Source organism: Acanthopagrus latus, chromosome 4, assembly GCF_904848185.1.
Source record: "Acanthopagrus latus isolate v.2019 chromosome 4, fAcaLat1.1, whole genome shotgun sequence".
Lineage (NCBI taxonomy): Eukaryota > Metazoa > Chordata > Actinopteri > Spariformes > Sparidae > Acanthopagrus > Acanthopagrus latus.
In genome coordinates this window covers 5,189,450-5,250,397 of record NC_051042.1, presented here as the reverse complement: position 1 = coordinate 5,250,397, position 60,948 = coordinate 5,189,450, and the positions used below count along the sequence as shown (strand labels likewise).

The 60,948-nt window shown below is 42.6% G+C and overlaps 1 protein-coding gene across 10 annotated transcripts; it reads right to left on the bottom strand.

The window, feature by feature from the left end:
- Positions 1-789: 789 nt before the first annotated feature.
- On the bottom strand, positions 790-34,186 carry tle3b (TLE family member 3, transcriptional corepressor b). Of its 10 annotated transcripts, none has more exons than XM_037095641.1 (22): positions 33,990-34,186; positions 33,267-33,479; positions 32,601-32,701; positions 32,338-32,401; positions 28,833-28,877; positions 21,896-21,958; positions 20,702-20,806; positions 17,038-17,076; positions 14,136-14,340; positions 13,700-13,758; positions 11,022-11,144; positions 10,471-10,521; positions 9,902-10,057; positions 8,834-8,969; positions 7,785-7,957; positions 7,153-7,229; positions 6,812-7,061; positions 5,635-5,882; positions 5,321-5,468; positions 5,041-5,191; positions 3,223-3,299; positions 790-2,210 (listed from the first exon to the last, which is right to left on the bottom strand). In XM_037095641.1, the coding sequence occupies exons 2-22, from the start codon at positions 33,288-33,290 to the stop codon at positions 2,103-2,105; spliced, it is 2,403 nt and encodes an 800-aa protein (XP_036951536.1). In that variant the 5' UTR covers positions 33,291-33,479; positions 33,990-34,186; the 3' UTR covers positions 790-2,102. The 10 variants fall into 10 exon arrangements, with proteins under 10 accessions (XP_036951536.1, XP_036951543.1, XP_036951538.1 ...); XM_037095648.1 differs by having other exon boundaries at positions 13,700-13,716; XM_037095643.1 differs by having other exon boundaries at positions 17,038-17,073.
- Positions 34,187-60,948: the final 26,762 nt, after the last annotated feature.

Genomic DNA, 60,948 nt, shown 5'->3' with positions numbered 1-60,948 from the left:
AGGATTGCTGCGCCGTGACATCACACAGACGAGACGACAGGACTGAGTGAGTCACACCCAGGTGGGTCAAACATTCTCCTTTACACAAATACAGTCTTCTACAAACTTGTGATAATGGGCTGCTTTGTTAGATACAGAAAAAAATGTTAACAAAATTCACATTTTTTTAAAAACCTTTTTTCAAGCCTCCTGTATGTTTCAGAGATGCTGTGTTCAGGGTCGCCAGGATTTTAGGAATATCATGAGTCCCTTTGTTGCTCCACTCTGCTAACCTCAGAAAAGCGTGGTGAGGTTTCTGACTTTGTCTAAATACCAGGATGTTTCAGTTACTCCATCCGTTCAATGGTGGCATTGTCTTCAAACTTTATTTGTGGAACAAGTTGTTCTGTACGCTGACGTGTTCATTACCATCTGTTGATAAACTATATGGAGCATGAACACATGCTCAACATGGAGGCTTCCTAAACTAAAAATAGTATTTTCTACTTTTAAGAAGAGCTCAAGAAGTTGGTTATTATGGACCAGACTATTTCCTGACCGGGATCAGACACTCTCTGGAAGCATCAAGTTGTTGCCAGGCAACATGGCGGACTAGCTGCCTCCCCTCTGTCTTCAGTCTTTATTGTAACAGGACCCTCTCATGGCTGTAACTTCAGTGTCTCTGTACCATTCAATGTAAAGTTCTCTTTCGTTGTCAAAACTCCACAAAACACACAACACGCAGGCCTTCGGTGTATCTGTAGGTCACATCAGACCAAACGTTATCAGCTGGTCAATCACGAGGAAATGGGCCATTCTACAAAAACGGTTTTATTGATTTATTAACAACTGTACATTTCTTTTCAGTGCTGACAGCATTTGCTACATACTTTGGTGTGATTCAGAGGGACGGCCGCGGGTCGCCCCTTTAGTTCTCTGGGAAATGCTGACAGGATCAGGAGCACAGCGTGCAGACCGGAATTCATCACTGTCGTCTTCACGTCAACATGGGAGACACTTGATTTACTCATTTATCATTTTGTCACCAGTCTCCCTGTGTCTCCCCGTCACGGCCGACCAAACAGGTTCCAGGAATATTGATAAGATACCAACAGGGGCAGAGTGATCCCAATAGCACGGATTGGACTTTTTGAGGAATCAATGGTGCAATTCAACATCCAGATTACATCACGTTAGCAAAAAGCACATTGTCACTCAGTTTGTGCCTGCTGCAGTGCTTCTGCTGCCAACTGAGGTCCAAGGGTTAGGCTAAACATTAAACGATCCCATCTCCCACAATCTAACAAGGTAAAACAAACAGGTAGGAGGACAGCACAGACAGATGTACACTTTAAAAAGGTCTTTTTATATATATATGAATTAAATTTACATCCATCTCTTCTCCTGAATCGTAGCGTCCCACTCGGTCCAAAAGTGGTCCAAACCAGCCGAGGCGGCACCCGAGTCAGGACTCCACGTGTTCATCGTCCGGTAAGAGCACTGTTACAAAAGGCCATTTTAAAATCTCCACGAAATTGTCTGCTCACAAGCTTCATGCTCCTCTGCGATGTCTGAAAAAGTCGGCCTGGAGAATGTACTTTAAGATCAAAAAAATCAAAATTGTTAAAAAGTTCTAATCTATGTTCTGCTCTCCCACTCAGACATCATGGCAGAAGACAGAGTGGGCCAAAAAGATCATCACAAGTACACCCAGGACATGAAAATATATATATTCTTATAATATATATAAAATGTCTTTATTTAATCCGATATGTACACTTTTCACAAAGACGTCTGAGGAGCGATGTCCTCAGAAATGAAGCGCCGCTTCATCAGGTAACACCCAAATATTCTCAAGAAAAAACAGGAAAAAATTCAAAGTCACAAAAAAGTGGAACCCAAAAATAAACTGAAAAAAAAAAAAAAGACAAAAAAAAAAAAAGACAAAAACAAAATCTTTCCAGCACGAGTATCCTCAGGCCAACAGCTCCATCCATTCCCACCAGGTTAGCTCTCCACATGTGTAGTCCGTCTCAGTTTGTTGTAGTCCACGGACTACGGTCGAAAGGGAAGTAAAAGTGATCTGATCAGAAGTGCTGGAGCAGAGCGGGAGCGCGTTCGTCTTAGTAGATGACCTCGTAGACGGTGGCCTTCTTGTCGCCTGATCCAGTCACGATGTATTTATCATCTGCTGAGATGTCACAGCTCAGGACGGAGGACGACTCCTTCGACTGTGGACGTGAAAATAACAATCACCATTAAATCTTTGTTCATCTTGATTGTATCATCAGACTTATTAGGCATGATTAACAGTAAAGTTCCCTTCAAACAGCTGGTGGAGAGCTTTTTGTTTTACAGTAGCCAACAGCACTGGATGGTGTCTGTACTGCACTCAGTGAGGCCCGGCTCTCAGGAACACAATGCTCCTTGTCTTTATACATCCATGGCAGCACCGCACATATTGAATACTTTCTCAATCAAATATTAGTCTGTTAAAGGTAACAAAGATGAGACATGAACTGTTTTGTTTTGTCTGACTGACTGTTCAAAACCCAATGAAATACACAACAGAGAACAGCAACAAATCCTTTAATCTGAGAGGCTACAACTAGAGATGTATTTATTCTTAATTCACCATTTGTCTGAAAAAAATCCTGTAACACATTATTAAAATAGCTGCCAATTACTTTATGTCAATTAATCAACTTATCATTTGAAGATGGAGGACCACATGCTCACTCCCACTCAGAAACAAGTGATTAACATGTTTTTAGCTTTCAAAGATTTACTGTCTGAACTGTCTGCATGATTAATGAGACAGCTTTATTAAAACAAGGAGGTTCACATAACAAAATACTTCTCTGCAATTTATATTTAAAATCCCCACATTTGTTTGAGGGACATTTAATTTAAACTACATCTCAGAAAACAGAGTTACAATCTCTTTTCCTTTAACAACAAACTTGTTCTCAGGATGCGCAGATGATTATACCTGAGCTGAAGGAGACTGAGGTCAGCCTTAAAGCTCCCAACATGACAGGCAAATTGATTTTAGGTCAAGAATATGATGAAGAATAACAGTTATGTTGCTTTTATTTATTTTCATTCGACAAAAGATGATATGTAATAGAAATAATACTACTCTGAGGAATGATCGTCCTCGTCCTGAAGAGAGACCACTGAGGTTGTTCAAACTGCAATGTTCCTTTAAACATTTCAGCTGAAGTGTGTGTGTGTGTTTACCTGGAATATGCTGGCACCATAAGGAGTCCTCCACGCATTGAGCAGGTTGTCCTTCCCTGTGCTCACAAACCATTTACCTGCAAACACACAACAGACATGATGAGAATATAGTCTGAAGGTGTGTAGGGGTGTGTGTGCTCATACACACACAGTCATGTTTGTCATCACTGGATAAAGACTTTAACATTCAGCTAACATGTGATTAATAACCTCCTTGGAGGAAAACACCATCACATTACCAATCCTAAAATGCTCGTAATGAAGGAGACTCACACCATTTCCACTCTGATAATTATTTAAATCACCCTCTGATTAATTACCCAACTGACTAGCTGGCTAATGATTTAATTAGTGACAGCAGAAGCTCTGAAGCAGCGAGCCTGGTCTGTATGAACCAGTTCTGTGGTGGCGGTGATATGCGGCAGTGCTGTGGGGGGTCCTGTGAGGGGAAATGAATACCGACAGTTCTGGTTAAAAGGCGATAGTAAAACCTCATTTATCTGAGCCTTAAACTTGAAACCAGCTGCTCTGCCCAACAGGCAGAATCATCCAAACTGAGGCAGCGATGACAAATTCCTCTAATGAGCCCACTTGTAAAATAACAGCTTCCTTACAGCTACGAGTCTGCTATGTGTAATTTAAGACGTACAGACAAATCTGACATGTGAACACAAAACAAACGCTCATGAATAAACAGCACTCATCAGAATTCTGGTAAAAAATGTTCTGGAGCAAAAATAAACGTGTTGAGTCACAACATCATTCTTTAAGTGACTCAACAGCAGCCACTGGATGTTTGAATCATTCCAGCGTCTACAGAAATCACAGTAGTCTCCAGATGATATTTTCGGCAACACAACCCAACGGAAACAAGCTGCAGAAGATGTACTGATGCTACAGCTACTGCCTGCCTGGACCGCGAAGATGTGGTCAACATTGCAGAGAGGCGGTCAAGACAATCTAAAACGACTGTAGCAAAATGATGTCAGCAGAAACCAGAATAAATCCACCTTCATGACATTTAACAACACAACAGTAACTTCTCCCAACAGAATCCCTCCGACCCACCAGCTCCACTACAGCCAGGAAGTATTCATGTAACTGTTCATTTATATTATTTGAGATATATATATTTTATGGTATTTTATTATCTCTGTACATTATGGTCTAAATGGTGTTTAAAGTTCTCTCTACACTGCCAGGTTTGTAATTCTGATGGAGAATAATACAGAACTTCCTTTTTAGCCCAAACAGTCACAGTCACATTTTAATCCTGCCTAGAAAATATCACATTAGCCTCAAACTGTAATATGGCTGTCAACAGTGAGGACTGACTGACTGCTTTTTCGTAACATTTTTAAGCTGATTAATGATGATGAAATACACAGATACCAATAATCAACAAAATGCTGCATATCAGCCTTGATATATGTCCAGGTCAATAATCAGTATCACTATTAACTGACGTAGATTTCTTCTGACCGCCGCATCCTCAGAGTAGCTACCGCTCTGCTCAACAGTCATCTAATAACCATCAAGTTTGGACTGATAGTGCCAGGTGGTGCCAAGGTATTTTTCTCATGCCATCACACGGCAATAACACTTGAGTTTTCCAAACTAAAGTGGTGAAGTGTTGTAAGTTTAGGTCTGATGTGGCCCAGATCCGTGTGTCATCCAACTCATGACAAATCTTATTCTAACACCCATGAAAATCAACAACTATTTAAAAACTTCTTCCACTACAACTATTGTTTTTCTTCCCTGAAGGTCAGTCTGTGTGCTCACATGTGATCAGCAGCCTCTTTGCCTGAGACTTACCACAGTAGGCGAACTTGAGTGAGAGGACGCAGCTCTCGTGCAGGTGCAGCTGGTACTTGTCAGGCTTGGTGTGGTGAAGCACCTCCACGTTGCTGCTCTCCATACCCACAGCCAGCCACTCTCCAGTGGGACAGTAGCCCAGCGAGAAGATCTGTAACAAGGAAACAACACATTCCGATGAGCAACTGTCATCAACTGTATTTAAACTTAAAAAATAAAGCGTGTTTCACAACCAGCAACCACCTTAACCACTCTGAGTGTGTGAAAAGCTCCTTCTTACCTGTGAGGTAAAGTCGTGTTGCTGGAGCTGCCGTCCCTCCCTCAGGTCCCAAGAGCGGACAGTGTTGTCGAGCCCTCCGGTCCACAGTTTGGTCCCGTCGTGCGAGATATCGATGCAGCTGGCTCCATCTGTGTGGCCCTGGAACTGCCTGCAACAACACAAAGCACCAAACATCGAGTCAGAAACAGAGGAGACAGCCTTTCCAACTCTAACAGCAACCATTTTGTTCTTCAAACACAAAGATCTGTGTATTAATGAATGCCTGGAGCACATTCCAGCTGAGTGAGTTAGGCCTTAAAGTTTGCCACACTGACCTAACGAGGGTCTGGTTGTGGAGGTCCCACACAGCGATGTTTCCATCCGAGCAGCAGGAGAAGCAGACCTTAGCGTCGGGGCTTATGGCCAGTGCGTAGCAGGCTGGAGCAGAGGAAGTGAGCTCGGCCTTTATGCGGGGCGTCTGTGAGGCCAGGTCCCAGATGGTCAGCGTGCTGGCCTCGCCACCCACGATCAGGGTGCGGCCGTCAGGCAACAGCTTGCAGGAGCGGATGTAATTGTCTCGGTTCTAGAAGAGGAAACATTTATGCCATTTATCTGTCAATTCTTTAGCACATGAAATGTCTTTGTGGATACGACAGTTAGAGAGTAAAGGGACAGTTCAGCCCAAAGTCAGAAATGCATTCTTTCCCTCTTATCTGTAGTGCTTTTTATCCATCTGGATGGTTTTGGTGCTGCCAGCACTCTCTCAAATATCTGTGTACTGTCCTTTTAAGAACAAACTCAATTATGCTTCTGCTGAGCTAAAGGAGATCAGCAGCATACATCAGTGAATCAACGTCAAGACCTTCTCTATTTAAACTCGGAGAGGAGCTGAGTGAAGTTGTTCGGCTGCTGCTGACTCTGTTTCATGTTTTAGTGAAGATGTGGATGTCAGCTTTAACAAGAGAAGCAGGGAGAGAGTGGCTCCAAGAGAGCAGGAAGACAGATCAATAGGACTGAGGAAGAAGCTCTTGGTCGAATTAAAACAGCACACTGATAGCTTTATAAGACCCAACTGCACTCTGGACGCACCTTAAGGGTGTTGGAGGCCATATGAGTCGAACGGCATGAAGCCGAAGTATCAAAATGAGAAATGAGAGGCAGTTGGGAGGAAGTAATGAGCTGGGTAATGGCAGACAGGGTTGGCCAATCAGAACATCATTACTCAGCAGGCTTTTTCCCCCTCACGCAGGATTATTTCAGCACAGCAGTGAGACACTTTGCTGAATTATTCACATGTCTGTCTGTTGGGATCTGGGGGAAAGCTACAGTGGGATGTGGAGTCAGGCTACATTTGATGCTCAAGAAAATCTTAATGAAGGAGCCCGATTGCAGAGGCCTCAACATGAGCACATTATGTCTCTGCTCTGTTTGGACGCCTCGTTAGCACTTGAAGCATCCACTGCAATAACATTCTTCTGCTCTGACTTGTAGGAAACGTTAACAAGTAGTTACCAGGCAGTCGAGCTGGGACACCGGGCTCTTGCTCCCTGGTTGGCTGATGTCCCAAATCTTGACACAACCCTTGCCACCGGTGTAGACATGACGTGTGGGGTTGCTGATGGTGACGGCACACACCACTTCCCCGTGGCTCAGCGTGTTGATCTGGCGAGCGTGTCGCGGGATGCCCGGGCCTATCAGTGCATCTGGAGGGAAGGGCACGGGCTGCATCTGACCATCCGCACTAACGTGAAAAGAATAAGCTCTGCAGAGGACAGAGGGACGAAAACATGGTTAGTCTGAAGGTAAGACGTGTGTGCCATCTGTTAATAAGAAAAAACTAAATCCAAACTCACGGTTTTCCTCCAGAAATGGACGTGAGGCTGGCTGGCAGGCCTGGAGCCCTCATGTGAGGATGAGGGTCAAACCCCGCCTGCATGAGCAAGAAGAACAAAGAGTTAAGAAACAAACCTGCACAGATAAATTAGACTAAGCTAATATTCAAACTGAAAACGATGCTTCACTTTATCTGCTAACGCCCGGAGGAACTCTTGTACCATTGTTTCCAGGCAAATCCCTTGAAAGGCGCACATTCAGCTTCGCTGCATACTGAGAAGCTTTACACAAGGCTACAACATCCCACTTGCTAATGCTAATGAACGCCTGGGAGATTTTCAAACACGGAGATGCATTTTGGGGGGTGAGCCTTTTAAAAGCCTTTAGAATGCTAACTAAGTGACTAACATCAAAGTAAAGGAGCCAGGCCGTCTTTGTACTTTCTCATTATGTACACACAACAAGCTGCAGCCAGCCGAGCAGAAATATTCACAATAAGTTATGGAAATACATACTGGATGCTTAAGTTACTCAAAGACTCTACAACCTACAGCCACAGAGGATAATTCATCCAGATGCTGCTGAGGGCTTTTTTTGTCAAGGTGGAATATATGAATGAATATATGCGAAGAGGAGAATCTGGAATAGTTACAATTGGTGAGCGTCCATAGGCGGCAGCAGCTGCAGCACTCATCTGTGGTGAGATGAGACCAGGATAGACGCCTGGGCTGGTCAGGGATCCGTTCATCTCATGATGACCCATCATCGCAAATGGGCTGGCATAGGAGCCCGCGATGGACAGAGGTGTGCGCAGGGCAGAGCCGGCTACAGAAGAGAAAAGAAGATTTTAATATACTTACAGAAGCTCTGCCGAACACAAGACGATGTCTAACAACTGGAACACTAAATATTCAGTACAGCAAGTGAAAGGCTGCCACTAACGATAAATTCTGTTGTTATTTCATTTCATCTGTGATAGTTAGAAGTGAGAACATTTTGTTAGCTTTTGTTTCCAAGCTCAAGAATAAACTTTAAATCACGGGAATATTTCTTCATCAATTAATGTGTAGATTAATTGCTCTGTAAAAATCCATTATTGTTTCCTAAAACCAAACTGAGGTCATTAAAAGGATGATTTTCAATAACTAAAGCCTCCGCTGTGTAGGTTCATTAGGATATTAATGTGTCTTTGGAAAAAAGCTGTTGTGTAGTTCCTAGCCAATAACAGCGCTAGGACTTTATTAACACCAGGTCAAAAGCAGCCTCCATCTCTCCTTTACTCTCATGCCGTTACAGATTACTGTATGTCTCGACTGAGAGTGGGGCTGACACACACACACGCACACACACACACACACACACGCGCAGAGGCAGAGGCAGAGGCAGAGCAGAGAGCCACATACACAGCCACACCCCTTCCTGTTTACCTCATGGGATCTTATTTTGAAAGATCTGTATGGGAGTGAATGGAGCAAGAGAAATAATTTTTTGGAGTTGTGCCATGAACTCCACATATGATGAAAACAAATGAAATATAAGACTGTGTAATTGTGCTTTAGAGTGTAACCACTGTGAAACAATCAGAGAATCCCATGTTATTTATCTGACTCAATACTTTGTTCTCTCTCAGTCTCAACCATTGAGCTGGTGTTCACCAGTGTAAGCCTATAAATGAGTGTGACAGTGAAGGTGTTTACATACCTAACGCCTCCATGCCGGGTGGTTTGCCCATCGTGAGAGGCCGCAGTCCTGGAGTGGTGCTGGTTCCTGGTGTTGGGGCCTCGTTTCTTGGTGTAGGTGTGTTGGACTTCAGGCTCGGTGTAGATGACTTGTCATTCTGAAACAGAGACACTTTTTAACCTCTGGGTGCACCTTTGTTTCATGTCCTTTGACTCATAGTTGTAATTTCATGTACTCTCAGTCACAAGCACAAAACAGCGTCCAAGCCAAGAGTTATAAAAAAAAAAATCCACCAGTGAGTCAAAAATACCCCCACTGGCAGGGAAATCCAGAGTGACAATCTAAGTGGACGGCTCAAGGTAATCCAATCTAACAGTGACACTTCATTACAGCCATGGTGTGTGTGTGTGTGTGTGTGTGTGTGTAGTGGGGGTAGAGGCATAAACCTTTGCTTAGAAGTCAAGCTTGTTAAGAGTGGCTAGACAAGCGAGATGGTGGGCCAAACACTTCTCTCATAATTAATCCATCTTTCATCCTTTGCAGATCGAGTTCGAGGACTTGGGGGGGTGGGTGGGTTCAGCCTGGTGACACACACTAATGAGGGACGGAGAGAAGCTGGGTGTCACGGGAGGTGGAGTGTGGTGATGTGGGCTACAAATCTATCCTAATCCTTAGCGAAATGGTTTATGTAGAACTGATGCATGAGGACTCTTCGAGCCTGGTTAGTGAGGGCTTCGGTATTAGAGAAAAAGCAGGGGGAGGATGAAACGAAGTGAGAACAGTGGGGGACAGCAGTTCCCTCGCCACTGTGTCTCGGGGTTATTTACAGCCTTGGGTCGAGGAAGAAATGACCATTTATTGGGTAAGCCATAAAGGAGATTGAGAGGAGTGAGCCACAGGGTTTGATTTCCTGAGAGTGCATCCACCCTCTGCCCCTTCAAGCCCCTCATAGCAGCCAACTGCTAAGCCTCCTGCGTATTAGTCCTTCACAGACACCCACTCCACTTGACAAATGCCCTCTAGTCTGTCAGCTCACCCTTCACCCCCTCCACTGTAACCTCCTCATTTCATCTCCTCTCTAACACTCACATGGGCGTGGTCCTTGGCTTTGGAGGACGGCGTGCTGCCTGAGGAGGCGACAGAGGCAGGGCTGTTGGGGGCAGCATCCTTCTTCAGGACCCGTGATTTATCCAGGCCGTTCTCTGGAGGAGAGTGCGCCGGGCTGACTCGAGGGGTGGCCGGATCCTACAGAGTTAAACGAGACAGACAGAGAGCGAGACTGAGCAAACAGAATGGAGGAAAGCCACTGGCATGTACATGTAGGTCAAACAAACTGGGGCCTCATGTGCAAACACAGATAAATATACCCGTGCGTGCTCGTACGCTGCCTCATACGCATACACACACTTTTCATTCACCTGTCACTCCCTTTTCTCTTTGTGTTCTTTGTCTTAGTTTCTGCATGAATGGAAAAAGGAATACAGCAAGTAAGCACACACACTCTCTCTCTCACACACACATACACACACAACCAATATTATGACAGACTCGTTGCTGTGAAAGGTGTCGAGGCTTCGACAGGGAAATGACAAAAGAGAGCTGTGTTTGGTTCTCAGTGAGGAATGTGGCTGAGCAGCTCGGTTGAAACGCAGTCTTACCTCATTGGAAACATCCACCACCAGGTCGTCACTTTTGTCTCCGTCACTGTCCTGAAATCAACAATTGACATGTTTGGTTTACTGGGAGACCACAAGCAGTGATACATCTACAGTTTTTTGGACCACTTAATCTGAATGAAACGCCACACCAGATTTATGAACTATGAAACCAGTTTTCACTTGAAAATTTAGCAAACCGTATGAATTGTTTATTATTTAAGATACTGTATATAGACAGGAAATCAAACTGGCAACACTTCATTTTCCTAATAATCACAATTTCTTGAAAGTTTCCTGGAAAGAACTGCGTAACTTGGTAGTATAATTATATAAGTATAATAATTATATGGAAAACAGACACAGTCTTGAGACTGTTAAATATTTGTTAATATCCAGTGGAAGTTCACTGAAGGAACCAGACTGTTTGAGCTCATAAAACTCACGAAAAGATGCACCAGTTGAGCATTTAATTGCAATTAAAGGGAATTAGTTAATTGAATTTCTGGCAAATCTCAGGACCTCACGAACAATAACAACCAATAATCACTCACATATCTGCTCATGCTGTCTTTGTCGTCCACTTTGCGTTTCTTGGAGTCGAGGCCGTAATCTGATGAGCCGCGGTGCTTCTCGCTCGCCGCCCGCAGGCTGTCTGACGGCGACACCGAGTTATTCTGCCAACAACAGTAACAGAAATCATCAGTCTCCAGTTCACTCTGTGTGCTGTACCTCTGACCATTAGTAATCTCAAACAACTGTCAATAACCACGTGATGTACTGAATATTGTGTAGAACTGCAGCTATAGGCAGCACTGTGATCCTACTCCATCTTAACCCATCCTGACATGATACAGCATGACAAAAATGTGAATGTTTTGGGCCTAAATGCAGACAGCAATAAACTTGCAGAACCCTGAAAAATTCCCCAAAACTGCCAAATGGTGTGTTTGAGTCCAGACATGGCTCCGGAGCCCTTTTTGTTTGTCAGAGCTTTGACAATATTGACTGTAAGGCTAAACGGACAATGCTCCTGGACTGATTTGGGATAGAAGGTGCAGAAGAGGATTCTGGGACAGCTTAGCCTTTCTGCTGCTGCTGCTGCCAAGGCAATGGAGCAAGAAGGAAACAGACGGACCAGCTGAGCAAACCCACAAACACACAGGACGCCTTCAGAAGACAAAAGCATCAACTCGCAAGCTAGGTGATGCATGGGGAGACTGAGCCGAGGTGGAGGGGAAATGTGAGGTGGGAGCAGAGAGCAGCATGGAATATTTACACACACACACACCTGACATCTAATCCTCTTGTAGACCCTCACAATGACCTGGTCAGAGACATGCTTGAAGCAACTTTAACTATTTAAACCCAACACAGCTTACATTCCTGACTGCACTTTTTACGTCTGTGGCATGCAAGTACATGCATGTAACAACAAAAGTGATGAGGATCTGACTGTAAACCTATCAACGTTAATGACTGTATGAGTGTGTGTGCGTGTGTGTGGCAGGTCAGTGACAAAACAGCAGAAAATGACAGGAGAGTTCATGAAAATCAACCAAAATCACAAAAAACAGGAAGCAAAGAAAGGGGCCATTGAGGGGACCTGGACAAGAGTGCAATGTGAAGACACAAAGAGGGTGTTGCCAGCAGAGAAAAGAGCCATGAAAGAGGCAGAGTGAGAAAATGAAAAAAGAAAAAAGAGGAAGAAAGACAAGAGAGCAAAACAGGAAAGGAACTTGGCAAGCAATGAGAGCGTAGCAGTGTGGCAATGAGTTCTCCCGACTAGTGGGAATGCCCGGACAGGCTGGCACTCTCTCAGAAGCTGCAAACAGGGTTTTTGTAGTCTGGGCACTGGCGTGGTGGGGTAGCACTGCCAAACAGGCCGACAGGCAAGAAGAGAGGGAAGAGGAGGAGGGGGTGAAGGCGAGCAAACCCTGAGGCCAGCCCACACTGTCAGGCAGCTCAACAGATCCCTGCTTTCATCAAAAAAACACAAAGATATGATGAAAGAAACAGAAGGAAGATCTGTTGGCTGCAAACGACAAGAAGAGAAAGAGGAGCAGCAAGAGGAAGGTGAAAGTCTGAAAACTGAGTGAAAGGGTGACATTAAAAAAGACCTGAGCTGAGGAGAGTGACGCAGCGAAGCACCGGTCTGGCAGTTTGGCACACACACTTGAACCACCACCACCAGCAGCCAACCCAGCAGCAATCTGCCATTTCTACATCCCTCACTTCTCCAGTCAAAATATGGAAATTTGTTCAGTTACTGTTGTGGAATAACATTCCACAGAGTTTTAGTCTGGCTCGGTGTGAAGATACTGTCTGACAGATAGAGATCTCCTACAGCAGTACAGCCTGTCTGTGTATCTGAGCCTGTAGCCTTTAAAGGATTGCTTAGACTCAATAACCCTGCACTTGCCTCCAACTCTGGTATCAGATGGCCTGAGAGGTCAAGAGGACAGGAAGACTCTGGGTGTGTGCATGTGTGTGTGTGTGTGTGTCTGCGGCAGGGAGATCAGGTAGGGTAGTATGGCAGCCGCTCGTCACCATACGAGATGGGGGAAGAGTTTGGGTTCCCTTCAGACATGAGTGGGCTCATTCAGGATGGCCAGTCAATGGGAACTCAATCTGGCTGAGCAGATCCAACAGAGCGTTACGCTCCAGCTAACTGAGAGCTTTAAGCCAGTCCAATAAACAAGGACTTCAACATGAGAAGGAAGAGAGAGTGATAAAGACAGTGAGAGGCAGAGGGGGAAAAAAGAAGTGGTGCAAAGGAGTAAATGAGTGAGATAAGAAGACAAAGAGCGTAGAAAATAAAGATACATACAGAAGAAAAGGAGAAAGGCAGATATAAGGAGCTGAAAAGGATTTAGGTATTGGACACATGCAAGAGTGAATCCTCTAAAGTGGTGAGGGAAGAAGAGACGGAGAGTCAAAGTCGCTTTTAATTGTGCTGAAATTAAAGGAGGAAGCTGACTGCTAATCCTCGCCCAGTGATTGGAGTCATTTTCCACCTGGATTAGATGGCAGTGGCTTATTTGGCCAGACTTCATTATTTGATTTCAGTCAAACCCCAGAGTACAAAAATGTGTGTGTTCTTACACAGAGAGCATGAATTTCTATTGAACAGTGGGCTTAAAGTCTGTGTAAAGTACACCTAATCACCAAACACAGTGAGCCAGACACCGGCAAAGTCAAGACACACACAGGAGACGGAAAGTCAACGTACCGTGCTCGACTCGCGCTCTTTCAGAGGAATAGCCAGGGGCGAGTGAAATGATGAGGGGCCAGGAGGGACAAAAGGCAAAACACAAATTAGTACGCGTGTCACCGCGACTCAGCACACCAATCACACAACAGTTAGAACATAATTTTCAGCAAAAAGGATTAGAATTCATTTTGATTTATTAGAAAGTAGCATCTTAATTTCTAATGACAAGAATATATAAAACGTGTTGAAACTCCACCAGCAGCAGTGTTCCATCTTCTACAAACTCTTTCCTGTTTCCTGCATAAACTATAATTTTACCTCTGTATATAAATCATACAGTGACTTGTTTCTATGATAAATGAATCTGGCTTATAAAACCAGTTCTTGGCAGGTACAAACAGCCATCAGTGCTGCAGTGCTGCAGGCGGTGTGTGTGGCAGGCTGTGCTCCTCACCTCTGTGCTCCAGGTCGTGGTGGTTCTTCTCATCCTTCACAGGCAGGTGTGCCTGGCTGCCAAGAGCGCCCAGAGCCAGCAGGCCAGAGCCAGCGCCCGTCACAGGGGGGAGTCCGGGCGGCTGCAGGCCTGAAGGGTGTGGGGGCAGCTGGACCGGGGGGCCGTGGGCTGCGTGAGAAAGGTGCTGAGCCTGAAGCTGCTGCTGCTGCAAACAAACACAGACAGACAGAGGACAAGTGGGTCGGCTGGGAAGTGAATCCATGAGTGACCGCACTCTACTCGTGCATTAGAGCCGGCTTTGACAACATTTAGTTCAAGGCCAAACCGTTTATGCATAATAGCAGCCTGACAGTGACTGCCAACATGCTGATCCAGCTCATTCACTGTGTGAGGGGAAAAACGGATTCTGTTCATCGCTGCAGACATTCGGTGTGAATCTCATCCGGCTCGAAGTGTTAGACTGCAGAACACGTTCATTTACAAAACATTTCTGTGTCATTATTATTACACAATCTCACATTCTCAACATCTCTGGCATTTGGATGTGCATTATAATCCTGAAATTCACCATGTATTAACACCATGAGGCAGCAAAAGGTCACATTTTAACAGCATGTTTGCTGATTTATCACTATATACAGTGTAAATATATATAAATATACACTAATTATAATACTTTGTTTGATGAGCGTGCTAAAACAGCAGAGCAACTATTTTTTTGGATTGCTTAATCAACTTTCTAGGTGCCTCATTGTGTTAATCAAAATGCAAATATATTCAATTAACAATGATTAGAACAACAAAGAGAATATTTGATGGTGAACAAGACTTGATGTTGAGTGACAAATAGCCTCTGAAAAGACCTTCAGGTTTACTTCACCTGGTACTCCTGATACTTCAAACTCAGGTTGGGTGGTAAGCTTAAATCTAGTAACCAGCATAAAAGCGAGCCATTGCAGATATATTTGTGCTACTGTGTTAACTCGCTGAACAAATCTGTCAGCGGCCCTCACTTGTTGCTCTGAGACAGACTTACCAGCAAAATATGATGACGGATATTGTCAAAAAAAGAACCACAAAACTGCAATTAAGCTTGCAGGACATTGGGACATTGCAAAATGTTGATTTCCTGTGATGTGAGTGCAATTTAATTAACAACCAATTCTGTCCAATCTCTTCTCTTATTGGAGAAAATGAGAACGGAGCCGCTTTTGTATCAAGCAAGAAAAACACTGTAGCGAGCTGTTCATTTGTCTTACTTGACATTAAACTTCCTGCAATGTGACTATTCTTCATGCACACAAGGAGACCTGATGCTAAAACGATATACTGCTCAAGCCTACTGTCGATAAGCTCATGCGGTCACACCACTCTATGTCATACCTCTTTCCTTCTGCTACACTTACCACTGTTGCTTTACAAATTGCTTCCAGTTTATTATTTAAGGCACGAGACCTTTACGTGACAACTATGTTTGTCTTGACAACGCGTCTCCTCTGCTCAGGCTTGCTCACGCCCCAAACCACTGCGCTTCAATCATAGCTGGGACAGTTACAAATCAATACGTCTACACTCTAAAACCTCAAAACCTTTCAACACTCTGGAAAACCAAGCAAGCATGCCCGCTCCTCCTGCAAAATGCTGTTAAGCACAGACACAGTGGAGAACACACACACCTCCCAAGAGGCCGTGGAGGTCTGTGTGTGAGAGAGGGAGCCAGAGAGGAGTGAGTAGATAGACAGGAGTTAAATAGCCACTCAGGAAAGAGGGAAGCAAGTGTTTTAAAACAAGGTTAAATAACACTTAGCACATCCATCAACTGCCTCTCCAAAAAGAGAAAAAAAAAAACATGATTGCTATTCTGCTTGCGAGATAGAACTTCAATAACCTCATCCATACATTCATTACATGAACCAGACAAGGATATATCTGGTGGCTTACCACATTTAAAGGTTTATTTAGCAGCCAGCCATTATTCAGTCAGCTCATTACGTCGAGCTGGACCCGAAATCGTACAACGGATAGAAGCAACTGAGGGGCGGCATTGTTAATCGATATTGTACTGGTGTGCCGAGCAGCCTATTTGTTGTGAAGACGGAAAAGTGAGCGAAAAAGAAGGGAGAAAGGGGCAACCAGAACAAGAAAGGAAGGGAGAGGCAGAAGCAGAAAATAACAAGAGAATGAAAGAGAGAGGGATTGAGGCAGGGACGTCCCTATTGAGCGTGCCTAATGAGGAAAAGCGTGCAGGGATCATTATCAAGAAGCCTCATTAACGAGCTATGGCTGAGGAGAGGAGCGAGGAGAGACGAGGGAGGGAGAGCGGGAGAAAAAGAGGGAAAAAATTCAGAAAATAAATTGCTTCCAATTCAATATTCATGGATAAAGAGCTGGCTTCCTTTCACACTTATCTTTTTTCATTATGTGTAAATGCAGCCGCAGCTCAGGCAACTTCCACAGGAAACAGGCAATTAAAGTTAACTAGGCGAAGCTGGCTCCCTGCAGAACAGTACTGTCAGGTGGAACAAGCGTCAACAGCGGCAGCACAAACCAGCTGGCAGACTGGCTTAATAAGTCTGGCAATGATCGCCACATTACCTACTTATCCTGTGCTTTACAACAGCGTCTGGGACTCATCATATTTTCTGCGTTTGTCGTGACAAAGATTAGACCACACCGATTGATTTCAGCATTGGAAAATGATCGAGACACACCAAATGTTAGTTCTGTCAAATCTGTGTCACCTGAGAGAGGCAGACAAAGGATGGAAATATCCAAACACACCCGAGTCAAGCTTTGTCTCCATGAAGCATCATCTGACTTCACACAGACACATGTTAGACTGCCAGCAAGCAGATAAAAACAGATTATTTCTCTATGTTTGGTAACTTCACTGAACACTGACCATGAAGGCTGGGTAGACACTATGAGGCGGCTGCTGCTGCTGGGTGAAAGGAGAGAGGAAGAGGAGACATTCAGACAGAAATGAGCAAGCATACTGCAACTAGAGATTGTTTCCATTATCAGTTCATCTGCAGATCTTTTCTTGATACACTGACTCATCTTTTGAAGAATTTGGGAGGGAATTTTCACTTTTTATCCAAACTGTTCAAATTGCTTGTTTTATCCAATCAACTGCCCAAAAACCAGTAATATTCAGTTAACTATCAAGGCGGCAAAGAAAAACATCAAATATTCACATTTAAGAGGTTGAAAGAGACAACTTTCTGTCTCTAATGACAAAGCTAAGCGTAAGTTTAAATTTGGTCATCTATGCAAGATAAAAATCATACGTCCATGAACCATCATCCTGAAACCTGACACATTAACCGCTTGTACTAAATAAGTAGATCCAGTCAACGTGTGAGTCACTGTGGATGCTTTTACTTTGGAAAAATACCTGTCAAACCAGATGGCAATATGTAACGTCTTCTATAAACATCCTATAAAAACATGCACCTTTCCCACAGAGATCACCGTTAGCAGATGAGTGACATCAGAAACGGACCCAGCCAGTGTAAAAGTGTTCGTTGTGTGTGCCTCAGATTAGCATTTACATAAGGGTTGAAGATAAGCAGCACAACACCTGGAACTGACTAGTTAGCCTATCTGAGGACAATCTCGTCCTGTGTAGAACTGATGGAAATGAGACAGCGTCTGACACTTGCCAAATCAAACTCAATCATATGTCACCTCTAACCAAAACGTATGCAAAACAGTGTGGGACAGAGGAGACTTGTTTGCATCTCTGTCTTACTTTCCCTCAAAGTTAAATATTATGGAAATGACTGTGTTAACATCAGTGAGAAGTATCACATCATCAACATGGTGAGTTCTCACGCTGTCTCACCTCTGAGTCGATCTTTTGTCTGTCTGTGTCCTGCTGCTAGTATAACTAACTTTTCATAAACATTTAGAAATTAAGATACTCAATTCCAACCTTTGTAATATACTGTATGTTTTATTCAGAATACATATCGAAAGTTTGGAAGTTTTAACTTTCAATTACCCAATTACTCATCAAGGCTGTTGTGCAAGACAGACGTCATATCACAACTCGTGAAAATGGTCGACCTGTTGATTGTTTGTTTGTCATCACTTCATATAATATTAAGGACGCAAAATTATGTGGCAATGGTGACTTCGATCCCTGCACAGATGGATTGTGAATATATACATATTGAATTAACTGATGAGGAAATTAAGCTGTTAGATTCAATATGTGCTCTCTTTAAATCACCAGACCACTTTGAGGAAAACAGTCATTTTACCTTACAGAACTAAGAAGTTCACAGTCTACCACTGCCTCTACCAGTTAGTCTGTTTGTAACTTTGGCATTTTAATATATCAATACATCATAGCTGACTGGACTGGAGCCCCGGGCCAGGTAGCTGGGACAAACAGTGCTTAAATGCAACATAGTTCTGCCAGTTCCTGTAATGCCTGGTCTGTAGCAAGTATCTGTTTTATGTGGTGATATATCTGTTTTGTAAAATTGCACATATGAGCACACAGTAATTTGTGGCCGTGGCTGTGTGAATATTTTTGATGCAAAGTCCCTGGCGAGTATTTTGTACATCACTTCCCTGTGTAAAGACCCTCAACAGTCTTGCTTTGTCCGAGAGTTGCACTATTTGCACATCAAGTGACCAAACATTGAGTCCTGACCCCAAAGTTGAAAAAGATCTGCTGTCTTCAGCTGCGACCGAAGGATAAGGCGGTTTGGGCATTTGGTGGTACTTTGATGTAATGTATATACTACACGACGTGTGCCTGTGTTTGTGTGAAGACTTAAATCTATTTTCTGATCTGCTGTATGAAACTGCCTCAGCCTGATTCTCTCTGAATATCACTTTAATGACAAACACCACAGCAGCTCCGCCTCAGTCACACTGTGGGGACATGGAGATCGATCACCTGTCATGTCTTTGGCCCGATAATTAAAGCCTGATTTTCCTGTGTGTTAGTGTGTGTGTGTGTGTCCTGCCCTGCCCCCTTAATGAAGACAGGGTCACTCCTGGTGTGGACAGTCTCTCTGAGCTGGTTGTGAGGAAAAAGGAAAAAGGAAACAGGAAGCAATTACCTAGAAAAGTGGGGGTTGTGCTCCTGGCTCATTTACCTTAATAGAATTTTAATATCTGCCTCTCATTAGATGTGACCCCCAACCACCGGGAATGGCTAACCGCTGACTCACCTCTGCTACAGAGGGCTAATCAAAAGGGTCAGTCCTCCATTTGGGTCCAAGCTGGCTATTAAAAATCAGATAAATAAATCCAGATGAAAGACCAAAGCACTCGGAAGTACTTTTAGCCAGAGTGGATCTTTGAGTGTTTAGGTTTGTGCCTACAATTAAAAAGGTAAATCACTAATTGTTGAAGTGCAGTCTATTAAAGTTTATAATGCTGCAGATGCTCTCCGTTGATTTTTTGATTAGAAAAGTGTACATTTTATGTAATCAAGATATAAAAAAACAGCAAGCTAGAAGTTATTTTTGACCCTAAATACCTACCTAACAAATACAAGAGTACTGAAGCAGACATGAGTCAGCGTCAGTTGTTCAGACTGTAATCACAAGAAACCGAGTGGGAAAACAATGCTTTTTTTTCTAAATTTGATCAGTTTACTGTTTTATTGATTAATCCACATGATGACCAGTAGAAATAATGATATTAACTAAATTAGCTCATTTTGGCATTTGACAGAAAACAATAGATGGATCAAAATACTTGGCAACTACTTTTCATTCGAGTCGACTAATTATTGCAGCTCTAGTGCATCCTTCAAAGTCAGAATAACCAGAGTTTTTCCGCCTCCTCCTACTCTGCCAGCATTTCTTGAGTGCAGTCTAAATTTTTCATCCACTACATTGTAGCGGCTGCGTCCTCACTGATGTAATCTCTGTTGCGATCACAGAGCTTGTCCCGACCTGACTGCTCTAATTCCTCCTGCTATTGGGTCAGAGGTAGAGCTAAGCCTGTTGACTCGGACCTTTTATCTAATTAAAGTGCAGTCAAAGTGAAATGTGAGAAACAGCATGATCTGATCTCAGCCTCGGTCTGTGTTACTATATATCAGATGCACTATGACTCTGCCTGAGAGCAGAGAATCAGAGCTGCTGTTAGGAGGTGCTGACAGGTCACAGTTAACCAACAATCCCACATGTCACAGCAGTGAACACCATATTGACAGCACATTGCAAACATTTTAAACTCAACTAAAAACATAATAAAACACTGCAGACAGGGGCAAGTTTGCACTTCAGATGAGGACATGGCATTGCTAGTCAGTCTGAACATTCAAATGTCACAGACACGAGGAAAAACCTGCAGATTAATACACTCAGCTCTTACTCCTATTTTCCTCCTGAATCCATTGCCCTTTCCCAGGCTATTCTCAACACGAAACACTTCAGCTGAAGCATATAAAGGTGAAATAAACCCATAGGCGAAAGGTAGCAAGTTTAAATAGCTTCTACGTGTCTGTATCAGAGGTGCCTGTCCTCTTCAGTGTGTGCAGCTTTGCCCCTGGCCTCAGGTCAAATGAAGGAAGAAAAAGGGGGTATACACACAGTGAGAGGCAGATTGGGAAGTCCACGTACCCCGATGATAGCATTCAGCTCAGTCATTGTCACCTGCTTGGCACGCTCAACAGCCTGAGCCACCTGCTGTTGATGCTGCAGGACACAAACACAAAAGATTAGATTCCTGATGGAAAAGAATTCATTACAAAAGACTGAGAAACAGAACATATTCTGGCATGTACTGATGGTGTCACTACACAAGACAACAAATAGGCATCATTTCTCCTACAAATGAAATTCAGTCTTTATCTACTCAGCCTCGTGATGAGTGAAATTCAGCTACATTTTTGTAGTAGTACACTTCTGGAGCTTCACAGCATTCTGCTAAACACCTGAAGGTAACTGGGGACTTTTTAAAAACACCTGAACGAAATCATAAAGCCCCATACAGCCTCTCCAGTGTAATCAAAGTCTCCACCAACTCATAAATCCCAAACTGATTTGAAAAGACGTTCACAAAATGAAAGCATAGCTGAGCTTGTTTATGACTTTAGATGGGGTGCATGCTAACGCTTTTAGCTTAGCAGCTACAGTGAAGATTTCAGCTTTAAAAAGGGTGTCAATAATGTCTTTTCAAATCAATTTGGGGGTCCGGGCTTTCAGAGACTTGGATTATGCCTGACGAGCTGAATGCAGACATCTACTTCAGTTGTTTTGGGGTGAATTCTGCAGCTCTGTTTTACTGCAAAGCTCCAGAAATGTTTTGTGGACTACAAAACTTCACCTGACTTTCCATCAGCACAGGGGTGAGGATGACTGAATTTTCACTTTTGGGTGAAAAAATATATATACTCCATCCTGAACATCATTTACTCCCTACTTACAGCAAAAAATACAACAGCTTAAAGTACAGTAAGTACAATATCATATATAAGAACGAGGGATCATTATATGTTTCTAATTCCTAATTGTTTTGCATTTGGTTTGAGCATTTATTCAATAATGAACCATAGAAACAAACAGCAGCACTCTTTTGTGATTGAAATAAATACATAATCAGTGAGGTTTTCCAGCTAAAATTGTCAATTCGACACACTTTTCTTGATTTAGAGAACTGCTTGAAATCTGTATTCCTATCATTTAATAAATGCATGTCTTTTCTGTCCAACACATCCCAGTGACAGGGCCCCAACACACTAACCACCCTCAGTTACTAAACATAACATAGTGACTGACACTCACCTCTTGTGACAAGAACGGCATAATCTGAGCCAGAATTGCATTGAGACGTTTAGCGATCTCCGTCTGTAGAAGAAGAGAGAGATGATATTAGATACCAGCATACTGCACTCCACGGCCAACACTGTATTTAAGCAGCTCAACTACCTATAAAACAAAAGGGGTGAGCTCGTGCAAACACAAATGTTTGCAGGGTCCATCTGGATGCATCGGCTATTTCTTAACTAAACTGTGACCGCCTTAAAACAAATTTACTTCCCCCTCTGTCCTGCCTCCATTAGACTTGGGCTTTATTTCATTACGAGGCTGAAATATGCTAATACCATCTGGCTGGAGAGACCATAATGAGCTCCATACTTCATAATTACAGGCCATAGAGAGGGGGGTTGGGCATGCAGAAGCAGACAGGTCAACTCTGGTCCGATCTATCAGAGGCATCTTTGGTATCGACCACGCAATATTAGCTGGGACAGTAAGATGATACTGTAGGGCTCAACGAACATGGAGCACTTTACAGCGCTGCATTTGGACAAATGGATATGCTGCACTGCTCGCCTGCTGCAGCTGAATGTCCCAAGACATTTTGCCCAAACCCATTTCCTTTTTTTAAAATCTGCACTTTCCACAGAGACAGGAGGAGGAGGAGGAGGAGGAAGGGGAGGAAGAGGAGGTGGAACACAAAAGTAGAGAGCAGGATAAAGGAGATGGGGTGGGATGTGCGCTGAATGGTGAAGTGAAACGCTCTGATTTGACACTAAGGTAATGTAGTTTGACTGAACTGGGGGAGGTGAACTAATTGATTGTGAGAGATTAGGGGTGGAGGCCCAGCAGGTGTGTGGGGGGAGAGGTCCTTCCCGCCGTTTTATATGCTGCTGCATTCCACTCATTTTCTTCTTAACCTTGTTTGACTGTGAAAGCGGGAGGAGGGGGAGGAGGGGGGGGGAGGAGAGGAGGTGCCAGTAGCCTTTTGCACGACCCTCTGTGTCTGTCTTTTCATTTTGGGGGGGTGGGGGGACAGGAAAGAAGAGGAGGGGGACAGACCTTTTCTGGCCTGTCAGGAATTATCTCACAACCCTGAGTCTGACCTTAGACGCACTGAGCCTTCTCTCTCCATCTCCCTCCTCCTTCCAACGCTCCTTCACACCCTCCCTGCTAATCTCCACTACACTCCTCTGAGCCTCCTCCCTCCTTCCTCCTCTTCCTCCCTCATCTTCCCCCTCTTCTGTTGCTGGGGCAACGCTATCTGGCACGGCTGATCGTTATGTAAATTGGGCTGGGGCCCTGACCAGAACAGCCTGTAAAATCATATTAGGCGCAGCAAAGAGGCAGGTCATTAAATTGAATTTTCGGCCTGTCGATCTGATCGGCACGGGAAATTAATGAGGGATAACTGGGAGAGGGGAGGTGGGGAGGGGGCTGCACTGGGGGCTGACAGAAAGAGAGAGAGAGAGAAGAAAGAGGGAGGGAGCTCTATGGAGACTCATAAACCATCATCATTAGCGGGGGCTGGATACAATGACACACAGTAGGATTAGAGTGTTTCAGCATCACACCACTTCTCTGGAAATGGCTGCAAGGGGAGCAACATGGGGCTTGTAGGACACAGCGGTATGCTGATACACTCAGCTATTAGAGCAACAACATTACAAACCTTCACCACAAACCAATTCACACAGAAAGGCATTTGTTCATCGCAAATCACCACGGCATCCGAAGCCAAAAACATTCATGGAATTCAGGTGCACTTTTGTGTCGAAGTGTTCAGTGCGTCGCGCTAAAAACATGCAGGATCAGTCGGTGGCTCATTCTGACATGGAGCTGAAGCACCAGGTGCTCTGAGAGCTGAGAATTCAGGGTTAAATGTTCCAGAAACCTTGGCTTCTGGCTTCTTACCACAGAGTTAAAATATTACTTTGGAACCAGGAAATTAAACAATGGAACAGACTTCCTTTGCATCCGTTTCTGTTTTTCTTCTTGCGGCCTAATTATTGCAATGCTGATGTCGTACATTTTGCCATCACATCTCGGCAACAATTTAAGAGAATGAGGGCAAATGTGACTCACATATCAGCCCAAGAAACACACTCAGCTGAATCACTGCCTTATCAGCCACATCTTGTCCTTCCTTTTCAAACTCTGCTCAGACATGTGAGGGAGGCCAAATGTGGAGCATTTACATGTCGTTGTCTCTGCCATTTTGAGAAATGCTGATAACACGTCGCATCGAATGACTCGCGGCACTCTTAAATGACTCCCACTTTACTTTGGAGGCTCTATTTTCCACAGTGCTTTTAGTGGCAGAGACGGGCACTGGAAAGAGTTTATTGTCACTTAAAGCCACTGAAAACAGAAGCCTTTGAGCCTGCAGAAGCTTTTCACTGCAGCTCCACAATTACAGGTACTCAGGGTTGTCTAGTAGCACCAGAGCTTTGAGAGGCTCTCTCTCTCTCTGTTGCAGCCCTCTGTCAATGGTGCGTTGAAAGCCATTTGGCTGTTTGTCGCTCCAGGCATTAGCCCCCAAGTGGAGAGCAGAGTCTCTGACGAGGATTCAATTGGCGAGGAAAACAAGTGGCATATGATGGGGGGGTGGTGGTGGGGGGGGGGCAGAGATGGTTGTTTGGGAATTATCTTCTCAGCCAGAGCAGAGAAGAAAGAGGCACTTAGAGGTATCTTGTTCATTACAAATGCATGAAGAATATTTTGCATGTCATTCTATTTTGAGCTCATACACACAAAACTGAAGTGACATCCTTCTCTGCGGCAGAGAAACGAGCTGTTTTCCAACAGATTACATCTGATTACGTTAGAGTTCAACTCATCATGCCGACAATATCTTTATAGAATTCATTTAAATTATGCAGTTTGTATACACAGACATAGATTCAAAGTATTTTCCTCCATTCAACCACATCAGCACTGACACAAAAAAACCATCATCAGCTGGTTGAGTGCACACAGACACACACAGACACACACACACAGACACTAATTGGCTAACACCGTTCTACCGGCCCTTCTAGCCTGGCTATCAAAATAAAGCATGTCTCACAGCCTCCAATAACCTCGTCACCCTCCCTTGAGAGAGAGTGTGTGTGTTCTCGTAGTCAGTTTGTTTTGGCTTAGAGACAGGTCGGCCATCATCACCTTGGCAAACAATTCCAGGAATCCTGTATAAATTATTCATTTGCACAAGCTCTCTCTCCCTCCCTCTGCTCCTCCGTTCGCCCTCTTCCTCCATCCAGGAAACGGACATGATTCTCCTCGATAAGGCTTTTTCTCTGTTTTCCTCATTCACTCAACAAGTGAGAAAAACGGGTATGTACTAATATCCAAAATGGCTACCCACAGTGCAACAAAACCAAACAGCCAAATATAGTGACATGGTTCAGGACACGCTCCTTTTGCTTTCAGTTAACCAAAGAGGGAACAGAATCAAACTGTATGCGAGCGTACGAGAGATAAACAGGGACCACAACAGAGAACAGAGGTAGTGAAACACAGAGCAACCCCCACCACAAAGTCAGCGGGGCATGTTGCTGAGGCAGCCTAATGAGCTGCGCTAATTAAAATCACTTATTGACAGCAAGCGAGGGTGATTACCTCCACCCTGCACTCTTTGCCATCATAAGAGACACTGTCAAAACAAATTACCCCCCGGCAGCCACGCACATCCCTCCGCGAGCAACCACTCAGCTCAACAGCAGCGGTGGAAGAACAGATTTTACGATGGCTCTTTTGGCGTTTCCTGATACCTGAAGCTTGTGTATCGGCTTATACTGCCTACCGATATGATACCAGTGTGTTAAAGAAAATGAGGCACTGCTGGGAAGTAGTAACGGTAATGTTGAAGAGGTGAGTGGAGCAGCAGAGTGTGTGACCAGTTTAAGCTGATGTCTGTGAATAAATAAGACAACTCCTCAAGACTCCAGCCGTTTGTTTCTTTGTAACCTACTAACTAAAAGGAAAAAGCGAGTTGGCGATGACTTCGACCCTGGCTCACTTAAGGTGGCCTGACGTCTTCTCTCTCTTCACTGGGCCCTTTTAACTTAGTCATTTTCCCTGTGGTGGTGAAAATGGTATCTAATATTCAGATTTTTCTTAGGTTGTTGTATCGAGGTTAGAAATTCCAGTATCGTTATAATGCCAGTGTTCATGCTGAGATGCAACTGGTGTTACTATGTACTGATGTAAGGATAGGAGTTTATTTATGTGTATATCTCTGTGCATATCTGTGTGTGTGTGTGTGTGTGTGTGTGTATATGCACAGTTGTGTGTGTTCCCATTCCTTGTTTTTTCAATCCAGCTTCCAGAGTGATAATAACACACTGAGATTATCATGGCTTTTTTCATACTGCAATAAATCTGCAACACGAACAAAGTAATATGCCTGCAGCCCCCCCCCTCCATCCCCTCCTTCCAATAACAGCGACGGCTAAGGCCGTCTGTTTACCTCTCGCTGATGTCATCACAAACACGCGTTCACTGGGGATGGGAGAAGGAGAGAGAGGAAGGGAGGTGGCAGGGATCATGCATTATTCAGAGTGTTCCGTCGACTCCACTGGGCTTATTGATAAACAAAGGAGATGCACAGGAGAGGACCAGTCGATTAACCCATTTACCCCAAAGCCTCCTGCTCCTTTCCTGTTTCCAACCACCCGCCCCTCCATGTTTTGTCCACTGCCACCAGCATCCACCCACAACAACCTGCTCCACCCCCACACCCTGCATCACTTCAATCTCCTTGTTGGTGATAAGTGCCTGACAGAAAACACACAAGAATGGCGAGGTGGAGGATGGGGGAGGGCAGCGGGCTCCTTCATGAACAGAAAACACCTAGTTAGCGCATGCACACACACACACACACACACACACACACACACACACACACACACACACACACACACACACACGCACACACACTTGCCCACCAAAAACGTCTACCGCTGATGAATTGTGCAGTATGCTGCTGTTCCAACTGGGCTACCCTCCCACTGATGCCATTAACCTTCTGGATCTGAGGGCCATGAAGCCTCCACCCCACCTCTCTGCGTCTCTTTTTCTCCCTCTCTGACAGACTCCCACTCTCATACATCATAACACACAGCTAATGACACAAAGGCCATCATTCACATCACATCGTCGGGGTGGCGGGGCAGACAGCAGAGGGGGGGAAGCAATGAAAAGACATGAGGGCACAAGGAGGAGGTGGAAAGGGAGAACTGAGGAGGCAAAGGTGACTGAGGGAGACAGAAGGCACCACAGAATCAGAGAAAATGGAAATGTAAGTGTAGGAAGATAAAGGAGGGGCGTCTTGAGATCATGTTAATCTTTTTTCCCCTCTTTTTAAGTGAACTGAATAAAAGATTATGCTGATGTCTGTTAATACAAAAGAACATGTGGGTTTCACAGCTGACTCAGAGGCCTCGGGTCACATCTTTAGCTAAACAGAGTGGTTTCTCTGTGATCTTTACAGGATAATCTGACTTTTATAGAGAGGTGTCGTCTTGCATTTAAGAATATGGTGTCTACATTAGGCGTGGGATCAGCAGATGTTTTATTCTAACCACACCAAATGTTAACCAGCCAATTACATCCAGCCAGACAGCAGGAACGTGCCTTATCCTGTGGGCACGCCTAAACACTCCAGATAAAACGCTTCAGACATCTTACAAGTAATAAAGAACCTTTACATGCTGTTAGGGGATTAACTGTCTTCGATCTGCAACCAACAACTAGAGCTGCAACTATTAGTCAATTAACCAATTAGCTAGTTATTTTAAAAAAAAAGATCAATCATTTGCTGCATCCAGCTTCTTAAATGTGTAAATCCACACCACTTGATTTTCTAATGTATGACAGTAAATGAAAAATTACATAAGGAGAAAGATTGTTTTTGTCAGCTCATATCTAAATTTATAGTAATAGAAAAACACAAAAAGCAACACATTTTCAGGTTCAAAAAGGCTGAGCCCATTATTTCCTAATTACTGACTTGTCAAAACTGGTCTTGATTCATTTTCTGTCTAATTTCGTCTGTTTAATCAGACAACACACTAAGATCTTAAGCACAGAGACAGACAAAAAACACAAACAAACTCCCTAAAGAAATTCCTCTGGATTTTTCATCCAGGGGAATATCAGAACACAGCTGACAGAACAGCACTGCTGGAGCTGCTAAACTTTCAGTGTCTTGCTCTGGGGCACTTCAGGAGGGTGCATTCATGGAGGTTTGGTGGCTTTAAACTGAGTATTTGAGATAAGAGACAGTTTCCAAAAACACTCAACCGGCATCCAAAACTTCAGATGTGACAGGCCAAAGATCAACTGGACACATACCAACAAAGACGCCTGAATCGTGGCCACTAGAGATGGCTAAAGTGATCTTAAAATATCTGCGCCCCCCCATTCATCCTTCCTTCATGCTCCTTGGGTGGTATAACTAAAGATATTTTTACCCTATTCATCTGTAGAAGTCTTTCCACTGCAGCGCGATGCCCAGTGCTGGGTGGCAGCTGAACTAATGAGCTTTTAGCCTGGCTGGCACTGGGCAGGCAGACACAGAATGGTGCAGGCATATGTGTGCACAAACACACACACACACACACACACACACACACACACACTCAAAAGGACACACCACACAAAAACACATCCTCTCAGACTGTCTGCCAAATACTTCACTTTAATCTTATCAAACCATCCCCATCAGGCAGCGTGCCCTTCGTGTTGTTTAGCCTGTCAGCATTTTCACTACAGGAAGCCGGTATGTGTGTGTATGCCTCCTAAAGCCATTTAAAGATGAGGGTAGAGACTAAGGTCAGGTATGTGTGTGTGTGTGTGTGTGTGTGTGTGTGTGTGTGTGTTTATATTCCTCAATCACTAGGGTGAAAACCTTGAGTGTTTTGGCTGTACACACACCGTCCCTGATATGGCTACATACCTGTTTGTGCATCTCAATGTTGAGCCCGTAGGACATTTCATAGTACTGTAAGAGAACAGAGGAGAGAGAACTCATTAGGAAACAGACTTGGCCTCAAACATGTCACAGCAATTATAGATTTTGATTGATTACAGACTGGGGAAAAATCCCAGTTCCACAATTATAATTAATCATTTAGTTCAAAATCACACGAGCCTTAACTGGATTTTCCCCCCACAACATTTGTTTATTTTTGCTTTCATCAACAATTGTTGCCTTTCAGAACAGAAATAATAATGTTAAATAATAAACAAGCCAGGTCAGGGGGCAGTTTTACTAAAGAATTACAGACACAAATTCAAAATGTCTCTCATGCAGGTGTTATGCCATTTTGGTAAGCGTTACACAAAACATTTCTGGGGCTTCACAGCAAAAACAGCACTGCACCAAAACATAAGGCAACAGGTAGGAAACATAAAATGGTTCCAGCAGCCAAATCTCTGGAAGCTATGAGATCCCAAATTGATTTGAAAAGACATCATTTACACCCTGGACAGCAGTGGACAGGATGCACGCTAATGCTTTTAGCTTAGCAGCTTCAGTGAAGAATTTGGATTTAAAGGGTGTAAATAACATCTTTTCAAATGAGTTTGGAATTCAGGAGCTTCCGGAGACATGAACAAGCTGTGTGACGCCTTTTCACTTTTTTATGTTTCAGAGCATGTCCTTATCTCCTCCAGTTGTTTAGCAGAATACTAAAACACTGTGTTTCTGTGAGGCTCCAGAAATGTTTTGAAGACCATCGACATCAGGGTGAGACACTAATGACTAAATTTATGTTTTTTGGTGAACTTAGCCTTTAAAAAATAATGTACCATGAAGTCTCTGTTTTAAGTTGAGGAATAGAAGCCCTCTGTGTTGCTGAGCCTTCACAGCCATAGATCTGTTAATGGCTGCTTCCCTTGTTTTAAAGACTTTGCCATGAGTGATTTTTCCATTTCTACATTGAATCAAATAAGTAATTAGAGTAGCAACATGAATCCAGAGAAGTACACTTCATGAAATACTGCACGTGTGAATAAAATAGAAATCATAAGGTTACTTTTGACACAGAGCAAACAACAAAAGAGACTGTGTTTGTGCAAAAAGGTTGAAGAAGATGGTGGTTTACTGATGTGCCATTTTCTAATCATTTCTCTTAAGCATCGAAACAATAAAAGAGACAGGTTGAATACTTGTGGAGCCAATAAAAAACACTCAAGTTTGACAACTTCATGTTATTTGTGCAACTACAGCCGATAGACGATTGGCTGCTGTTCTCATTTACTTCTTCTGAGCACTGCCAGTCTTTGAGCTACAAACACGGTCTATGGCTTGAAACACCCAGGAGAGAGCCAATACTATTATTGAAAACCACATTATCTGCTGCTGATTGCCAAGAGCTGTTGAGCCCACTGACAGATACAAACTAAAGCCTCGTCGTCTTGTCTGTCTTGTTTATCAAACACACAGCGAACAGCTTCCATTTATTATATCTACTCCCACCACCTTCTGGTTCCTCACAGGAGAAAATAATATTTAACAAACGTTCTGCTGCGTTCGGTTAAAGTCATTCCTTTCATGTACAAACAAGATAAGCACGCACATACACAAACTAAGACAGGTCTAGGTTACATTGCCTGTCAGATAAAGATTGCTCTTTTTCCATGCACACAATGCAGCTTTTTCCTGTATTGGAGACACAGATTTCTGTCTCTTTCTGATCATCAGGGAGTTCTGAGCTGAGCGCAACATGATTTAATTTTACATGTAACCCTTTCACAACTCTTTGATGAGAATCAAGCTCCTCTCTCAGGTCTGAAGTGAGGTTTCCACAAATTACTCACGCTCCACAAAATGTTAAATATGTAGCAGAGCTATATGGCGGTTTAATATTATTGTTTATAGGCTTTTAATGAAACTATAATGATACTGGCATGGCTGGAAATAAAGGATATCTTCATTAACTGTTTAGGACCAAAAAAATTGTGACAGACTGAAATTATATCTCAAAATCACTTCTTTGCTCCAATCAACAGTCCATTAACACTGAGAGCAATCAATGACAAAGACAACCTCACATTTAAGAAGCTGGAACCAGTATATGATAAACATTTGCCTGAAAACGTAGGTAAAGGATTAAACAATTCTAAAAATAGTTGGCAACTACATTCTTTCAATTAAAGGTGCAGTGTGTAAGATTTCGGATCTGTTGGAGGAAATGTAATATAATATCCAAAACCATGATTTCATTAGTGTAACCTAAGAATAGTTTTGTTTTTCGCTATCTAAGAATGAGTGTGTTATACCTACAGAGGGAACGAGTCAACTTCCACAAAATCTGGCTGTTTCTACAGTAGCTCTGAAGGGACAAACCAACACTGGCTCTACAAAGAGCCATTTACATTTCTCACCTTTTTGGCGGCCACCTTTAAGAATATTAACCTGGTTGCAATCTGCAACAACACCTCTAGATGCCACTAAATCTTACACAGTGCACCTTTATGTCTCTTGCAGATTGCTCTTTCATCTAACTGATTACTCATTCAGTCAAATATTGGCTAAAATTGCCATTTCTTAAGAATCCATGTTGATGTTTTCATGTGAAGTCTACGGTCATAAAGGACAAAGAAGAAGAAGCTCTTAACAGCAAATGTCTGGCATTTCTGATATAAAAGGTGACCTAAGATGGCTATGATCTAAAAATAGTGAGTGCTGATTAATCTTATTTTGATTGACTAATCAATTCATCAAAAAGAAATTGGACCACATTGTCATCATCAGTCTGGCACCCAATGAGTTTCACATTTGTAGAGTTTTATCTGATAAAACCTACACACAGTGGCCCACATGTGTTGACTGCATTCAACATCCATTTGATTATTTTATAAATGTTTGCATATATTTCTCATCTTGTAATATCCAGTGGAAAAATATCCCCATTAATATTGTAATATTGATTTCACTGGCACCATTTGCCCCCCAACAAGCAGTCTACCATCTTTATGGTTGGAGAAAAATAACAAAGTGTCCTCATATCTGAGAAATCTCAGGGTGTGTCAAGAGTGTCTGAATGACCCCACGGTTCACAGTGGGTGAGAAGAGGAGTCAAATAAAATACAGGAAACCCTCTGATTCATGCACAAAGCCGGCAGACCAGTCATTAACCCCCAGTGGGTCATGTTGGGTGTGTTGGGGAGGGGAGGTGGAGGGTCATAAAGAGGACCACAGGGCAGTAGAGGGGGGTCGTCACACCCGACAATCAATAGTTGGACATTTGACCCCTGTTAGAGTTCCACATACCCCCAACCCTGCACCTTCTTATCCAATGAAAAGACAATCACGAGTCAACAATACCAAGCGGGGACAAATGCTAACATGGCCTTTGCAAAACGCCAGGGCTGCACCACCTGTGACTGTTCACCTGAGGCTAAAAGGAGGACACGGCATTAAATCAGATTCACAGCTTTATGACGGCTGCTCTTACCATGACGTAGTGACGCTGCATCTCTGTCTTCTCATTGGCCAGTTTATCGTACTCCACTTTCAGGCTTTAACGTGAGAAGAGGGAAATAAAATCACGCGTTAGGACAAGTTTGACACACATAAACTAAAGCATCCAGAACGGATATATTCTCAGCATTCAGAACGTTATGAAAATGGAACAAAACAGAAGCTGCTTCCTCTTCCTATTCTTTCCAGGAAGCCTGTGTTGTTGACAGTAGGTAAACAGGCCGGCTGCAACCCTACCTGTGGTACTGGGCCTGCAGGAACTGAAACTCGTCTTTGATCCTGTCGCAGGACTCTGCCACGGTGAACTTGAAGCCAGGCTGCCCTGGCTGGTGAGGTGCCTGAAATGTGCAAGGTTGAAGATACCACAGGTGTAAATAATGGCAGCACAGCTCAGACAATGGTCTCATCTGTCTCTCTCTCTGCTTTTTTTTTTTTTTTCTCTTGATGGTTTGTCTTCTCATTTCATTTGGAGGAAAGAGCCACTTTCACTCAAGGTGTGCGACAACAGAGGCATGCGACTTCATCCCTCCTCAAGGTAATATGACATGCTTGGTGAGGGATAAAAAGAAATCCATGCACAAGTGTATGCAAAAAGCACAATTAACCTCTTAGAACGATTTAAAAATAAAGGGAATATTACAAACTGCAGCAGAAAATCAAGTCAGTTTACTGAAGGTGGTGATGATCTACTTTGCTTAGTTGAACCAATAGCACACATCTCACTGACAATAAACACGAACTACCAGTTTCTGTCTTGCCAGAGTGAAGCGCCCCAGCAGCACCGATGCAGACCATAAATAGTAAGGTGTGGATCAGCAGCTCCTCTCTGACGAGCTAATTAGGCTACTTTGCAGGGCGGTGCATATGCATCAATTTACAAATAGTGACAAAGACGCTACTTACCGGATGCCGGCCTTGTGGATACATGTCGCGTCCTTTGCACGAGGGAATTCGGTGTGATTTCTCCCTTTAATCCCAGTGAAGGTGCGGTAATTCACCGCCACCCCCTCCCCTGTGCACGCAGGATGGCGGCGGACAAAGCCCTGTTCTCGGCTGCAAGGCGCACAGTCAGACCCCGACCGCTGGATGTATCACCTCCTCGGCTACCCTTTATACCTAAACAAACAGAAAACGGGGGCACAGCTGAGGACGTGAACCACTTTAGCAGCACCGACACGACATCAAGCGTTATCAACTTAATCGGTCTATAAAAAATATATATATTTTTTAAAAATGTGTTTTATTCGCGTTGCTTCTTCAAATATTCCCATTTTCTGTCAAAAAAAAAATCTTAAATGTGTCGCCTCGATTTGCATAACAGAACGAGAGTGGCAGAAAAAAAAAAACGTGTTTGATCCGACGAATCGAATAAATCCCAAAGTTGGTTCTTGTGATCAGAGCCGCTTTGTTTTCAACTAAATCTAACGACTCGTCCCCCACAAACACAAGAACACACACACACGGCTTGTTCTGGTGGTCCGGGAAGATCAGAAAACAAGGAGCTGCTTGCTTTCAAAGTCGACTGCCATAAAGCCACACCACCACCACCACCACCACCAGCAGCACCACCTCCTCCTCCTCCACCACCCGTCTTGTTAGCGGCTCTCTTCATGTCGCCCTCTTTACCTTTGTCTGGACTGATTCCTCCCCTCTCTTCTCCCACAGGTAAAAAAAAAAAAAAAAAAAAAATAGTATCCAGACACAAAGCGTAAGATCCTTGACTTGTAATCGTCACCGCGGGGTGATGAGGGCGGAAAATGTCCGTCGCTGTTTCTGTTTTTCACACACTTCTTCTTCTTCTTCTTCGCCCCCTGAGAGTGCGTTAAAGCCCCGGTGGCGGTCCCGAGGAGAGCGGAGAGCGTCTCTCCGTCCGGTCGGACGTTGGAAACCCCTCGGTTGGGACGAGTTGTTGACCGCGGACAAGTTCAAAGAAAGACTCTGATAGATCCAGCGGCAGCACGCAAATCTTCCAGTAAGTCCAAAGATGATTTTTTTGGGGGGTGAAATATGTTTAAAATGTCTGCCGTTGTGAAACACACCGCAGCTCTGTGTCGGGTATACCCTGCTCCTCCGCCGCGCGCTCTACCACACACAGACTGTGCACTGACACGAGGACCCGACTGCCGAGAGAGGCCCGTGCGCGAACCAATTGGCTTCTCCGAAAGAGTTTAGCAGCGGGAACCAATCGCAGCGTAGCATCCCCCACGTGGGGTGTTCCCCGTACCCGCGCTCTGATTGGCCCGCGTAATGTGACCTCACACGTTCGCCATTTTGGATTTGAAGTGACATTCGGTGCGTTCAACAGCTTGTTCAAAACAAAGGCAATAATTTATATGTCCGTGCGTCTAAGCCGGCGCTTCAGCGGCTCACGTGAAGAGTATAAACCTGCGAGGATAATATGTGAAAACTGCGCCGATTCAAGCTCACTCTGCTGGTGTAAACAGCAAAATACACCCACCAACCAAAGCTGAAGTTCTAAGTGTAATACGAGCATCACGTTAGCGATATGACATGTGCTTATTACTGTATGTGAACAATTATGAAATGAAGTCAGTCTGACCCTGAACAATAGTTTTCGCAATAGATCGCACTTTCTGCTCTCCATTCAACCAGAGGAAGAGATACCAAGAAAAAGAAATAAGTCCTGTTACTATGCCAGGAAAAATAGGAGCTCGTAGAAATTCATTCAAGGCCCGAAAGTGTGCAGAAGATGTGAATAGCGCTTAATCTACGGCAGAGTGTCCTCTGAGTGACTTGAATTGATCGCCCTATTTCTAACGAGACCTCGAGCAGCTACAAGCTCTCCTATCAGCAGCACGAGGTAGTCTACAACACGTCTGCGCGTGAGGACATCAGCCTATCAAGTGCCGCTCGCTATGCCCAGCCCCACGTGGGTCCCACTCGCCCTTCCTTCGCTGCCTCCTGTCCAATGGTGCCGCAGCTGTCTCCCTGCGCGGCTCGCGATTGGCTAAGCGATGGAAGAGCTGTCAGTCAGGAGCCTGAGTTGTCAATTAAACCCACGTTGGGTCCGGCGCTGACAAATGCCTGTGCTACTCTCCCTCCTGCCTGCGAATAGTGCCTGGAATGGCTGCTTAATTAGCTTCGAATGGCTTTTCCTTTCAGCTCAAACAATCTGTCACTACCATGTGGTAAAAAGAGCCTTGCATAAAACAAAAGCAGGAAAAAAAGACAGTAGGGGCTAAATATCAGTTTGATTCCCCCTCTTCAACCCCTCCTCCATGAAAACATTCGCTGCAAAACAAAGCGTTTACCTCGCTCAAACATTGGCTTGCTTCACTTCCATGTTTCTGCCCCCATTTTCTCCTAAAGTGGTATTTATTTGCTTATAAGGGTGTCCGTTTCGTCCCTTCACATTTATATTTCAGGACAGCGCTTCTGTGCTCCCTGAACACCAGCTCTGTCAATCATTGTATTGATTTAAAGGTGCACTATGTCGGTTTCATTGAATGATTTGACTTAATAATCTGAATAAACACCCTGTCCTCTAAGGAAGACACACTTTCAAACTGTTTGTATCCACTGGACCTCTATAAGTCAGTTTCAAACATTGTTCTGGGACCTCTGGGGACATCTTGTTTAATCATTTATGGATCAATTAACTTCATGATGCTCTGAATTAGTTATGATATTGAGACATTTAAGTGTTTCACTTGGTTGTTTATTGCGTGACATATCTGAGTTTTTATGCTGTGTTTTGTGGATACTTTTGGTCGCCAGATGATTTTGAAACTGGGTAAAATACATTATAGACATCAGGAAGGGAACCAAGAGGAACGTTTAGCAGAAGCCTGTGAAGAATATGACACAAAATGTTAATACAATCTGCACCTGAGGCAGATGATAGAAAATGTGATTTATTTGTGAACATACATTGATGAAGGACATTCACTTCTTTCCTGAAAAATGCAGCTCGGTTTTGCTTAATTCTTCATTTTTCTTTGTTTGCAACACACAGACTGTTTGAGAGAAGATTCATCTAAAGTGTGGACAGAACTAGTCCAACGCTTTCTGTAAACCTCAGACCGAAACTAAATTTAACATTATTTATAGCATAACAAAGTGCACAAGGAGTCTACCAATTTTGAACATCACTGTAGCTAGCATGCTGCGAGCTTTAGCTGTTGCTTAGCAACAAATGTATCCCTCCTGCAGATGCTCTGACACGAGTCGGGATAATAACTCATGCACTGAGGGCATGTCAGTAAGCTCCACACTCACTGGGAGACTTTAAAGAAGGTTTTCCAATGCAAAACTTCCCCGATGATAAATTAGCTTTATAGTCATGTTGTAATCAGAGCAGTTTGTGTAGAAAGTTACAGTACAAGCAACAAACTGTGAACTTTTTGACTTCTCAAAATCCAAGCTTCCTCAGCTTCAGCTTCCTCAGCTTCAGCTTCCTCGGGGAACTTAAGTAGTTCTCTCAGCTGCAAAACACAAGTACTGATCTACAGCGACCAACATACCATGTTGTGGACGCTGATGAAATGATTCTAAACACGTATATTCACAGTTGAACATTAAAATGACCACCATTATTATTATTATTATCATTATTATTACCAAATCAAAATCCCATTTACTGTTTACAGTCTCTGTCACGTTGTGGCATCAGTTGTAATTAAAGGTTGATTCGCTCCCAAACAGTACGTCTGTGTTTCCTAAACATGACAACCACTGCAGCGTAGCGGCTGCAGGCCGTTGGACCTTTGTTGTCATTCACCGTTTGGTTAGCTGTAGGCAACATAACTACTGTGTTCAGGCTTTGCAGATATTTGGCAAGGTTGAGGAAAAGACTGTGGTTTGGCTTAAATACCTACCTGACTTATGTTACTTTAGTTATGTACCTAACTTGAGTAGCATAATGTACGCGACGTAGCCTCACTACGCTCGTGAGTTAAAATAACTCACCGTTGACTTCTCTTTCACACTTCTTTCACCCCTGACCTCCGCAGCTGTTTCCACTCTTTATCATGGATATAACCTTTAAAATCTGGCTACAGCTGCTGAAGCAGAGCCCGTTTTATTCCTGTGAGAGCTGCTCAGTGGCGCATGAAGCCAAAAATGCTGGACTTCTCGGGTTTTAAATGACTGGATCCTACACATTGTGGGGCCCATAGAGCTGCAGCTAACTTCTAGTTTAGTGCTCGGCTAACTTAATGAGAAAAAGAATGATTCAGTCTTTAATCTTCTAGATTTACCAAATGTTATCAGACACAATGGCTCAAATAATGGTAGTGAAATGAGTTATTTTGTGGATGTTGTGACCGTTTTTACAACTTACAAAGTAAACTTATGGGGGAAAGTCTTCTGTGGCCCCGGTGCATGACATACCATTGTAATTACACGGTGTGGCCTCTACGGAAGTTGGCTTCAAAGCCCGGTGCTCTTCCTGGAGGCCTGGTCTTTGTACTCACTTCCTGCTGTACCGCATTAATAATTACAATGGCCACTGGAGGCTGTCGTTAACAACCAACATAATATATGGGTCGACTACATAAGACTTAATTGTTAGTTTAATGCTAACCTCTACTCTTTTTAATAAAGTATATACCCATGTACCTGGTCCAGTGACAACATCTAGACAACCTGGGAGAATTCCCCACCTCAGGACTGACACACCTGAAATTCTGAGATGTTGTGGTGGGAATGGCGCTGATATAGACTCAACGAATGAGGCTTCAGTATGCGGCTGCCCTGCAAAGAACGTCTAATTATGCAATAAAGGTTGTGCAGAAGTTAATTACATAATTTGAGATATGAATGGAGATATAATCCAATCTTTAATATGTTTCATTTATTTCAATAAAAAAGTTCATTACTGAGCTATGGAAAGAAATTCCATCAGCTCATCTTCCTGTAACGGCAGATTTTATTTTAAAATCCCCAGAAATAATTTCCTTTCTGCCGCTCTGTGTTTTGACCTTTGACCTTGAAACCACCCAGCTGCAGACTGCAAGTTTTCAGAGGGCCAGAACAGATACATGAATTCATGTTCAGGAGCAATTCAGCCTCCAACTTTGTGTAACCTGTGTTTTAAAACCAAGACCTTCTGCCAAAAAGCATCTTATGATCATAAAATCCATCTTACAGACCGTCGTGAACTGTTTTCCAAAAACACTGTAAGCAAAGATGCTCTTAGAAATCATCTTAGATTAATTATGGCTCCAACTACCAATCATTGTTGATTATCTGGGTTTTTTTTTTGTTTATTTATTTATTTTTTGCTAGTCGATTAATTTTGAAATTAATTCTATAAAATGTAGGAAAATATTAAACACAGCCCAACATTACGTCCTCAAATATTTTGTTTCATCTACAACCCAAAAATATTCAGAAACCAGAAAATATTGACTTTTCAATAATCCATTATTATAATAGTGCCTCCTATTCACTCATAAGAGGCTATAAGCGTGTTAAAAACCTCCAAACAATACTCCTTGTACGTCTTTGCAGTTTATATCAAACTATATAAATTGGAAAACATGAAATTAAAACTCAACTGGCACACAGTTTAATTCAACTATTGTTCATGATAAGAATTGTCAACTGTTAACCGCTGAATTCATTGGACCATTCAATTTATTTGCGCGATTGATCTGCCAGTTTGTGTCAACACCATCTTCATCGCTCTCTTCTCGATTTATCTCCTCCGTATAAAGAGTCACTATCCCGATGGTATTTTTCAGGTTCCGTATTCTCTGTTTATATAAGTGTGTGTTGTCTCACAGAGCAAGTCTTATACAGAAGCGGTGACAGAAAGACACGTCAATAGAAGACGAGTTTATTCATGAAACATACAGGAACCATCACTGTCTCACTTTGGGTTTAATACGAGGGGAAGCGTAACGTCTGCCTCGAGCAGTAACATCAAAGTTTACTTCCTTAGACTGACTTCCAGCCAGTGACATGAACCACAGAGCGCAGTGAGCTCAGAGCTGCACACTGTTGACTCCAGTATAAAACATTTCTTTGTGTTGTTCACCCTCACACTCTGTGATGGATGTGTTTCTGATAAACAGCAATGACTTACAGACATTTAAATATGCAAAATTACAATAAAGTGGTTTCAGTATCACCCTAAAACATTTGTAGATACACTCGCAGGAAACACTCTTTTCTCCTAAAATAGATTGTTATCAAGAAACGGGACAGATTTTGTGTCCAGGAGCAGCGGCAGTGGTGGTGGTGGTAGTGGTGGCGGCCGCAGCGGCTCATGGAAAACTGGTTCAAGAGAGGCACCAAAACTTGCTGGTCTCGAACCATGAACTGCTTTCATCACTGGTTCAGTTCACCTCACAGCCTCTTTCTGTGTCAAGTTTGTTTGTGTTGTTCCCACTGCTCACTCTACTGCTGCCGCCCCCCCCCCCGACTCCAGAGACATGCTGGCCGGGTGAATTACAGACTAAATAGCCCACAGATATGAACATTGATGTGTGTCTATCTTCTGTCTACACACTGTTCTGTAACACTTGAGATGATTAAATGTCTGTGTTTTCATGTGTATTAAATGATTTCAGGGCCTTAAAAACTGAATAAACAACTTCTCTTTGTACAGGCTGCCTGACTGAAAAGCCCGAGAAGAAGTGTGGCAATGATGAAAAGCTCCTCCAGCTCAAATATGGGATGTTGCCAAGTCTAACGAGGGAGGAAATTACTGAGTATTTTATGATCACTTGTAAGTCACTTGCCAGGGCACTTTAAACCTCCTCATTTAATGTCACTGTCGTCACTCAGACCCACAATTATCTCAACCTTTCCTCAAGCAAAATTATTTATTACACATTATCTGTGTAGTCAGTATAAAGGTCCAGTGTGCAGGATTTAGGTGGCTTTAGGGGCAGAAATGTAAACAATGTTCATAATTATCCTGTTAGTATCAGTTTGTAGTTACCTGAAACTTCTTTACCTCAGAACGGTATCCACAGATTTTTGCCATGTACAGTGTTCCAGAAAAGGCAAACCAAACACCATACCAAGAGAGGGAATTTAGCGATTTCTGCTTTTTCTAAGCAGCCACCTTAGGGGAAGGTTAGGTGAAGTGAGGGGTGTTTAGTTCCGCTAGATGCCATTAAATCCAACACACTGTACCGTCAATGGACTGTAAATGAGTAAAAAAGGCTAAAGATATTCTCTAATGTCATCTGAACAACCACCGTGCTGTACACACTCCTCCACCGAGTGAAATCCTCCAAATATCCAAATAATACCTTCACAGAAGAGTCATCCGTGTCTATTTCGACATGGACTACAACCTACCTGAACCTGGCCTGAGTAAATTCATTATCAGATTGCAGAGGGACTCACAGACAGTCCGATCCAAAACCTTTAACAACTAGTTAGCTTTTTCACAAGACACTGTTGAGTCACATTCACACTTTAGCCCTTTCAGTGCTGGAATCGTGTGCAGATTCTCCACATTGCCATCTGTGTGAAAGTTACAGATGTGGAGAGGGGGGCCAGTTTCACTGCGGCTCTGATCTGAGTAAGCCAGTTTTGGTACCCCCTTGAACCAGTTTTCCTGGACAAGAGTCAGTTCGTTGGCTGCTGGAAAAGCGAAGAACTGGTTCCAGAGTGGGCACTGGCTCTGAACCAGCACCTGGGCTGCCCTGGTCGGAAGTGATCCTGGGATGCTTTCCGTTTGCATGCCAGTTTTCCCAACCCAGTTCAGGTCTTGATTTGGGTTTTGGTTAGTGGGAAGCGAGTGAACCCATGATCACCTCTAGTTGTTAAATTGTATGTTAAGTATGGAATAAAATTTGACGTTTTTGCGTCCAAAATCAACTGTCAGCATATAAACACCATCCTCTATTCATCGTATCTCCGGCGGGCAGCTTCTGTTGGTTCATGCAGAATCGTTGTGCTGGTATTTGTCAGTTTGCCCTGCGCTGAGGATCCTGGGATTGGTATGTGTGGGTCCAGTGTAAGGATGTGGGTTATCTGGGAACTGGCAAACACAGCGGTGGTCTCCACAGGCCCGCGACTCTGATTCAAGAACCGCATACAAACAGACATTATCATACAGCTTCATCTTGCACATTGAGGGCCGGGGATATGTAACACACAAACACAAACACTCACACACAGATCCACTTTTCATCCCACTCAATAGAGAGCGGCCTAGATTAGATTAGGCAGCAACAAAGGAGTGGGCTTCACCTCTGGGATAAGGGGGGCCAGTCCACCCTTGTAGACCTCTGCACTGTTTATTTGCACTGGAAACCCAGACGCTGTGAAACTCCCACTCTGAGGCACTACACAAATATTGAGGCTATTTGCAGAGGTGGTTTTAATTCTTTACAGAGCAATGATTGGCTCTTTTCACTCCCATCGCTGCAAGAGCTTGGCCAATGGATTCCTTCGGCCTCCTTCGCCCCCTCCCAACACCAACCAGCTCTCACCACCCCCAAAATAAATATCACTGATGTATATTTTCAATGGCTTTAGTGGCCACTGAAGACTAAAATCCCATTTATTCTGCTTATGGTATCACATTCTCTGCTCAAACAAATCTTCAGTACCGAAACCGCAGCTTCTTAAGCGAAGCGACGCTGGTTCCTGCTTCTGCTGTACACAAGGATCCTGATACTTCCTGAGAGGAGAAACCATGTTCGTCGTATTCTGGAGGCCTGCGGTGTGAAAACAAGGAGGGGCTGCGCAAAGCAATAAAGCTGCTCTCCAGATATTTGTTTCCTCACTCTGCGGTTGTTTAGATCCACAACCGCTAGGAGGGGCCACACAATCAGAGTGACTTTCTGGTGATAGATCGATAGATAGCACCATCATGTTAAGTCTTCTTGTGATTGCAGCAATAAATCTCCACCCCCAACTTATTCTGATGAACCAAGTAATGTTACACAAACAGCTCCAAACCAAAACTTGAAGACCGTCACTCACAGGTGGATGAGGAGAAAAATGGAGTTGGGGGGAAAAACAGAAGACATGCAGTGTTTCCCACACATAGACTTTACCCGGGGTGCACAGGTATATTAACAGCTGACCAAATGTATTTGAAGATCCATTCTAGCATTTTCTAGCATGATGCATCACCATGACCGCTTAATGTAGCACTGCTGTTGAATTGTACAAACTTGTAACTGCACCTGATTGTTTCAGCGTCACTCGGCTTAGGCGTAACATCCACTAGGGACAGGGGGGACGTGTCCCCTCACTTTCCGAAATCCTGTTTTTGCCCCCCCCCCACACACTTATATTTAATCCAGTGGAACACATTAGTTCTCAAGTGTCCGACACGCAAACATTAGGTCTACTTGATTAATCCACCCCGGCGTATACTGATGTGTTTATTTTACATTAATTTGATGGCAAACTCTGCCCAGCTGATGCAACACCAGCGTATGCCAAGTTAGTAATCAAGTGGACCCGCTCTCGCTGTGTGTTGTGGACAGTTTGTGTAATGATGCTGCGTTCCAGACAATGTCGTGGGTCGGAATTTCCGACCTCCTACTAGAAAAAGTTTACTGGAACGCCACTCAAAGTCGGAGTTCCTACTTGTAAACTCGGGTCAAATCCATGTACCCCGACTTCACAGAGAATCAGATGTCTGACGTCACGCAACTATGGTCAATGCCGTGCACCTGGAGCGCCTAGATATTGGGAGATTTCAACTGGAAAATTCCCACCTCCAACTTTTCTGGAAGGCGTTAAAATAAAAATGAAGCGTCGTCAACAACAGCAAAATCTGGTGATTTTCTTTAAAAGGAAGAAGTTGGTTGATGAAAATGCAAGGTAAAGAGAGAGCTGATGGAGCAGGCACAGGCAGAGAGGTGCAGGCAGACACAGGAAGAGTTAATATAATTAACTATATTATTATAATTAATAGTTAACATAAACTGTCATGTCATGTCATGTCATGTCATTGTCCGAACCGCTTATCCCTTTCCATGGGGTTGCGGGGTGTTGCTGCTGGAGCCAATCCCAGCCTTATCTCAGGGCGAGGGCAGGGTGCTCCCTGGATAAGTCGCCAGCTCATCGCAGGGCCCCACTAGTGAGCAACATGGGGTTCAGTATCTCGCTCAAGGACACTTCGACATGCAGCTCAGCACTGCCCGGAGCTGGGATTTGAACCAGTGACCTTCCGATGACTAGTCGACCTGCTCTACCCGCTGAGCTACAGCCGCCCCTAACATAAACTGCATATGTCATATTTTGATAAATCTTTTATATGTTGTGATTGAAGTTACAAATGGAACATTATCTGTTGATAGTTCCATAAATAATGTGCTATAGATTTATCAGTCCTATTTTTCAAAGAATAGCTTATATCCCACAGCATCTGATGTAGGTTTGTAGATCAAATATGCAGAGAGAAAGACAGTTTTTTTCTCATGTACATTTACTGACAGAATTTAAAACTAAGCATGATAGCCATGTTCATCATAAGGTGTTGCTTTTAAGTAGCTGGGAATATGATTAAAAGCATGTAGACATGTATGAAATGGTATTCAAATCAGACCCCCACTTTTTTGTGTGTCCCCCACTTTTCAAACCACTGTTACACCCTGGCTGCTCGGTACACATCGTTTTGATCGGCTATATATTAACAGCTAGCAAACCTGAGCAGGATCACCAACATCAATTAACCTCCTTGACTGTGAGGCTACTTTCTCTTGGTAGCGACCTCACAGTGTTGATTTTGCAGGAATATAAGGGAATATAGCCACAGTAAGTTTACAGCTTGCTAGCAGTAATTCATGTGAGCTGAATCATTGTTTTCATTATAACAAGCTGACATCACTGAGAATTACAAGCATCATGTGTAATTTATCAAGGCTAGCTTTGCTTGTTTATTAGCCACCGATGTGTTCTTGCAAAACTCATTTGCTTTGATTTATTATTTTAATACACAACATATTAAATGTCCAAATTGCCCCACATATATTCATTTGCTCTCTACCTATGTTGAATTGTATTTTGGTAGATCATATTCAGATAGATGGTGTTGCATTTGTTTTGTGGCTAATAAATATACCTAGAAGATACATGAAACCCACCCATGTAATGTCTCTGAGCCTATATTTAAAATAAATAAATGATAGTGATAAAATCTTCTTTAGGGCCACAGAATCCAGCGGCCGGCCCCGTGTGAGATGGTTATAGATGAGGAGAAGCTGCTTCAAACTTTGGTTCATGCTTTTCTTCTTGTGTAAGTAGTCTCACCTTTGTGAAGTTGTTTGATTATCTGCATCCATCAGATTAATTACTCCCGTCCATTCAACTGTCCGCTCTTTCAACCGTCGCCCTCACTTCTCCTCGGAGGAGTCCAACATGGGGCCTCGTGTTCTGCTCGGTGGGATGGTCGCGGCAGCGTTGTGAAGCACCCACTGACTGGGGATTATTGACGTGCTTTCACAGGCGAGTTCAGGCCATGAAAGGAGACATTCCTCACCACAATGGACCCAGTGTGTGTCGCGGGGGCTGCAGACATGAATAGGGCCAGCTAAGTGTATCACTGTGACTCGTCAGCCTGTAATCAATGCAAACAAGATGAAAGGACCTTATCAAAAGAGACAAACACAGACGTGAGCAGCGTCGGAACAAAAACGCTGAGGGCCTTTTCTGGCTGAAGTCCATGTATTTGTTTGTCCTGTTGGCTGCTCAATATACTGTATGTGTGTGTCCATGTTGGCTCTTTTCTCTGACGTTATCATGCATTTCATCATGAAGGTCTGATGTACCAGCAGAGAAAGGGACTAAATGTATTCTCCAAATTCTGTTTTATTCATTAACGGAGAAAGCTGAGATGCACGGAACTGAGTTTCGATTCAATTTCTAGGAGGATCTTGAGGAATTTCTTTAAAATCCTATCTGATGATTTGCTGTAATCCCCCCTTGAAAGAGGGCCCCATCCTCTGCAGAGCCAACCTGTGACAAGTAAGCTCTGTAAAAACACAGCTGTCTATCAGGGCACTTTGTTAGGAGACTAAAGGTAAACAGGAGTGAAGAAGTGAGAAAAGACAGGAGGCTCCTGAAAGCGCCTTGACAAATGTTCTTTTTGTTCTCGTCTCTTAAAAAGCTTGGAGATATTCACACTGAAATACTCCCATATTCAGCTCGTACATGATAGGTGAAAGATGTTCCAATTTATTCTTAGACACATTTTATTCAACAGTCACCTCCTACAACTGGCTCTGAAGTGGTTAAAATATGACTTGAAACGTGTTATATTTTAATTTGAACCTTCTATGTAGCCGTTTTGTGAAAGCAGCTCACTTGTGAGCAGGTTAGTTGTAGTGTTGTTGTAGTCGATGAACCTTTTGCCCTGGAACACAATATTAAGCGCTCCTGCAGCACTCATGAGTGTTTGTTGGACATGCAGTGTCAATTTAAAATGAGTTCACCGTTGTTGATACCGAGTCTTTGTTCAGACTGCTCCATGGAGCATTAATGAATTCAGAACAGCTCTGTCTCTTGTGCTGTCGATGATTAATAAGCTCATTTAGTCAGCACTTGTTGTGACCAGGTCTGCAGGCCGGCTCAGTGTGAGCCTCTTTAGAGGGTTGGTGTTATTTTTTGTGATTACCGTCCAAGTGGCTGCTATAAGCAGCAGGTCAACAAAGTGACCTTGTGCTGTCCTTCATCTGGAGAGTGAAAGGGAACCTAGTGGTGATGGTGAGGCCCACTTTGCCTTCACCAAGCGAATGATAACACATCCAGGGAGGTGCCAAGTACCCCGTCTACGCTGCTACTGCCACCAATGAAGAACAGGATCTAACTGGTCCAGCAGCCCTGAAATGACATTTCTGTATCACTGCGTTGTTTAACCAAATACTGAACGTTGTGCTGACAAACAGAATCACTGCCTGGATTATGTTCACCGTTTTTTCGAGAACAAATGAAGTGCTACATTAACGTACCCCAGCAGAGTGCAGAGACCTGAGTCCACCATCAGAGTCCCGTCTTTGGTGAAGACTCTTGAAAAGATTGTCGTTTCAGTTACGTGCTAATTAAGTTGTGTCTCCTGATTCAAGTCACTGAGGACATTTAGAAACCAGACCACAATCTTTCCCTCGTTTTACGTTTATTAAACTTTATTTTAATAATAACACATTATTATTAAATATGGAAAGTTTAATAAAGTATTATTAAAATGTCCATAGTTTAAAGTTTAATAATGCCATAGTCACTATGAGCGGATATTGTACATTTTACTGATACAATCAGGATCAACGTTTTTGCGACTCATTAAAGGTGCAATATGTAAGAATATTGAAACAAAAACTACTGTAATACCACTTTGTACCTCAAGGTGTCCAAAATCCACTGACATGATTTTTTAAATTTCTTTTGAAGAAAATAATGCAAAAATAGATGCTTAATGTAATTTACATTTATCAAATTACCAATGAAGTTAATTTCTTCAGTAGACTGTCTTACTGATAAAGTTAATGTTGAACTGTAAAACAAAGTGTTTGAACCACAAAACCACATTTAAAGGATCATTGCAAAAAATGTGTATGTGTATGTGAATATATGCACATATTTCAATATCCAAATGATTTGCTCCCTAATATTGATATCGACTTTGGATCCAAAATTCAGTATGGGTCTGGTTCTGATCTGAGATAACCAACAAACATGTGCATTTCATTGATGAATACATTTGTGTTGTTGCAGGCTGGTAATTTGTGCTGGTGGTTTGGTATTTCTGCTCTACTTAGCATGCAGAAGATACAAAAACAAGAAATGAAATGGAAAAGATGGTATTGGAACATCTCCCTATATGTTTTAACATGTGTATGTTATTCTCAAGTTCCCATGGTCCATGGTTCCCATGTCTTCTTCTCACCATGTAAAGATTCTACTAGAAAAGTGGTGGAACAGTGATCCAAAGGTATGTGGGAGCAGCCGACATCTTAGTTAGATTTCAAATGTCTTCTCTGTGTTTTTTCATCAGTCAGTCAGCAGGCGACCACAGAACTGAGTTCATTATGGACCAGTGCAGAATATGGTTTCTATGGGAACAAGCCCTGACACGCAGCGCCTTAGGACTGTGGGCAAGATGAGGTGTTTGCACTCATGTACACTTCACAGGGAATTGTGTAGCAGTTATGCGTGTTTATTGAGAGTATGTAATCAGCTGCTCGGCCTCACGTGCACGTGGACCCACTCAGCCTTGTGAGACAAATGGAATGAGGTAAATCACCTGGGAGACTGCAGCCCGGCCATCGATTTCATGGGTCATCAGATAATACTGGGGCTTGCTGAGCACATGCCCTTCAGCACCGAGCAAAGGCTATCATTTAGCCGGATCAATAGCTCTAATTACCCTGCTCCACCCACCACAATAAATTCAGGTCCTATCATATTGTCTTCAAGGAACTGGAATGGGGAAGTAGACTACAGTTATTGCTGATGTAATCACACCAAAGTTAAAGTGTCGTTGACTGAATTTTTTAAGTATTGATTGTTTCAGTTCAATATTTCGACTGAGTGGTAGTTTTTTTCTATAATTCCACCATTTGGACCAACGCTACCCTCAGGTTACATTTTCTGGGAGGAACATTTTGACTCAACCAGTCACCAGTGATGGCTCCGTCCTGCCCGCTCTCTGCTAGCATAGCATTAGCACAGCACTTCTGCAGACCTCAGCAAATCAGCAGAAAATGGAGGTTGATAGTGGAAACGTGTTTTCCTTAGTTTAACAAATAATAGTCACCTTTCTGGTGAAATGTACAGTATCGTGATACAGGAACATAATAGATAAGAACATGTTTAAAAAATGTAGATATGTAGAAATGTGGCACTGCAGCATTTCTGATGAAGTTTAAATACCTGCAAGATTCTTCTTCCATTTTCAGGTCTGATCAACATGACTGAATGCACTCACGTCAAGATGAACTGATCAATTTACTTTCAATTCCATCCAATTCTGATACCTGAATTTGGATAATACTGACACCGATAGGAGAGCTGTCTTTTCTACCAATACCAACAGTGCTTCTTTAAAGAGTTCTGTAGGCTTCACTTACAAACAGGTGGACGAGAGCAAACTGCTGTGGGCAAAAGCACTTCAATGCTTCATCAACTATCAGTGAGCATATACTACTGCGTATATTCTGAGTTTTTAAAAAAAGAAGAAAAGAAGAGAATTTCCAAGAGTATAATGGGAAATTGACAATAAAGGAATGAGTCCTAAAACCAGGAAGTCAATTAGCATTTTATTCACTTTTTTTAAATTCATATTCATTCTCATTTTATTCACTTCTAGTTCCCTCTTCTCAAAGTTGACAGGCTCTTTGAACAAGTTCTGGGCTGGATTCCAGAAGTACAGTCCGATTTAACACAAGCTGGTTTTGTTCTTGTCGGGAAACGATATAGGTCACAGTTTCAATCATGACTCATCTCCTCACTAGTCTGCTTTACAGGCGCAACCTAAACCTAATCTATTCTTACTTCAGTTTATCGAATTATCAATTTGTAGTGAGGTGTGAACAGTATACAGTGTAGTAAGATGCATAATGGTAGTGACACTGAAGTCAGCCACGACAATCTAAGGTTAGCTTTTTACTTCTGGTGATCATATTTACGTTTTAAAAAACATAATAGTTAACAGCTCATCTGGGAAGATTATTTTGCTGAGCAAAAGCATTGTGAGCTTGTGTTTGTCAGAGTTTCTTTTCTGCAGTAATCCAATATTCAAGTTTGCTTTTTGTCAAGGGAACCAATGCAATGCTAACTTCTGGGTTAGCCTACAGAAATACATCATCACTGTCTCTCTTAAAAAATCCATCAGACTATGGAGTCTGGATCAGTGCATGGATCGGTGATGTCAGTCCGATATCTGATGAGTGAATTGCGTCAGTATCAGCACCTGATGTCTATATTGGATCGAATCAGTCCCAGCTCTATTGATAAGGCATAACTAGAAGATGAGCATAAAGCCAAGTGAGTCCAGATCAGTCTACTTGTATCCTGCTCAGAATGGCTAACAGCCATCTTCAGTTGAATACCAGACGTTTGAATCATTCGTCAGCATGTGAGCTGTGTGAGAGGACCCAGGGGTCTGGGACAGGGCTGACATTCTGACACTGCTGTGTGTGTTTGTTAACGTGAGAATGGGAGCGAGCAGCCGAACCCACCTATTAAGGAAGCACCACAGGGTGTTTCCAAAGTCTTACCATACAGAGCACGGTGCGGTTTTTAAGATGTTGCGTGGGATAAAACCTAGAACAGAGAGTAACTGTGTGATAAATGCGCCGCTCACGAAAATGCAACCTGTCAGTTGCAAATGTGGTTTGTGTTTTCTGACTTTCGCCAGATCTGAGACAAATAGGCCCACGAAGCTTAAAAGGAAGTCTGGGACTGTGTGATAGAGTTTCACCTTCACTCACCGGTCTAGTTTGATTTCCTCTCAGCACCACTTCTGCTTCATGTGTCATTAACTCACACACAGCAAACAGCATCTCCTGTTAATATCTTCAAGCTGTCCACTTAAAAGTAATGCTGTTGTCAGTGTTATGCCCTCCCTCCCTCCGTCCCTCACCTCCAACATGCTGAGTGCTGCCGTCCTGCTATCAGGTTTCTCCACACTCAAAGCTCCACTTATCGCCGAGGCTGGCTCGCTGCCCACTGCCCATCACTTTCTGTCTGTCAGTCTGTCTCTCTCAGTCGAACTGAGGGAAGTGCTCTGTCGCTCACGTGGTGCTATCTTTCCTGTTAAGTTCAAGTCAGGGTTGTCAGTTTCAGTTAATTTTGCTTTCGGAAGCCCGACACCCGCTAACCAACAACTAACCGCTTCATTTTTAAGACGAAACACAAGATAATGTAACGCCCAATAAGCTTTCTGTGAGGTTACCTGACATGTCCTGGACAGAGGGGCTACATCTGCACTCATAAAGTGTTAAGTAAGCTAGTTGTGACGGAGCTTTTGCTTGTGAGGGGTATCAGAGTTATATATCTGCCCTGGCTGGTAGCTCATCCATCTTTTTTTTTTTTTTTTTTATGCATTTAGTCAAGGAAGCTCCAAGTTTGTTGAGCACGCTTCAGTTCTTACTGCTAGCAACACTGCAATTTGTATTGCCCTGCCTTTCCAACCACCACGGTGTAATTATCATAAATAAGGAACGGTGGGTCTGCAGGTGAACGCATGCATCAGTCTGTGTGCGTTAACTGAAGCCATCACTCGTCATGTCTTAAAAGTATTAATACATTCTGAATTACAAAGGAGTGTGTATTTGTTTTCACACACAGCCATGTCTTTGTTTATGTGCTTGTGTGTGTGTGTGTTCATCAGAGGTCTGTCAAACTGTGCTGCCCTCATGCTGGCAGGCCATCGCAATGCAGGCGCACATCCAAACACATTCAGACATGCCCGGCAGCTGGCCTCAGGGCCACTGTAGCTGTTTAGCCCATAATAGTGACTGATTAGAATACCAGAGGCGAGAACTGAACCCAAAGCAGTTGTTGACAAGGGATATTAAGCAAAGTGGGGAGTCCAGCCGCGGGGATTTGATGATGCCACCAGGGAAACATGTGCTGGCCCACACTGTGGCTCTCTTTAACACCATAACATCCAAACAGCTGATCACTCTATCCAAGAGACCAGAGGAGGGTGAGACTGCGTCACCCCTCAGCGCTGCAGGAAGACACAACAACCCTGAAGACAGAGGACTTGTGTTACAACACATCCATGGTTTTTTTTTTTTTTTTTTTATAGTTTTCACCACGAGGAGCCGAACCAAACACACTTTATGTGCTGTAACTGCAGCTTAATTATCCTCAATCATATCTTATCAATCGAGTTCTCAACGTTAAAGGGAGGAAACGCTTAAAACCACGTTTGTTTTCATTGTCTCCAGGCTCTCAGTAACCCTTCTTTGCCAAATTAGCTTTGGGTTTAAAACTGGTTCTATCCAAGATTCTTTGAAGAGTGGTGCCATCTAGCAAACCAGGTTGGATTCCATCATTTTTGGGCAGTACCACAATGTCCATAACTGAGGCTGTGCCATCAATGGAGGGCGTTGCACAATCCGGCTGGGGAACAGCTTTTAAAGTTCCAAGCCAATTACATTTTACAGTTAACAGTTAACAGTAAAGTAAGCGAACACAACAGAACCTGTTTCATGTTGTTGGATATGAATCGACAGGACATGTTCACTTCCACTGACCCTCTGAGACCTGATAGAAACTGATATGATGAATAAGAATACAGCACTTCTTTATTAAATCACGTCAATTATGTTGATACACAACACATATTAATCCTCATCAAACTACACAGTATAGTTTGTGTAATTAGGCTTGTTTATACTGTATATTGATATTAATTGTTGGGGTGATTTGCAGTGACTCTAATCTGACCACTTTTTTCAGTAACAAGTAATCTGATGTATTAATATTTCCAAACCAGTCATCAGATTAAAGTTACTTGTTCAAGTCACTGTGCGTTACTATTATTTTTGTCAATTCCCTCAGTAAAAATATATGTTTTTGCTTTCTTCTTGCGTCTCGGGGAGTGATGTCACTTATGCGACAAGTCACGTTTTCAGCATGAGGATTACTCATGCGTAACACCACACAGCAACACAAACAACAATGGAGGGAGGAGGAGATAGAAGAGCGTTTTCCTAGCTGGAAATACAGTCATTATTTTAAGTTCGTGTCAGCTAAAGATGAAAATATTGAGGTTTGTTGTAGCTTCAAAAGCACAATGTCAAATTTGAAGAAACATTTAGAGTCACAGCACAGTTAAGTTTACAGAGCAAGTCTGCAGGGGGTCCCCCACCACCCAAACAACAAAAGCTGGACTTCGGTGTAAAACAATGAAGTGGGGGAGAGTTGAAGAAGTTGGTCGGGCGGTATGTTGTAAAGGAAATGCTGCACATAAACATGGCTGACTCGCCCTCATTTGGTGCCACAATAAACAAGATCCCCACTACTATTAATGCCGTGCTTGGTTACTGTTATCAGATTAAAGGATTTCTGATTCTGATTCTGTTAAATATGCACTTCCAATAAAAAGAATATTGGCAAAACTGGTTGTTATTTTTATGTTGAGGCGGCGGGGGTGTTGTTGGCGGCTGCTTAATGTAACTAATAAAGTAACTTGTAATCCAACTTAGTTACTTTTAAAAACAAGTAATCAGTAAAGTAACTAAGTGACTTTTTAAAGGAGTAATCACTAATCAGATGACTTTTTCTAGGTAACTGTGGCAACACTGGTGGTTTGAGACTATATATTAGATTTGGGATGTTATGTTATCAGTGTTGTCTCTTCCTGGTTTTAAAAGCAGCATTACAGTAAAGTGATATCAACTTACATACCAGACTGTTCTAACATCTGCTTTTACCTCAACAGTCACAAATAATGTTAATATTTTGTAGTGAGTTATTTTTTTTTTGGAAGTAATATTCATCCCCACAATATTGTTGGAATATTAATGTCGAGGTATTTGGTAAAAAGAATATTGTGATATCTGACTTTGTCACCCCGCCCTTTTATGAAGCGTTCATGAAGAGATTTCCAAACATGGAGGTTCATACTTCTTATTCCAATAATTCTAAAAATATCACTGTACTATTTTGAAGCCACATCTCTCAGCCCTGTAGTGCACCAAAGCGTTTTAAAGGACCAGTGTAGTTTGACATTTCTATACGTATTTGCTTCCTTGTTGAGCGTTAGCTGAAAAGATCATTACCACTTTCATGCATGAGGTTAACAAAACGACTGGTAAAAGGTTGCATTTGCATACTGATACATGTGCGAGCTCATTAGACCTGTCAGTTAAATGAAAGACAAAGAATCATTTCACTCGCCGTGTTGCATCAGCAAGGTTGTTCAGCAGCACCAGAGCAGCTGTTATCAGCCACCAGGTTCATATCAACCTGTCAACCATCGCAGTCATATCTCAGTCTTCATAATCAAATGTCAGAATAATGATCAGCGATTGTTAACAGGGTGTCATGGTTTGGGTTTTTGGTTTGTCACTTCCTGTTTTATTTTGTAGATTGTATCCTCATGTGTCATGTGTTCATTTCTACTTCCTGTCTTTGTCGTGTTCCCTGTTAGTTGATCACCCCTGTTCATTTAAGTATTTGTTTTTGTTCTTCACTCTTCATTTGCTGCATCTGTTCCCTGATCCTTGTGTGTTCTCGATTTGTTCTCTGTTTTTGTCGTAGTCTGTAGTTTTCTTAGTCGCCTTCCTTTTTGGTGCTTGTATTTTGTATTTTGGATCAGTGGACTTCAGCTTTATTTATTAAAGCTTGCGTATCATTTTATGTTCTGCCTGCCTGTGTGTGTCTCTCATTTGTGTCTTTTTTTTATAAACATAACACAGAAAAGTAACTGCACCAAAGTAAATAAAAATGACAAAATTCATCTTTCATAAATCATTTAAAATGTTTATAAATGCACCTTTGATTAAATCTTTACAGAAAGAACTTTGTGGGCGGGAGAGAACATCGCCAGTGTACATATTGTAGGCTATAATTAGCTGTATAGTGGTACTGTATGTACTGCAACTGAACACTTTAGGAGATAATGTTTGACTCCCTCTGTCTCTTCTGTCACTCTCTGTATTTTTTGAGTTTGTCTAAAGTTGTGAAGTACTGAATCCAACAGAGCAGAAATACCATAAAAACTAATCCTGAAACGTGAAATGCACTAAAGTATTAATGAGGTTTTGGTCTTTGGGGAAATTTAATGTAATTCATTTTGTCATTGACAGAGAGCTATTAGCACCTTCCAACACTCCCCCAGAGATCCATCCTCCATGTTTGATTGTGTTTCTCTGCTCTACAAAGTGCCACCTCAGTGTAATGAGTTGTTCATAATTTGTCACCACTCTGCCTCTTTCAACAAAATAACCTTTTGTTCGGCTTTGCCGTCCACCTCACTGCACTCTCGCAGGAAGTGCTTTTAGGGACATCTACTTCAGAGAGGAAGAGCTGCACAATGCGTGGCAAGAGAAACGTGGAAGAAGAAGCCACGTCTCTCTTACATTATTCATGCAGAAAAGTGCATTTAGCTCCGGTCTTTCCAGACCTAATATTATGTTAATAAGGAGAAGGAATCGTGTGCGATATAGTGCACTTCTTTCAAGGCCAACAAACATTAAAGAGATGACTGTTAATGCACCTTGCTGCCTTTTTGCTCCTGGATGCATTGGGTTGATGGTAATGGTCCGTCCGGGTTGATGTTTAGTCCAGCGTGATGAACCACGCTGAACAGCAATACTAATGGCGGAACAGCTTTCATGTACAATGACTGGATTTCCTACAATAGAGACCTTAATCCAAAAATACTGGTGCAACAATATAAAGTAATTCTTTGATGGTCTTGTATGTGATGTGGAGCCGGCAGTGACTCGCATCCCACTGGTTAATGGGTAATTTGTAAGATGTGGCCAGAATATTACTTGAAAACATCATGATTGTAATAACATAATCACCACAATATGAATAAACAACAGTGTTAACATTGCGTCAAAAATGTCAGAGTACAGTGTTACAGAGATGAAGTTAGCGTGCTAACCAGCTAGCCCCAGTCCATCCTGTCTCATATTGCATCAGGCAATAGTGTGGTAGCTCCTGTAGTTTCAGCTAGAAGATGTTAAAGCATTCAGATCCCAAAAGAGTCTAAATATCAAACAGAGTAAACAAACAAAAAGTCAAGAAAATAGATAGTTTTATGTATTCTTATCCGGTAAAGCCTCTAAATTTAAGCTTCTCTCTTTACCAAACAATTTAAATGACTTTGTTTACTAATCTTAAAACCCACATGAGTCAAACTCGCAGGAACAGTCTTGGTTTATCATTCCAACTTTAAAATGTATAAGATTTTCAGATGGATTTTGTAAACTGGGAACATTTTCTTTACCAGCTCAGCCACTGAGCTGAGAGCCCCTATAAATATAACTAGAAATTCTGAGACAAGGAAATTGACACTGGTAGGTTTCTATAATTAAGTGGTAAACAAAAGCTTTCCTCAATGGACACATAGACTAAATGCACATTAGTAACATGTAGTCTGACAAATAGAAGATGTGCACAGCAGCTTATTATTGGGATATAAATAGTCAAGCAGGTTATATATATATAAATGTTCCTGAGGACTAATCAGATCTGACTAACATGCAGCTTCACATTGATGTCACTGTCGTCTGTATGAATGTGTTTGCCGTCAGCACATTCGTTCTAATTATAACCGTGGAAGCATGTTGAGATGATACATAATGGCTCCCTGCCTACAAATACACGACTGCATTGCCTGCACACATCCTCTCCGTGGACATATGTTCCCCCACTTTACTGTATTCACTTGTAACTACATGAATATGCAAAAGAGGGCTTTCAGTTCAATCAGGAGCACAGAGCTGTCAAGTAGAGAAGATTGTTGCCAGAGGGGCCTCGCCAAAATTACAATTAAGCTGTCACAGCCGGAGTCAAGAACACCCTCTTAAAGCCTTTCTCTCATTAATTGGGATTTGGGGAGTACCTGGGTCTCCTTGGTAGCAAGGTTCAAGTGGTTGTTAGTGAATGACAGAGCTACTTCTTGAGCCACTCAGTCTTCCCTGCCTGAGCAGATGAGATTGTCACGAAACGTGATCAACAGCCTCTCAGGGGTCACGATGTGGAGCTTTCGCAGCTACAGAAGTATGTACTTTAGTTCTTGCTCTTTGTAGCATCACTCACAAATATGTTTTAGACACTGACTGAAGAGCCTCTCAAACAGAGGACAGTTCCCTCATACAAAGAGCCACGCACACGGAGCAGCACCTCATCCACAGCCGGCCTGTTTTTAAGTGGCTGTGGCAGCTGATATCTTTATAATGTGCAGACAGCCGATGGCTCCAAGATTTACAGATGAATGCTGTACAAGTGTAAAAGTCTCTTGATAAATACTGAGTAACAGAACTGAGAGTCTGCAGCTCCAGGAGGCTGTGTTTTGGATTTAGGCACAGCAGCAGCATGGTGGCATGCTTCGGGCTGAAACTAACGATTGGTTTCGTTATTGATTACTGTGCGGGGTATTTTCCAGGCTAATCAATTAATCATTTTTGAAAATAAGAGGACACTGGTATCCTGGTATCAGAAAACAGTGAAAAATAGTGAAATATTTATGTATCATACAGCCCAATGTGATGTCTTTAAATGTCTTGTTTTATCAGAACACAAAGATGTGTTTTAATATGATATGAAACGGAGAAAAATAACTTAATACAATAGTTGGCAATTACTTTTCAGTTGACTGATTGTCGCAGCTCTAGACATGCTCACAATAACAATGTATACTGATGTTTAGCAGGTAACATGTTACAATGTTAACCAACTCAGTTTAGCATGTTTAACGTAGCATTTACAAATTAACATTGTTATTGTTGTAGGTATGTGATCATAAACCAAAGTACTCTGACTGAAAAGTCAGATGTTCACCAAAATTAGTTCCTCCTGAGTAGAACATGAGTCTCTCTACCAAATGTGATGGCAATACACTCAAAACTGATCAATAGTTTGTCCTTCAAGCCAAAATGTTGATCTATAAGCTTGTTCGATACCATGGGGCAGAGTGTACACAACACGTAGGGAATAAAAATCAGTATTTTCTATCAAAAGATAAATACAACACTTTGGGTTAAAAACATTAGCATCAAAGCTACTATGGTATTGACGGGACCATACTACTTGGTATTGAAAGTGTTTTAAATATGCACAATGGTTATAAATCCATATTTAAATATATTTGACAGTACTCTGGATTTGTAATACCATAGTATTCAGGTATAAGGTAAAAGTAACATTGTTATCATCTCCATGTTGATGGAATAATGGTGTGTTCAACTGCAAGTTGGAAGTTGGAATTTCTGAGTCTGGATTTCAGCGTCCAGTCTAAAAGTGTCCCAGTGCATTTGGTCCGAAAAATGTGACCACTTGGAATTCCGAGTTGGATGATTTATGAAGTTGTCTGGTTATAAATGATCAGATGTGCGATAAACTACAGGGACACAACGCAAAAAAACGTATTTCACCACCTCAAGCATAAACATCCTGTTGAGGAGAGCTCTATTGTGAATAACCAAAAATATTTACTCAAAAACATCATTATGGCAGAAATACCCTGAAATAATGTGATTGTATTTTAGGACCATATCACCCACGAGGATCCATCCTCTGGGGACCAGGATCAAGATAATCCATTTCATAGTTCTTGAGACATTTAAATCTGGATCAGAGTGGTGGTCGACAGTCTGAGATGCTGCTACAATGGCTAGAAGTGTCACATAAAGCGCCACATAATAACACATTAATGTATGCAGAGACACACACCAAAGGTCACAGACTGAATGAAGACATGGCGATTAGACGTGGAAGGTTTGGGTCCCTGCCAAGCTTTTTTAAGCAGTAAGACAGCAGTTATAATAGTCTGGGTCAGAGCGGTAGCAACAATTAAATCTGTACTAAACTACATCATCTGCCTAAAAGTCATTTAGATGTGCTCCCAGAGATAGCAGTTAATGAGATTAAAGAAGTGCAATCACACTGTGATGGCTGTCTGAAGTAGGCGGGTGGAGCTGGAGACAAGCTGTACTGGCTCAGACCGGCGAGAGCATGAGCAGAACCAGCACACCACAAGCACATCACAGATCTGCATCAGTCAAATTATGTTACGATCACTCACACATTTTCATTTAAAGGTGCATTATATAAGGCAATGTGTCTGAACATGGGGAGGATTACTGGGTTCAGAACCCTGTACAGTTTACTGTTCACGGAAACATGGATACACTGGCTCATCATCAGGATACCGGTGTCCTGTTATGGTTACAGGGTGAGAGAAGGCTTAAGACTGAGAGGTAAATCACCAAAGTTTTAACTCAATGAAGACAATAGCTTCAGTCGTCTCAGTAAATGTGCCAAAACACCACATGGTTACTTTCAAGGGACAAAGAGGCCAATAACAAAAGACAATTGTGATAAATTTAAAGGGACAGAACAAGTTTCTGACACGTTTGTTGTTGAAATGAAAATGCATTGACTACATTTAATTCTTAGTAATTTCTTTGATGCTTTAGTTACACACAGGTTTGTTCAGTGTGTATAATTATGGTGTCAAACGCAATAAAATGTATTTATAAATTGTTAGTCTAATTTGGTGAATTAATGATACAGAAACAGATCATAAGATTGACCAGGTAGCTAGCATGCTACCAATGTTAGCTAAATGAGCCTTGAATGTATAGGTAGAGATGCGTTACATGTTACCTACTTCCTGTGGCACACAGTGTTTACGGACTGTCCACATGTTTTGTGAAAGTAAAAAAAACTGTAAGATGCTCGAGGGATGTTCTGGACAGACGCAGATAACAGTGGTTCCTGTGGAGTTCCAGTTGCACACAAAGCTATGTGTAAATGAGCTGTAACAAAACAGCTGAAGAGAAGAGCTGGAACATACCAGGAACCACAGATATCTATTCTGCTGAGCTGTTGTTGAGCTGTTGTCAAGGGCCCCAAACTCCTCATGACACCTCTGTGACTAAAGCTCCAGCAGCAGCAGCAGCAGCGTGCCTGTGCTGATACATCCCACATCTGCCTATAGTGCAAAAAACAAAAGGCTATCTGTCTCTGGAGGCACTCCTGTGATACATTTCTAAGTGTCAGGTCCACAACCTTGCTGGGGAAGGAAAAAAAAAAAAAATCAAACCCCCTTGGCTCCTCTGCTGTTCCTCTGCTTGTTTTTGCCACACAGAGATACAAGCAAAAGCCCCTCCAGGCACAAGACTTCACACAGGCTCTTCAATGCTTGGCAACTGACACTGGGGGCCTAGTTAAAAATACCCTGGCTTCTTTAGCGGCACACAGTGTAAGAACAGCATCTCATTCCAGCCACTACATTGAAAAAAATATGAGCGGGAAGAGCAGACTGATGAGTCGAGAGAATACATTAACATCCAGAAGAGAAATACATTCCATTCAAAGCAAATGGGCTCCTGTGTCTCAGCCTGGTGAGGAAGAGGAGGAAGACACTCATACAATTCAACAACATGATGGTAAGTCATGCATTAGTCCTGGTCGATATGACTATGATCAAATATTTTTAGGATATATTATGATAAATTACATTACCGATTGACTGATTATCAGCAAGACGGATTATTGGGGCTGCGAGTCAGCATTTATCTGATTTTGGGCATCTCATTGACATTAAATTATCAAAAAATTAGAGAGCTTTACCAATATACTGGTCAGCAGATGTTGGCATATCACACAAATCAGCTGTTATCGGCCTGTATGTAATTGATATCGGCTGATATGAAAACTTTTTGGTTTTCAGGAAACGTTGAGCAATAATGATGCTTGGGGTGATTTATAATCATAACCTTTTGAGTGAAGTGAACTGTTTCAGTTCACTGACATTGAAGTTTATTGATCCACTGTAAATATCCCGCATCTTGGTTTGATAACCACATTTGAAGATGATCACTGCAAAACATGTGTGTGTATATTGCACGATATATAGCTATATGGGCTCTATTAGAAATCTATTGTTTTTGCTCTGATGGAGTATTCTGTCTCTGTCTGTAGTCACCCCTCTGTGGTCTCACTCAATGTCCTGCCCACAACACTCTCTGATTGGTTACACCTCACAGGTAATAGTCTATCAACCCCCAATAATCTAAATATCTAAATGAGATGAATTCTGGAGCAAGATCCTGGTTAATGTTTACAGAGGAGCGCTAGAAAGCATCCTGACTGGAAACATCACAAACTGACACGGTTCATCGGGACCCAGGACAGGAAGGCTCTACAGCGGGTGATTAAAACCACCAGAACATCACTGGCACCATCTACAGAGCATCAGTGACATCAGTGACGTGAGATGTCTGCACAGAGCCCAAAGATACTAAAAGACAACACCCACCCAACCACAGTCTGTTAACTCTGCTGCCATCTGACAGCATGTACAGAAGTATCTGCTGCCGTACCACCAGACTACACAGCAGCTTCACTCCTCAGACTCTGAGACTCCTGAACTCATCCTCAACACTCCCTTGTCTAGAATGGAAGAAGCAGGATTCAATCATTATTTCATTTTTTTTAATCCCTTGTTAAAAGAATGACAATAAATCGACCTTGTACCTTGAAAATCTGTATAGTAACTAGAAGTTAACTGCTGTGACTAGTAAGTTAGAAAAAAAAGTAAAAGTAGTGGAGACGGAAGTTTAAAGTATTGGAGAGTGGAAATACTGAAGTAAAGTATTTCAAATTGTCAGAAGAGTAAATAGTACTTTCCTTCATGTAAATTTTTATATATATATAAATATCTGTGATCAGCCTCCAGTACCAATATCGGGTCCTAAAAAAAAGATATTGGTTGATTGCTACACAACATACATCTTGATATTTTTGAAAATCACCTCAAAAGCCTTTCATAATTGCTCGGACTGGGAAACAAAAATAGAAAAAAAATACTATATATTTGACCAGAAATCACAATAATGATACTGCAAGAATAACTTGGATATACTGACTAAGTGAAGAACATCACATCACTTTACTGTAATGCAGCAGGTAAAGACAACACATATATCATATCTCGAGCTGACGA

Bases quoted from the DNA above. Each gene is read 5' to 3' on its own strand.
- tle3b (XM_037095641.1), bottom strand. From the start codon at position 33,290: ATGTATCCACAAGGCCGGCATCCG. The intron at 28,878-32,337 runs GTAAGAGCAGCC...GTTCTCTTACAG, and splicing joins TGCAGCGTCACTACGTCATG to TACTATGAAATGTCCTACGG. The intron at 5,192-5,320 runs GTAAGAAGGAGC...TCCTTGTTACAG, and splicing joins AACACGACTTTACCTCACAG to ATCTTCTCGCTGGGCTACTG.